General features: G+C 40.0%; 1 protein-coding gene and 1 long non-coding RNA gene across 5 annotated transcripts; one reads left to right on the top strand and one right to left on the bottom strand.

Annotated features, from left to right (window-relative positions):
- Positions 1–31,086: 31,086 nt before the first annotated feature.
- Positions 31,087–35,849, bottom strand: LOC108492092. Of its 3 annotated transcripts, XR_001873006.1 has the most exons (5): positions 35,740–35,849; positions 33,660–33,758; positions 33,225–33,333; positions 32,470–32,553; positions 31,087–31,294 (listed from the first exon to the last, which is right to left on the bottom strand). It is a non-coding gene; the product is annotated as an uncharacterized LOC108492092 (long non-coding RNA). The 3 variants fall into 3 exon arrangements; XR_001873004.1 differs by lacking the exon at positions 33,225–33,333; XR_001873005.1 differs by lacking the exons at positions 33,225–33,333; positions 35,740–35,849 and adding an exon at positions 35,509–35,539.
- FAM160B1 (family with sequence similarity 160 member B1) lies at positions 35,611–69,564 on the top strand. 2 transcript variants are annotated; one of them, XM_017804010.1, is made up of 18 exons: positions 35,611–35,860; positions 43,376–43,454; positions 45,372–45,541; positions 47,668–47,772; positions 48,117–48,239; positions 49,603–49,641; positions 51,391–51,675; positions 52,532–52,728; positions 53,916–54,030; positions 54,136–54,212; positions 54,311–54,503; positions 55,697–55,866; positions 56,685–56,828; positions 58,549–58,639; positions 60,377–60,520; positions 64,106–64,246; positions 65,230–65,333; positions 65,424–69,564. In XM_017804010.1, exons 1-18 carry the CDS (start codon positions 35,816–35,818, stop codon positions 65,527–65,529), a joined length of 2,328 nt encoding a protein of 775 aa, XP_017659499.1. In that variant the 5' UTR covers positions 35,611–35,815; the 3' UTR covers positions 65,530–69,564. The 2 variants fall into 2 exon arrangements, with proteins under 2 accessions (XP_017659499.1, XP_017659500.1); XM_017804011.1 differs by lacking the exon at positions 49,603–49,641.
- Positions 69,565–72,089: the final 2,525 nt, after the last annotated feature.

Here is a 72,089-nt window from a genome sequence, read left to right as displayed (position 1 = left end):
AACAATATAAAGGCTTTTTTTTTAGATCAAGATTCACCTTATCTATCAGCACTTGCATAAAAGGTGAATATAAATTCCATATAAACAGGAATTTATCAGCCTTGTCATACATCTTTTGGGAGGAATGACGCTTTTTATTCCTCAGCAAGCATTCAGGTCAGACACAGTAAATGCCACCTTTATTGTGTGTCAATGTATTGGTGTGAGTTTCCCAAACAAAATACTTGCCTTGAGTTAACTCAACATAACCAGTGTTAAAGGGAATCTCTACAGTTTTAAAACTGGGGGTAAAAATGGCCTTAACAGATTAAAATGATCTTAAACCATCTTTCCAAAAAAGTTTGTTCTTCCTCAAAAAATGAAACCCTGTGACACTACCCAAAAGGTATTATTCCTCCCCAGTTTTCTGTAATGAATTCTTAAATCCACAATGCAAACTTCTCATGGTAAGTATATTTCTAATAACCAAAATCCAGATCTTTAAAAAAGCCAGTAATTATTTATTTCATGACTAAAACTATTGCTCCATTCAGCAACTGACATTTTCACACTTTTAATGCAGGGAACCACAACACGCCACAAAGTAGCCTACAGTAAAGGATTAAAACAAACAGTAAAAGGAAAAATGTTTCATGTTCAATCCTCACTACCAGGCTACAGTAAGTGGAAAAAAACCCCAACTGTAGGAATTAAGGCAGGATTGGCAGCACACTTTTGGCCATGATTGATGGTTCCACACACTGCTCAGTAAAGGGCCACCACAGAGCATACCCAGATCAAGGTTTTGGAGGTGGTTTGACTGCTCCAAAGGAAGCATCTGCACAGCATTTTCACACTGTGTGTATCTTCAGCCTCTTCACCTACTGGGCAAGTGCTCTCTCACATATCATTGTCAAAATCCCCTTGACCGTATGAGTCAGGTTTACTTGAGGCACAAAGTACAATTTCACTGCATGTGACCAGAACTGGATGCAAACAAACAAGCAAAAAAAAGGTAGTTCTGGGAAAATCATTGCCTTCATAGATCAGAGTAGTGTCAAAGAAGGGACAATGGCTTGGAAATATGGTTGGGGTTTTTTTTAAATCTCTTGACCTTGATCATGCCCATCTTAATAAACTGAAATTACTGTTTTGAAGGAAAGACACATCTACAGCAATTCAGCTGTACAGCAATACAGCAAATGGAGTTAGCTCTGGATTACAAGAGGCTCAAGAAATGCAGCACCAGCTGTCCCTAACATCTTTTTAGAAGTTTGAACTTAATACAGATCTCCTACAAATGTTACTAGCTTTGCAACAGCAGACACCAGGGCCCTTCTAGCAGACACCACAGCACTCTACAAGGCAGGTCACTTTTTATTTTAACTTTTCACTACAAAGGCAGGTCATCTGAGCATGATTAAGTACATCTTGGGGAATGCTCCAGCACAGGGCACAGCAAGAGGTTTTCCCAGGTCAGACAGGAAGGTCATTCCAGATTCAGGTGTGCTCCCAAGTACAGACAATGCAGACCTCTCTTTTAGCCATAAGACTGTCATGAAAAATCACTGGGCACAAACCAAATTCTGCAGTGCCCTACTAATAAAACACAGCCCTCCCCTCTGCACAAGAACTCCATGGAAATCAGTTAATTAACAAATGAGGAAGAACGTAATTACAAGATTGTGGGGTATCTTTATCACTACGAATATGTCATTGTATTTATCACTATTTCCTGTCACCACATACAAAGAACATGTCTTCAGTGCAGTTAGTTTAATTTACAAGCTCCAAAATAATAATTTTTCACCTCTATTGATATTTCTGGAAGTTATTTTTGCCTTAAAAAGTCACCATGACGATCTGTGAGGCACAATACACAAAGCAGCTTGAGGCTTTTATCTGCCTAAACAAGCAAATAAAGATGTTAGAAAAGTGTCCTTTCTGCTCCCAAGCTCGTTCAGAACCAAATTTCACAAAGAAAAAGAGTGACCCAGTTCAGCAATATAAGGACATGTCACCTCACTAGCTTTCAAAGTTTAGCTGAAATAATGTTCAGATGTTACAGCCTGCACTTCAGACAATAAAGTCCATAAATATTCCCTATGATTAACAGGATCAGATAAAGAGACAGTGTGCTGGTTTTTGCTGGGGTAGGGTTCTGACAGACAGTCAGCTCACTGCAGGGGTGAACTGACAGAGGTCACTCCAAAGGCCACGTTCTTATGGCTTAGGGAATCCTATGAGCTGTAGTTCAGATGTCTGCATTGCTTCAAGCAGCAGGTTAGCAAGAGGCACTAAAGAAAGGCCAATAACCCTACAGTGAAATCAACATCACCAGAGTGTGCAAACTATTCCCAAAGCCATTCCAGAAATTATCTCTCTATATTTGCTAAGAAAGTCACTCTGGCTATCTTCAATTTATTCCTGATAGGATCTGTCTCCTTCACCTGTGAAAGTAATTTTTAGAGGGTCATTAAATCTTTACTAATTTAATTCATAACGCTTTTTCTTACAGTTGTACTCAGGAGGCAAAGATTTTGTAGAGTCTGATGTGTTTCAAGCACCACCATGCCTTTGAAAACATGAACACATGAGACCTGTACACTAGGCTGGGGATCCGGCAGCTCTCACAACTGTAACACAGCTGAAAAGGACTTTTCAGTCATCAAAACCTTTCCATTTCTCTACAGCTGTTTATAATGAGAGAAAAGGAACACATCATCTTTCCAATCTAGCCTGGATGATTAATTAACTGATGCAACAGCAGTGCTGCAGCTGCCTTTGCCAAGTTATCATCCTCAGGACCATAATTAACACAGAGGAAGTTCCAGTGGGAATCAGGCTTGAATGACATCAGTGGTAACAATTAAAAGCTCCTGAAGCTTTTACAGCACTTCAGAGCAGCTTCTTCTCTGAGCAATCCTTCAATTCTGCCAAATGCCTCTTGGAGGCAGCTAAGGCTCAGTATGTTTTTACTCAACTCAAGGATCATTCTGGCAGACAAAAACCTCTGACCTAAGATTTTGCTTCAAAAATAACAGTGCCTTACTTATACTTCCCCTTTATCCCATTTCTTTCATGTAAGCAATCAAAGTACAAGAGAGAAGTCCATAACTAAATCAGGAGATGGGACAGATTTCTTGCTCCAGCCTTCCTTTTGGATTTGCTGGTAAATTCTGTAGTTCAAGGAGGCAAGAGGTCATAATGCTGATTAACTAGACTTACCTATACCCTAGTGTTGTTTTGGCTTTCTTCCACCACTGTCTAAAACTTTACTGCTCTAAGCCATGGATATTCATGGCTCATGGCATAAAACCCAAACATCAGACTGAAGCAATATATTATAATAAGTTAACATAGTGGATTTTTAATGTTTCTGTTTTACCTCGTGGAGATACTCTCATTTCCACCCTTGATTAATATATTTTCACCCTTGGCGTATTGACCCGGTGTGCGAGATTTCCCAATTCCTCCCAGAAGACACCAGTCTATCCACAGACAGTGGCTCCTAATGAGGCAACACAGCTCTCTTGCCTCTAAAACAAATGCAAAGAGAGGACACCCTTGATCTTCTATTGCCTAAGTGTTTCTGGTGCAATGATCTACTTGCAGCTGACATTTGAAACTTGAAGCTAAAAAGAAACCTGCAGATGGGATTTGAAGGTCATCCAAACACAGCTCTAAACCTGCTGTATTTTGCTCCCTAATGTAGCCTCCATACAAGCCTCTGGTTGTAGGTTATCCTGTATTCTTTTTCCTCCAAATTGATCACCTGTTATATCACTTTATAATTCAGTGGGTAAGAGCAAAAATACGTTTACAGAGATTTTCCTAATTATGTTTCCTTTCAAAGCAGTAAACCTGGAAAACTCTGTTTTGTCTTTTAACTTACACTGGTCAAAGGAAAAAAAAATTTCTCTTTTTCCCTGTAACCACATGACACCTAACTAGAAATAGATTTGCATCATGAAATGTTGTGTTAAATATCTGTTACATCTTTTCAGGACAGTGTCTCAGAGATAGAGATACTATGACACTCCCTAGGCTACCAAGTGGACTTAAAAAAACTTGTATTTGTAATTCAAGTGTTGATTTTTACACCTATCTACATTTGAGCAAAAAGGCTAACTATGTGTTTGCATAAAAAGCAGGCTACAACCCCATGCAAAGGACTAGCCCACATCTGTATGACACTTAAGTCCTACTTAAGCCTATTCCAAATATCATTAACATTCTTCTTGCACAAATAAAATAGCACCATTCTGGATTAGGTAATGGGAGACAGACGGTGGCTGGACTAAATGACAGAGAAGGAACAACATAGCATTACTAGGTTATGGTATCATCTGTGCTTTCTAACCCCCTTGGATACATCAGCCTCATCTTGTATATCCTCTCCTCTATATCATGGCCTGCACCTGCCTTCATAGATCATGCTAACTATTGATATCTGGTGTTTTGAGTTCCAGATTGGAAGAGAAGCTGCAGCAGTGAGGAAAGTCTGAGTTAGCCTGTACTTAGCAGTGGAGCATCACAGAACTAGGGACAGCTGACATCAGTGGTAACACAGACAAAAAACTTCCTAATCGTGGTGCTCTGAATCCTGTCAAACACACTAAAAATTACTTGCTATAAAGACTCCACTATTTTAAATTACGTACTTGCTTAGTAAACTGCAAATTCAGGCTCCACTTAGGAAGTGGACAGAACTAAGTAATACACGTATCTCAAATAAAATCCCAAAAATCTAGTGATGCAAGACACTTCACACTGCAAACTCCAGTCTGAGTTTAAACCACGAGAGTAAATGTTGCCAGACAAGGCCTTGAGCCACCTCATTTGTTGCATATCCTCAGTAGGCAGCTCTGTTCACTGGACTGCCATGACCTTTCACACTCAAAGGAAAAAGCCAACTTTCAAGTGCCAGCTGATGGCCATGATAGGGAGAGATCATGCTCAAAATGTGTTCCATGACTGCTGTCTCAAATTATTTTCATTCCCAAATTTACTGATTTTAAGGCATCCACCATCACCCAGTCTGACTTCTGACAATAATATCTGTGATGGTACATGTAAGTCTCAGGAAATGCCTGATGACCAGATACTTTACAATGAACTTCACTAACAGTAGCACAAACCTGTTTTCTCACTGATTCTGTATGTGGTCTATCTATGGGATTCTTCATCTCCCACAATTTGCACTTCTTAACATTTCTCCTATACTAAATCTGACATTCTTGGAAATGTTGGTGAGGTGATTTTGCAGAGCAGCTTCTACAACCTGTCTGAATATTTCTCAGAGCAGCTGAAAAGTTGTTCTGCAGCTCCTGACCCCACCATATGGCAGTGGTTAAACTCAGCCCTCAGATCATCTGCACAGTAATAGAAGCACCTGTGTGAAGTCCAGAACTACTCTTTTGGACATCAGGAAAGGCAGAAAACCACTATGGGCAGTCATTTTAATTATTAAAGAGCCTGGTCACCAAATGAGCAAACATTGATTTAACAAAGTTCCTTTGCTGTATTGTGCATTAAAATCATTAATCCTCAAAGCTCTGTAAAATGGACAAACACAGCTGTTTGTGAGCAGCTGTCTTCAGCAGGGAAACTAAAGGCCAAAAGGAAAGGAAGTCACCAGGTGTTAGTTAGACTACATGTTGACAAAATAGAGGTAACATCTGATGCTATATACATTTATAATCCTGCTGGTTTTCATTCTGTACAGCTATGCCACACATGGAGAGAACACTCAATTGACAGGATGGGCAGCACACTGGGTGGCAATTTGCAAGAATGCAACCAAGAAGGACAGAGGAATTCTGAAATTAATCTCAAAGGTTTGTCTAAAACCACATCAAAGGCACAACCATGGCAGCAGTAGCCATACCCAAACTCATACGAAGGCCGGGAAATAACAACAGTTAATCCATGGTGATATGGATTTCAGCTCAGCCTACTCACCAAAACACACAGGTTCTTTCCTAAAATTTGAGACACAGGGACTTCCCTTGTACTATTACCCAAACTATCTCAATCAAAGACGTTATGTCATGTGATATGACAAGTTAAAATCACACTCCTGGTCTGTAGACAGCAGCAACAGAAGGCTTTGATCCCTGCATACCTGAACTTCAGCAACAGCAATATAGTTCACACTTGTATACACGGCACCATTCCCAGTCCCCTAATCAGACTCTTAGAGAAATCATGACAATCTCTTTCTGGTTCTATCAAAACAATCACAAGGCCAACCTACAAGTAGAGGGAAAGCATCATGAAAGTCGTAATCTGCCTCACATGGAGATATACTTGAAACACAGATTTGATCTCAAATGGTTCAGGTTCCTAACTAAAAAATGGAGAAGAACACAAGATTCTTTAGAGTTAGCAGACTGGAGACACAGGCCCATCACTGTCTTGTTACAGGAAGTACAAAAAGCAGTTATGGGCTGTTCATATGATCCAGAGGAAAGCTGGACATCATAGTCATAGAAGGAGGAAGTCTCACCAATAACATTGTTGTGGAATATACACTTTTGCCCAGAAGTGCGTCAATAGCCTCATTTTCAAGGAAATAGAGATACCATTACATAAAGAAACTTGTCCACTGAATCCAATACCACTCCCTACACCCAGGACACAATTGAAGTCAACACACAAACCAGCAGTGAATCATTCAACCATCTAATAACTCTGTATTCACCAACTTCTGCTTTTGGAGCCATCCCTTCTGGAAAAGCTGGGGCAGAGAGTGACAGCAGTGCAGTGCTTGGGGAGATATCTAGAGAATTAGATGCACTCTAAATGCAGCCTAAAAGTATAGGCATCTGTAAGCACTAGCTCTTGGCCATTTGCAGGTCCAAAAAGTGCCCCACAGAGCATTACCAATACTTATTATTTGGTTTAACCTGGATAGAGACAAATTACTGGAAACTATTTGATTGGTGTGCAGCGATTTACCACAGGCATCCCAGGGATCTTCACACCAAGCTCAGTGCTGAGAAAACACGATGACATTTCTCAGTAACCTGCATAGCAAACAGCCACCTGAATGACCCAGTCCCATCCTGATGTAACCTTGCTAATTCCACTGTGCTAAAAGTTGAATGTGTCCCCTAGATCCTACATTGCTCCAGTTCACACAGTTAATGTGTGTGACTAAAGTTCTGCTCACTCCAGATGGCCAAACATCAAATAAATTGAAAAACAATGACTGCCAAATCTCTTCTGGAAAAAAGAAACACACACTTATATATATATGTACACACAGAAGCCATCAAAGAGGGATTATGAGTTCAGCATCAGAAAACATAATGCAACATGTTGCCCTCCCTTTTGTAGCTCAACGTATTTACCTTGTAAAAGGTAATGAAAAGATGCAAAGGTCACAAAAACCTGCAATAATCCCTGTCCTTAGCTACTGAACAGCACCTCAGCTCCCTTCCTTCTGCTGACAGACTTTATGTCCTCCAAAACAGGTCACCATGATTTAGATTAGGGGTAAGACCTCCATGCCCCTACTGGCACACAAGCTATTCCAAAGAGGTATTAAAACTAAATTCCAATATTCAGACACTCCACTTTCTTTAGAGAAGATAAGGCATGGCTAGAAAGCAAACTATGCACTATTCAGTCAACTGAATAAAAGCATCTATATACAATTTGTGGTGTTCCTCATGATTCTAGCAGTTTTCCAATGGGGCTGCCGGGATGGCAAGAGAATTCATTGGAGCTTCTCAGTTCAGTGCAGGGTTTAACCAAGAGGGAGGAAGGGAAAGAGGGAAGAAGGGACAGCAATATTTTGACTAATATACAGAACTGGAACTCATTAAGAGTAGGATCCATTTCCAGTTTTATACAACTTCTCTTCCCTGCACTAACCTACATCTGACATCAGTCATAACATTCCAGAAACAGCTAGAAGGAATTTTCACACCTTTCTTCTAGGACATCACGTTATCTAGCATGTCCTAGATCAAATAAAGCAGATGGTAGATGCACTACAGGTTTTACCTAGACTCCTGTAACTGCCAGGATGAACCATTCCCCAAAGACCACAATGCCCACTGTCATACTTTCAAATGGGGGAAATGCTTATTCAGCTTCCTGTAGCTTATGAATCACTGTATACAATTAATATTCTTTTAAACATGGCAAAGTTTAGAAGTCTTTAAACTTAGAAGATTTTAAAGTCTTCATTAGCAGTTAAATTTTGAAATAACAATATATTCTTGACACTGTCTGTCCTGCTCACATATACTAATGAATGTGCAAAAAACCAGTTGTTTTAAAGTCTCCAAAACAGGGGTCCAGACTGAACACACCTGAATAAAACTGTATGTCCCATAGCACAGGACCCTGCATTACTGTTGGGTTTGGCTGGGGTAAAGTTCATTTTCTTCATAGTATCTAGTATGAGACTATGCTTTGGATTTGTCCTAGAAACAGTGTTGATTATAGAGAGATGTTTTGGTTATTGCTGAGCAGTGCTTACACAGAGTCAAGGCCTTTTCTGCCCTTCACTCCACCAGCAAGGAGGCTGGGGGTGCACAAGAAGCTGGAAGGGGACACATAGAGGACAGCTGACCCCAGCTGTGCATAGGGATGTTCCAGACCATTTGATGTCATGCTCACTTCATAAAACTGAAGTGATGGCATTTGTCTTCCCAAGTCACCACTGTGCATGACAGAGCCATGCTTTCCTGGGGATGGCTGAACACCTGCCTGTCCATGGGGAGCAGTGAATAATTCCTTGTTTTTGCTTTGCTTGTGTGTGCAGCTTTTGCTTTCCCTATTAAACTGTCTTTATCTCAACCCACAAGTTTTCTCACTTTTGCTCTTCCAATTCTCTCCTTCATCCCACTCGGGAGTGAGTGAGTGGCTGAGTGGGGCTGAGCTGCTGGCTGGGTTAAACTGTGGCAGTTACAAAGTGCTAATAGACAAAGGACCCTGAAAAAGCTCTGGTCCTGTGCCTTGTCCTGCCTTGTCTGGGATGAACTGTCCCTACAAACATTCCTATGCTCAGTGTCTTCCTCTGCTTCATATTACACAAAAATCTGACCCATTCCTTTCTCTGACTAGCACAAATCTCAAATTATTCTGCTGCCCCACAGTTATTCTAGATTTACACAACCTAAGAGAATATGGCATGTCTTCCAAGAGCTCCACTACCAAAAATGACTTTTTGTCAATATATTCTTTGCCCCTAAAATAAGCACTGTGGTTTATAAATAGTCATTCAGGCAAGGAATAGATCAGAAATAAAAGGCATGATGATTATTTTTTGAAGCACTTAAGAAAGATCAAATTGCTGTGTCTGCCTCACCCTCTGATATTGCAGAATATGCTCAAGTGTAACCAACAGTACTGCTGGACGTTTTCAAGATCTTTTCAAGACAGGAAAATAACCATTTTAGAAAGACTTTTAACTTCCAGTTCTTAGTGGAAAATGAATTTGATGCTAAACATTTGTGGTCCCAAGACGAACTATTAATATTAACAGTAGTATGCTTATAGAACACATAAATATTGGCAGTAAATGATGTTGGACAGAATTAAAATTGAATTAAGGATTTCCTACTGGATTATTTTGCATTACAGTAATTAAGGAGGGTGGGGCAGAACATGAAACTTAATAGTGTCCAAAAACTATTTCAGTCCATGATGAGTATTGTTTCTGGAATACAGTTTGGGGAAGAAACATTAATGAATGCTTTACTAAGAACTCCACACCTTAAAGAAATTCTGAGCAGGTACACTAACATGCATTATAAGTGGAGCAATGCTCTCCCATGTTGGTGTCAAAACATAACTTTTTATCCTAGAATTTGGAAAAATCTCAGACACACAACATTTGTTGCTGGAAATCAGGATATGTGAACTGAGCTTTCCCGCCAGCATGAAGGAAGATAGATTCTGTCTACAACTGTTAAAACTGGAACTGTTAACAGCATTACTAGTGTTCAGGCAGCAGCAGTGATTCCTGTGGACTTTATTTTCTCTTCCAGTTATTCTTTCTGTCTTCCCAATTTCATTTAGATGAAGTGTATTTTGTAAACAGAAAACCTACTTGTTACATTCACAGAAACACATTTGATCAGTTCTGGCTGCACATACAGATGTCTTTAGACATGGCAGAAATCAGAAGTACATCATAATTAATCCATTCCCTGTGAGTTAACATAAGACTTCCGTTGGTATGCTTTCTAGTTTCTTTACAGGCCCCAGCTGATGGGGTTTCCTCACTGCCCTAGGAAATCTCTTAATACATCAACTTGCCGTGCAATGAAAGCATTAGTAGAAAAAAAATAAGCTATGTATGCAAGGAAAACAGCAGATCCTACTTTTAAGTAGACTGTGCAATTCAGCAGGACGGACACACACCAGGGCTGGAGCTGTTCAGTCTCACTGAAGATTAGCTCTTTGCTAGGAAACATGGAAACATGGCACCAAACTTAGTTTTATATTTTTCCCCTCAGAAGTCATATGCTTGCACACGTGTTCCCCGCTCCCTTTCCAGGCCCTAAGCTTGTGTGATACTGCTAGAGAAGCATAACTTCATAAACTTAATTGCTTAAAAATAGGATCTGGCAGAGCACCAGCTCCCAGATCAGTCTGTGCAGCGTTCAGAGGTTTTAGGCAGCAAAGAGTTTTTCCTCAGGCTACTATATACCAATACTTCCCTCCACTCCCTTCAGAAAATCACAAAAACACTTGCAGCAATTCTAAGGACAGTTGCTCCAGCACATACTCCCCCTGACTGATTGTTAGGCTACCTGGGGTGTCAAAAAAATAAATGATTAAAAATAAAAAGCTTTTTGACATCGGAGCACTTACAACTCCTTTCCATAACTCTTTAAATGTTCTCAATTCACATTTCTTTTAATCTTTTTAAGATTTAGGGCCAGTGTCAGTTCTGCCTCTGTACCAACCTGAAGAAGGACTTCCACGCACACTCTCTTGCCTCACCCTGCTTCAAGTATGTCTCTGGCTCACCATTCTCAGGTGCCCTCCTGTTGCTCTTCCACTCTCTCCAGCTCTTACCATCTCCTTTACTCACTGCTCTCATGACTTCTCAGTCTCTAGAGAAAAGTGTAGGAAGCAAATTAACAAGGGTAGAACAATGCTCAATCTTGACCTTGCTTCCTTGGAAAAATGAGTCATAATCTGTAATAGCAACATACAGATCTTGCTGGATCTGTACATTTGGAGGGAAAGTTCAGCTATGGAAACTGAGTATCACAGAAAAAACATTTCACATAACTCCAAGAATCTTTTGGGAAGATGTGTGGAACATAGTATGAATTAACCTCCTCCCCTCCTTCAAATGGCTGCAGTGAGCACAGGTGGTTCTAGTTTTTTAGTTCTTTTCTATACATAGACTCCAAATCTGCTTATGTGTACACCTACACATCCTGTGGATGCATCCAGCCACCAAAGACATCTCTGCTGGGGTTACCCCTTCCCTGCAGTCCCAGCTATTGTGCTCATTAGTTCCAGCTGGCTGCTCTTGACCTATCCTCTCCCAGCCACTCCCTTGGGCAGCAGCACCAACAACCTTTACTAAAAATATCTCCTGAGCATCATAAATAGCAAGATGGTAGGGTTCTTAATCCCCCTTCAGGCTCGTAGTCTTTTTGCTTTTGATAAATACAGAGTGGCAACAATGGACTGAGAATAAAATGCATCTTACAGTACTGGTCTGCTCGGACTGTGCCTTGCAGAAAGCAAAAATGAGGACTCCCAGTATCCACAAATGCTGTCAGCAGAGGACAAGAGAAAGGAAGGAGACTGCTACTGCAAAAAGTCACAGAATCTCACAAAACAAAATTTTGAACATTTTTAACTCAATAGTTTAATATTACAGTTAATAAGTCAATTTTTAACTCAATAGTTAAATATTATAAATATTATAAACTATATATAAATATAGGACTTACTGCCCAAAACACAAGACCAGTGTTACTACGGAAAACTTCAGATCTGCAGAATATGTGAGTCAAGCAGGGAGCCAAACAGCAGGAAAACTCAAAGGAAGAGAATGGAAAGGTTGGCTCGTGCCCTGCTGAACTTTGGTGCCACCACAGGCTGTAGAGAACAAGCCAAATGCACACTGCTAGGCTGGCCTGGTGGAAGGAAGAGCAAGATACAGCCCCTTCATGGCACTTTACTCTTGAAACACTTTGCCAAACATTACATGAACCTCTGAACATCCCTGCCACACAGATTTGAAAAAGCCTCGCATTACTGCATTACTGACTGAGGTCATATCTCGAAATAAAAAATATGTTACAGAATCTAAAATCAGCTGCCACTTCAGTCAAAGTTTTCAGCCATTTTCCTTATTGAATGGGTAGAAATTCAAAGTTCCAAAGAAACTTCACAAGTCTGTGATTCCTACAATTCTGGAATATTCAAAAATCCCAATTTACAAAGAAAAAAATTATGAATGCTTTTTTTTTTTTTTACCACCACATCTTGTAAGTTTTATAATACTAAAGCTAGCAGAATTTGCCCCTGTCCAGCTGCAGCTCTAAAGCAAATTCATCACAAGTGGTGTTTCGTATACACACGTAGGAAAATATTTACTATGTTGCAAGGATGGAAACAAATATGGTATCACTGTGGCAACTATAACACAGTCATAGACATTACCAATTTAAAAATTTTAAATGGTATTTTCAAAATGATAGAAATAAAGACAGTGGTATCAGAAGTTTGTTGCAAATGATTCATATATTCATATACAAATCATATATTCATATGAACATAATCAGTTAACCAGAGCCTTTTACTCTGAAACACAAGACTCCAAATGGGTACTGCACATCTAAGTACACAAAACATTTTTGTCATTCATCCCAAATTTCCAAATATCAAAACATCTGGCAACAGAAAATAGAAAAAAGTATTTATAGACATTTTCAGACAGAGATTACTTCAGGTCAAGTCTGAAAGCATCCCTAAGCTGCAATCATCGAAATCTTTTATCAGTTATTTTGGATTTAGCTAGTGTTACTGAGAGAGAAATATGACATAGGCTTTTTATAGCAGCTGCCAATTCAACAATGATCAAAGTTTTATTATTCTTCCTTAGATCAAAGTCTGGACTGAATAATTTTGGGATTATCTCCAGCTCATAAAGTAGAATAAACAGTTTTGGATAACCACATTATTATATAAAAGTATTGTCTTCTTGCAACAGGTTTTGCTCTTATTTACATATGCCACAAGTTTTTAATGGATTGTTTGATTATCATTTAATTGTTTTATTGGCTTACTAGGACAATAAAAGAGAAACTTATACAACAGCAGCAAAAGGCCACAGAAACATTCAAATGCTGTTTTGTGCATCTGCATTCATATGCAGAGGATATTCATGAGAAGAACAGGTGAAATTTAAAAAGTAAGACTGGGCACACTTCCAATGAAAGGTAATAGGTTCTACAGCTTTGCTCATTATAAACCACTCAGGACATGTGGAGATCTCCTGTTGTGGAGAGGCATTCACACACACCTTGGCACAGCCAGTCCATGCCTGTACACACCCTTCCGACTGGGATAAAGAAAGTCCTTGTCAGAGAAAATTATGTTGACTTTCATTAACAGGCATAAAATATTACTACATGGATAATGCTCAGCAAAATTCCTTTTGCAACTAAACCTTGTTTTAAAGGTGCTTAGATTGGTGTTTCACTCCAGTGTGCTTTCAACCAAGGAAAAAAAGGTTTTTCTCCTTTTGGTTTCCATTCTCCGAAAAGCATTGATTTTCACATTGTCTGTTGACCACAGGATCAACTGTATTCCTGTTCTGCTGAACAAGGTATTTACAATTATCTTTGGTGAAACAGCAAGTCCTAAATTCACCTCTCCTTTTACACCCTAATTCTATTAAATAAATTCACCTTACACAGTCTTTATGGAAGTCAGCTCTCCCACAAATGTTGATTAAGAGAAGTGGCAACCCAGGACACCTGAAAAATCAGTACTTTGGCATAAATTGTTTTGCATTATCTGTATATAGGGCCACAGAGACGTAGAGCTGGAACATCTTTTTCAGAGTTGTTATCGTAGACTCTTAGCTATGTTTCTTTATCATTAACTAGGTTTCAGCTCTTATATAACTTGGTTGTCTCCCTGACTTTCTAATGCCAAAAATAAACTGGAAGCTTTCATCACTAGTTAAAAGGAAACTGTAATTTGAACAGCAGTTTTGCTGACTTCTCTGTTGATCAAAGATGCCTCACATGAGCGTGATGCAACAGAAACAAAATCAGCTTTATAATAACAGTAATTAAAGCAGAATCCTTTCACTGAGTGAAATCCAACAGTCCTTACTTATACAAGACTTACCTTAGAGGAAACAGTAGTTAAAACGAGAGCCCATTTATTAAGCTGAGGTTCGAGGTATAGCAAAGGAAATGATAAGTACTCAAAAAATGTTGCAGAAACTGTTTCAGCTTCAAACTTTTGATTAAAATGTGTCCATATCTCAGGACAATACATGACCTGTTTTGCCATTCCAGAAACAGAATAAAATATATTTATTAGTAAAGAAGCAGTAAACTAGAACTTCTTATCATGCCTTTCCTGTAAAGCCCATAGTGCTAAGACCATTCACTTCTCTGACCCATCTCCAAAAGGATCACTGTTTAGTGCCATGTCAATAAGTTATCATGCAAAAAGGATATGAGCATGAAATAGAAAAAGACATCATTGGCTTCATCAATGAACAGCAACACATACTGCACTTTTCAGCATGCTCCAAAGAGAGCTAAACACAGCTCTAAAGGCTTCAGAGAGTCAGAACCTCATAATTTACCGGCTGGCTTGGACTGGTTTTCTTGCACCACTCTCTAAGTTGAAACTGCAAATACACCACAGGGGGACAAAGCACCTTTTGCCTCACCTTTGAGAACATCATCTTCTCGATGTTTCCTATTTCATGCTTCTGTCCAGTGCCCCTCAGTCACAGTTGCATAGAGCAGGCATCTCTCCCATGGATCTCTCCCTGTAATCCTACCAGCTGGAAAACCCCAGCATCTCCTCTCTGGACGCAGAGGGCATCCTGGTGCCACAAGACACTGGCTCATCACACTTTTTTACACACCAGTCTTTTTCACAATGATGACAAGAGATCCTCCTTCCACTTTAAAATGAGAAGTTCAGATGAACAGACAAATAGTTTTCAACAAACATGAAGTGTATGCAATTCTTTCCATCCCTGAGGAAGTAACTCCAAGGCTATGTAAGACTGGTCACAACGAACTTTGCAGCAGCCCAGAAGTCAACACAGGCTGCAGAACTCACACATGAACTTGAGCGGGTATTCACAGGTAGCTCATATCCTGCTCTCCCTAAAGCTCTGCACAATCAGCACCACAGTGAGTTTAGGTCTAACTCAAATATGTGCATGTGGACAGCAGGCACTGCACTGTGGATGTGGCCCTGTTTAATCAGTTACACGGAACAAACTGACTCACCAAAGCACTAATTCTGGCTTACAAATAGGAAAAGGAGAACATAAAATAACTCCCTCACAGGTGCACCTTATTGAAGCTTATCTGGTCCAACCTTGTTTACAAACTAAGGATTTCTTTACATAACATATGGGACTGGTAAAAATACAGAATGTAATGCACAAGAATGTTTACAGAATTAGGACTCTTATTTGGGTTTAAGCTTCTAAAAATTTAGTTCTTTCTGAAAACATGACACAATAAGGGCTGAGCATTTTTTAAAAAAAGTGTGTCTCACAGTTTTTCTCTGCTATTACTGCATAATATCTAGGAGTTTTCTTTGAGTTTTAATGGAGAACAACACCTAATTATAAAGATAATGTTGCCTAAACAGCATGTGATTAAAAAAATTAAGGGCTGCTTGCTGGTCTCAGAACTTACAGACGAAAGTCTGCTTTCCACTGCATGCTTCTGCCTTAACATCGCAAAACTAAGAAATCTTACACCAGTCACATGAACTAACCATGTGTGGTTTTCATCTTCAATTACTAACAGATTAGATGTAAAAATAATTTAAAATATTTAATTTGAACCTATTAAAAGAAAAAACAAATCCCTGAAAACTGTGAAACTGTGAAATGCATGAGGTTCTGGTGTTCTTCACTATAAGCAATTTTCCTGGCTTTCCCTTCCATAAGCTGATGCTTATTTTCCTTCTTTGCAATTCCTTTCAAAGCCATGCATCTAAAATAGACTCTATCTCATTGTCCCAGTTTCCTCTTGTTGTTGCCATTAGTCTATGCAACTTTTTCCATGCATTTGGGACTAATTTTCATTAATCACAAAGACTAAACAGCCAGACAAAGCTTTGTTGAGGGGACTGGGGGGGGGAAGATGGGACAAAGCACCAAAACTTAAAAAGGAGCAGCTTAAAAGAGATACTGCTGTTTAACTCAGGTACCTCTGTAAAATATTCTTTTTCCTGAATGAAACAAAAGCTCTACTAGGCCTAAAGATTCGGGTGCAGCTCCTGACTCTCATGTACAGACAAGTACTGCTTGCAGTGATGATCAGGTACTGAATCTGAGCTACTTAAGCCATTAAATCAAGGTTCAAGCCCTAAAATGAGTAACTACTGAAAAAAACATAAGTTCTTACATATATTTGGAAGAACTGAAGAGAAAGTACAGACAGGATTAAATAACAGTATGAAATCAGCACAAAAGAAATTCAGGGCAAAAGCTGGGAAAAGAAAAAGCATCAGAGCCAGTTCCAAACCCTGCACTGCATAGGTATTCCGAGTGGGAAACAGCTGTGTCGGCATGACTGCTCACACAGCCCTGCCTCAGGTAGTGCTGCAGAGCAGCAAACCCTGCCAAGAACGCATTCCTTTGGGCTATGGAGCGTTGTACCAAGGAAAATGGTGAAAATCACTGGGACTGGAAGCACTGAAGCTACAATAATTAACTACTCTAAACATGCCAAAATTCTCCACTTTGAAAATTAAGGAGATGTCCAGGCAGCTCACACTGCCCCACTCTCCAGGTCACTCAGCCTGACATAAACTGTTGAACAGAAGCTCCCAGCAGCAAGTTTTTAAACCAGTCAGCACAGATCTCAATCAAAAATCATGGTAACAGCAGCCATGTCTACAGTTATCTGAGGAGGACAAGAAAATTTGGAAAAGTAAAGGTTATTAATAGTAGGAACTCAAGATTTAGTATGTAAATTTCTCATTGAAAAATCTGCGATTTCTTCATACAGAAGTTCACATTTGTGAGAGAGATCAACCAGTCAATGTGCATGAAGAAAGAACTGTTACCAGAGCAAAACATAATGAGCTGAAATTTATCATCTGCTGTTAGAAATCTATTATCAACTTGTGTAAGAACAAATGAGGAGCCTGAGAAGAGGTCCAGAAGGCAGAAATTCCCCTGTTCTGACCTGGCCCTCAGACTCAGGGAAAAGGAAAAAAATGTCATCCCAGTTCTTGTTTCACCTGTAAAGTGAGGACAAAACCTCCCTCACACAGCGATTATGGTGGTTTATTTGGCTGAAATAAGAAGTATTTGAAGAAATAAGAAGATCTACATTTGTTAAAAAATCAAATAGGGAAAAACAAGGATTGTAGTATAAAATAAATTCTTAAGCTAAACAAGTCTACTACTTTGACTATTGAGCAGGCTAAAAAATGCAACAACCTTCTTTACAATAACCACATGTGCAGCATCAGAGTGGCAGAGTACAACCTGTAAGTATTAGACAGCAATAATATTTCTTTAACACTGGCTTCTGCCAGTGATTTTTGTTATGAAAATGAACACACCACTGTTGATAAACCTCCTATTTCACATGCCTTCATTTTCCTGAAGTAGTTGCCTACTGGACTTAATACAGCTCACAATACTTTTTTTTAAGAAAAAAAATTAGCAAAGATATTTGTATTTGACCATATTAAACACTCCTATTTGTGACTGCTTGCTCTAGCCTAACTGAAGATTATAATAGTTAAAAATAGCCATTTTCCATTAACTTAGACCTTCACGATAACAAGTCGTTTTGACAGTTTTTAAGCAGTGTGAGATAACATGCACAAGTAGGTCACAGTTATCCTTGGCTTTAGAAAAATGTCTTTCATCCAGGGAATTTACAGCTCTTTGCAAACAAGCCCTTAGGTAAGCAACAATCTATAAGGCTTACTCCAACACCCAAATTCACTCATGTATGAGTCCTAATAGCAACTACTTAACTACAGCTGAAAGTAGAATATGAAGCCTTTTGCAAATTGCAAAAGTGAAAAGCCTGACTGAGGTCAATGGCAGATCTCCACTGATCCCAACAGGCTGCAGAGCAGGATGTGAGAGTGCCCTGGGAAGGACTCCAACTTGATAAGGAAAAGTCATTTTTCAAAGTTTGTTTCAGTCCCAGTTCAGTCTCCACATTTCTAAAATGATTATTTGTTCAAGCTTTTGAGAATACTCATCTATGCTGCTTCATCTGGCATTTGGTCAACACATCTGCTTGAGCCATACTATAAGGAAAGTGGCAGAAGGATGTTAGAGACCTTACATTTACATAACAGCAAGAGCTGAGGGACAGGTGTGAAGTACTGCAACAACCTAGTCTGTGAAGAGTGGAAGGGAAAAAAGGGAAAATTTCAGAAAACTCATCTTAAGGCACAGGTGAGCCATTAGTCCTCACAGCAGGCCCTCTGAAGAAGTTAGCTACCATTATTTCCATTGTACAAGTAGGGGAGCATAAAACATTTATTCAGAGTTCCATTTAAGGCAAAATTACATGAATTTGTGTTATTAGTTATACTTTATGTATTGACTTATAATCTGTCATAATGTCAGTGACTATATGAGCAGTTTTGGTCAAATAACACCAGGGAACTAGAGCAGAAGAGTTAAAAGGAACAGTCCAAAAGGGTACTGCTGGATTTCAGGAGTTTTTTCTGTCATCTGTTGCAGTCAGTTCACTACACTCAGTTCAGGCACATGCTGCCTCCTGGAGCAAAAGAGATGAATAGTGAGCTGCACAGATTGAACACCAAAAATACTGTGATTCTTTTACTGTCCCATGAATATCTTCCGCAGTTTAGTAAGAAAAATGGCCCAGGTGAATGTTTAACTCTTTTGCTATTCTAGCTATGCTTGGTATATAATCAACAAGCAGACAGTTCCAAAGTGTCTGATGCATTCAGAATAATAATCACCTTTTGGGCAGCTAACACCACATAAAATATTAACAATCAATATTTGCTGAGCTTGCAGACGATAATGATACAGTGTTTTTAATGAGACCGCATATGCATGAGGTAATCTGCCTTCATGAAGCAAAGGGCTTCTTTCTGGCAGTTGAACAAAGCCCTAATCCCTTAAAGACTCACTTCTTACTTGAGCTACATTCTCATGAGTAACCTCATTAAGACTCATCATACCACTTAAGTGTATAAAAATAAGTTCATATGTAATATTTTAATAGCAGTAGTGTTTCAAACTATTTATAGTAACAATGGTCTATAGTGTTTTACACAAAAATTGGTCAGCACTGAATAAATCTATCTACCTCCACAAACTCACATATTTTCAAACTAAATCAATTTGTTAAAATTTAAAATGAGATATCAATAGAAATTAAAATCTTAATCTCTTTCATGAATCTTATTCGCTACATCCCTAAAGTCCTATAGGCTGTCTCTCTCTCTCCAATTAATTACTCTGAAAAAACTAGATGGCACAGGAGAGACTGAGAAAGAATTCACTCTTCTTCTCCAGGCAGCTCTCCAGCAGAATCAAGCAGGCATCAAACATCATGTGTTGTGCAGATGAACAGCAAAGAGGGACAGTGAGGGGAGGAAAGGGGAATATGGTCGGTGGAAATTTTCCCTGGCTTCCCATTCTGTACAGTTCAGTTTTAGAGAGCCATCTGCAAAGCTGAAATTGCAAAGTTTTTATGTCGCTTTCTCAAATCCAGGTACCCTTCTGATGACAACAAATCTAATCCATGTCATAAAGCTTTGCTGGGTTTTCCCCACAGGTACTAATGCAGCTTTAGCACAGCACTGATACTCATATACTTAATGTTCTTCCAGAAATGGATTCTTTGGAGACCAATACAGTCCATTTCTTCCTAAAGCAAGAAATCTACTGTTCCATGAAGAATTATGCCGCTCTATCACCATTTATTATTTATATCTAAAATGGGTGTGATGCTTTAGGAACATGGTCATAACCACAAAATGCCAACAACCTTTTAGCAGTCACAGGATGTCTTCTATGTGCACGCAGCTCCTTTGGATGTCAACAGGAATCCAAGCAGGTGAAAGAGCTGGTCCATGCAGAGCAGTATTTAACACACGAAGATGCAGAAAAGTCAAGGGACACACAAATAAGATGCCTCCTTACATTCAGGGTTTTGTTAATATGTAATATGTAATTTTTATAAAATATTTTTTCAATTCAGAGATAACCAGGGAGTGTTTTCACTTGTCGTTATTGTGAAGATAATTTTCTCTCTTCAGGAGATGCTTGCAAGTATTTCTGCTTTGTTATGACAATGTTCAGAAAATGCTTAACTTTATGTTTCCAGTCCTTTAATTTGTACTAACTATAATAAAAAAACTTAAAGCATCAGTCTTTCCACCACACCTGCATCGGTTTCTCATACTGGAAGTAGAACTTTGGGACAAGATGGGATCTGCATCAATGAGGCTGATCTGTTCATTTCCAACCCAGAATGAGCAAACACAGAGCCAGAGCCTACACATGAATGCATGCAAAGGACAAAGGCTATTCAAGTTTAGGCCATTATTAAACCAAATGCAAATCTGAAGTAAAACCCAAAACGTTAATTTCAAGCCAGATGCAAATGTCCATCAGAGGTACAATCTGATGATTGGATTTACCACCACACCCTACCAGGAGCACTTGCGTTACCAATGACAGGACAAGCCACATGCCTCACCGTGCTCATCAGACCCCCAGTACCAATCCATTTCCATTCCCTGAGCAGCAACTACGGCCGAGGTCTAACCCTACGCCCACCTTCAGCACCATGTTCCTTTCTCTGCATGCATGTATACGCTCCCACCTTCGTTTAACGCGCACGGAGCCGCCGCACCTTCCCGCACTCCCACCGCCGCCCCCCGGGCACTAGGAAAGGCTGAGCGGGATCCCCCGCCTGGCCAGGCAGGTGCGGCGAGTGCCTGGCCCCGGAGGATGCTCTGCGGCGCTCAGCCCCGCTGCTGCCCGCGCCGGAGCCCCCTGCACGGCCCAGCTGCAAAACAGCACCGGGCAGGCGACGGTCGGCGGGGGCACATCCCCTGGCCTCCTCCTGCCCCGAAATCGCCGGCGCACCCTCGGGGTGCGGGCACCGCAGCGCGGCCGGGCACCAAGGTCAGCGTGGCTCCGGCCGCCCGCAGGGACGCGGCGCTGCCCCGGCGCGGCGGAGACCCACCTCTGGCAGACATGGCTCAGGCTCGGCAGCCGCGGAGCTGCTCCTGCTGCTCCTGCTGCTCCTGCGGCGGCGGCGACAACGCTCGGCCCGCACCGCCCTGCGCCCTCCGCGCCGCGGCGGCCGATGCGGGGGGCGGCGGCCGATGCTGGGCCGGGCTGGGGCGGGCGGGTCCGCTCCGTCCCTGCCCTGCCCTTCCCTGCCCTGCCCGCCGCGGTGCGGGGCGGCGCCGAGGCGTCCCCGCGGGGCGGGAGCGCGCCTGTGTGTGCGGGTGTGTGTGTGCGGGTGCGTGTGTGCGGGTGCGTGTGTGCGGGTGCCGGCGCGGAGCGGGGCGGCTGCGGGGCGGGGCAGCGCCGGCGGTGACACCGCGGCCGCGGCCGCAGCCGCTCCTGGACGCGGTGCCTGCGCGGGGAGCGGCCCCGGCGGCGCTCGGGTGCGGCGGTGTCACCGCACGGACGGTGTGCGGGGCGCGGTGCCGCACACGGGGACAGTCGCACCGGCGGCAAAAGCCACGGACGCCGGGGAAAGCAGCGAGGCGGATCTCCAGCTCCTTGGAGCGCTGGATGGGCGGGTCTGCTCCCAGAGCCACAGCGCCTTGCGAAAGCAGCTGTGCGCGTTCGGGACCTGGCGCCGAAATCTGTGGCACAACTTGAAGTTCACCCACCGAACAGCAAACATACACCTGCATATCTGTATGCAAATTGTATATAAACGTAGAATTTCTTGCAATCTTGTCTAGCAAAGCAGTCTTGGCGTTACCACACAGGAAAGAGCACCCAGCTTCCTCCTGGCACCTTAATAAAAGCAGCGAGCGACTGACTGCAACGCACCAGAAGAACAAGATCAGTATCTGGTGGACACCCCTCCCCATGGTGGCCCAGCCTCCAGCCTAATAAAGCCAAATACTCCCAAGCCACACTAAAAAGAAAAACCCTACGCCACCAGATTATTAGATGCTGGCAAGAGTTAAGGAAAGCAACGATCTAGTTTATCAAGAATGACAGGTTAGAAGACCACATCAGAATACTGCAATTAAAACACTACAGTAGACTTTTATCAATTTCAGAATGGGCAACTATGAACTAAGAAACAGAAAGCACAATCTGTGATGTTCAGTGAGAAGCCAACATGCAAACTAAACGACAGGAGAGACTGAATCACACTCCTCCACTTTGCTCTACTGTACATCTTCATTCTAGCAAAGAAGCCTACACAATTTCTCCATCAAAAAACCCCAACAATTACCAAATTGTCATATCTAAGAGAAGTGGTGAAGATTACATCAGTGTGTCCACAGAGCAGGAATGGGTGCTAGTAACAGATGTGCCACATGTTCCCGCTGCTGTTTGCAGGTGCAGCCCAGCCAGTGTATCGGCTCTGTCAGATCAACCCTCTGGCACTGCTGCTACACTGATCACCTTCCCTATCACACCGAGTAGGGCATGCATATGTGTAAGCAAGTATGGAAGGAGCAGCAGGATGGACAGCACTCACATACCTTCTTATTGGGTGATACATGCACAGAAAATGAATCGGCACATGTGTTTGAATTTGTGCTCATGCTCACACATGGCAAAGACTTTTAGTCATATCCAACTCTATTTGCCCCAGTGTCCCCCCCACACTTCAATCATATTCCTTATGTCATTCTGTTTTCTTGCCCCTTACAGATGTTTCTAAATCCTGCAGCAGGAATAAAATACATCTGAAGTTGTTCTTCTCCTCCCAAACTCCTATGGCATTATCCCTAGTTGGTGAACTGACATCCACTTGAAAAACAGTTCCTTTTCCAGTCTTCTTTTCTGAAATCAGTGAAGTTTTCCACTTGCAAACAACTCAAATTTTCCTTCTGGTCCAAAAGAGCCAAGGTTTTCCTCAATCAATGTAGTGCGACAGGATTTTGTATTTTCAACTGAGTCATTTCCTATCCACTTCCTTCGGTGAATTTCTGACTAGCACTATGACAGGTTCTCCTGTGTGGTACTTAATAGATGGCTTTAAAAAGAAGGTTCAGGAACATGCAGAAATTAGCTTTTTAATGAAGAACTTCCTTTCTTTATAGTGCTAGGAAGCAGGAAGGGAAAAGCATTTGTAACTTGTGTTTCTGTGGAACACAAAGAGTTTAATCCATTCATTGTGTAAACTCTCTATGGCAGAGAAGTTCAACAGACGTTTTGGTCAGAGAATTCTAAAATGGGTAAGATACAGCACTCATTTATTAAAAAGAGCTTTTTAGCTCCATCAAGTCCCCTCCAAGAATTTTCAGGTTTGGATGTAGGGAATTTCTATTCAAGTTGACTAAAAGGTATAATTCAGAACGAGTTCTACATCCCTACAAGTTTTGTAACAATTAGCACTTATGAAGAGAAATTAAAACGAAGGAGAAAAGCCGAAGTGGGAACAGTTACCAGTTCTGGAGGCCACATCTTCATTAGCCACAAGTACTGATCAGGCAATCTGCATGTGGGCAGCTGAATCAGCTCCTGTAGTTGCTGTCTGAGATCCTGCAAATATCTAGGGAATGTGGAAGGAAGCTGAAGAGGGTGGAAAAGGAAGGTACAGACAAGAAATGAGAAAGCATTATTACTATTTTACAGATTAAGACCTCAGATAGATAGGAGATGTTGAGTCAGAGAAGGCTTGCTCACACACTATGCACTCCCTCTCTTCTTACTCCAACTGCTGTGCTCCTGATTCCCTCACTGCAGCACTGGTCTGATCCTCACAGAACTACTTTAGCTCATTAATTAGCAAAGAGTTGCTCTCTTTCTGTATCCAAATTCACTACATTCACTCTCTGAACCAAAGGCTCAGACAAACACTAGGACATGACAGAAGGCAAGTGCAGACCCGCACAGCCAGGAAGGGTGAGCGGGAACCATTAGAAGGAACAGAAATGGTTCTTTTTAGCAGCAGCAAGCCGTTGAACTGTTTGATTGAACCATTTCCTGACTACTCTAGAAGTCCATTAGGGAGCAGTGATTGACATTGTTTTATTTCAGGCCTGAGGCTTCTGAATTAGTCAGCCGGGAAGTAGGATCCTACCTTCTGCATTCTCCTATTGACTGTGCAGACAGCCAAGGCTTCTAACTCACAGTGTGAAAAGATCCATTATGATCAACATTTTTTAAAGGTATTCAGGCTTTAAGAGATCCAAACAGGCACCTCGTGATTTTTTAGAGATGTCCAAATATTAATATATTTTACCAAGCAATCATGGCTAGGCTTCGTGAACGAAGATCTTGGAACCAAGCAATAGGTGTTTTCAAATCCCCTATTGGTATTCTCAGATTTCTAAATGCCCTTGAGGAGCTAAGTATACTGTCCAAGGTCACAGAGAAAATCTATGTCAAAGCAAAGAATAGAACCTGCATCTTCAAAGAAAAGTATCCTAAATAGTGGACTGTATTCTCTGTACAGCATATCCTGCTGTCCCTTAGCCATTGTGCAAATATATAAAAGAAAGTTCTCCTTTCATCACTTTTGAACCAGTTTGTCACATTTAAAGTAGGAGAGTGGTTTTAAAAATAATTAAGATCTAATCAGTTGTATGTAAATGTGTTTTTTTCCCCTGAAAATCAGTGGAGGATGACTTAGCATGGACAAAAAAGCAGGTAAAAGTCAATATTACATCTTTGTCTGATGCAGATAACTCATCAGTCAGAATATACCCATCTTTGCACAATGGAGGATGTTTCCTTTCGTAAGACATTGTGAGAAAAGTGAAGGGGTTTTTCAGAACAAAAGACAAATTCTTACAGAAGTAGACTTCGTTAAACAACTTCTGTAGGCAAGGCAAATGACAAGGATGGCCAGGATTGGTCTGAATTATCTGTTTATTTTGCTGAACTGATACTGGAATGCTGAAGAATGATGGAAACCAGAGGAATTTTCTACAAATTTTTGCAACATGTTTCACTATAACTCCACTGGCTCATTTCTTAGGGAAATCAAACCTGTAGCAGTCATACTAGAAAGAAACAAAATCTACAGCATTACTAAGCCCGATAATTTAATCAGAATTTTAATAAGCTCAGAATAAATCGCTCTCTGTGACATGAATGACAAGAAAGCAAGATGGCTCTCTTACTTTCAATGTAAGACTCTTACTGGAATCTGCAATTATTCAGTAATGGGCAGCATATTCACATAAATACATGGCCTTTCACTGATTGCAATGAGCTTCCAGGGCAGTTCCCACTAATCTCTTTTGAGAAATGTTCCCATTTATATATTTCAAAGGAGAACTGAGCCTCAAATTACTCACACCAAATATTAATAGAAATCTTCACTGAAGTTTTTTTCCCCAAATATCCCACATACATATATAAAGAGACTTAACCATCATACAAAAAAGAGGAAACAAACTCAAAAAGATAGAAAATTCCCGAGTAAGACAAATCCTGAAGTCATCTTCCTTGTTTCTTCTTTTTCCAGTTGTCTTAATCCTCTGCATGTTATTCAGCTCTTCAGATTTTCTGTGATATATGCACTTTAATGGCAAAAATTATAATATTGAACCTCTGTTATCCCAAGTCAGTACAGACTACTGGACTTGAATAACCCAAAAACTTTTACACAGATTATTTAAGATCATGCCATCACATAAATGATATAGGTTTTATATAACCAAGAAATATTGGTAATCCTGGAAAACTAAGGAAAAGCCTGCAGATAAGCCTATTTATATCTACTCTAGATTGCTTTTCCATCAAAATGACTACTGTGCCTGTGGGAAATTAGGACAGAAAGGCCAAAATGACAATTCATTTCTGAGAGTCAAGTCTGGAAAGATCATCATTGGGCAGCTTACTGCTGAAGAAGTTCAGCATCACCTCTATGTGTGTATCCTTATCAGGAAGATCCCAAGAAAGAGTTCAGAGTCAGAAACTTAATCAGGTTTTGAATCAGGTTCTCACAGGTTCACATATGAAACATGTACTGCAATTAAGAGCTGTGAATAGAAGTCTATGGGACTTGGATGAGATGCATCTCAGAATCCTGAGGGAATTGCCTGGTGCAGTTCCCAAGCCACTCTCCATGATATTTGAAAACTCAAGTGAAGTCCCTGGTGACTGGAAAAAGGAAAACATTGCTCCTATTTTTAAAAAGGGTGGAAAGTAGGACTCTGGGAACTACTGATCCATCAGCCTCACCTCTATGCCCGGGAAGACCATGGAACAGATCGTCCTAGCAGCTATGGTAAGGCACATGGAGAACAGGGAGGTGATTGGAGACAGGCAGCAGGGCTTCACCAAGGGCGGGTCCTGCCTGACCAACCTTCTACAATGGAGTAACTGCATCAGTGGTTGCCTCAGAAGATTTAGAGACAATCCCATAAACTGCCTTTGTTGGTAATTATACATTATAGTTTTTAGATCTGCATCAAGTAAGGGCATTAATTCACTGTGTGCCCTACTTTACTGTTTACCCTAAAGAATTTTGCTGTGGCAAAATTGGTTAAATGTGCAAGTGTTTTTACACAGAGTAACTTTTACACCACGTAAAATGTGGCAGGCACTAGCTTGGTCAAAGTTCACCTTAGCAAAGATCTTAATGAACAGCATTGCAAGAATAGCAAAGAATATTCTGAATAAACTAGAGCCAAAATCTCTCAGCACTCCTACACATGGGAAAAGTTTTAGGAATGAGAAGCGAAAATTCACCTGCAGTTGTAATTACAATGAGCCAAACTCTGAGAAGAGTATAAACTACATTCTGCTGTGAACAGCCAGGCTTGTGTGGGGTTACAAGTCTGGGGTCAAAAAAATTAATTATCTAAATAGTTGTGAAAGTTCATCAGTGTGTAATTTGGTTTCTGATCATAAGAGATACTTATGTTTCTCCCTGTACTCCTGGAATTCACACATTGCTGAGGCTGTCTTAATTTCTCAATGCTATTTTCTTTATACATATTTTCTATTCTGAATACTGTGTTGCAGGGCCCTCTGGCTGAGAAATACAGAACTGGACAGGCTTCCCTTCAGAGCATTTCAAGATCATTCCTTAATTAGCTGGTAGATGCAATTTGATTTGAGAGACACAAAGTACTGGCTCTTTTTCAGGAGCCGTATGCCTTGTTCCTTTTCATAAGTCAAGATACCAAGCCCTGGCACCCCACCTGCACTGATAAGTTTTATAGCTCAGGCACATGTCTGCATGTAAACACAATCTCTTACACAAAATCTCCTGGAAATTGTGCTGGCTGTTTCACAAGGACTTAGGACACACTTGGGAAAGAACATGGGCCAACCAGCCAAAGGAGCAGTCTTATGACTGTAACAGTAACAGTAACTGGTAACAATAACTTGAATCCTGAAAGATTCCTGAAGAGATTTGGAAAAAGCGAAAAGCACTTTTCTTCTATTAGTCTTGCCCAGTACATGCAGGTACACAAATTCTGGGTATTTTCCCTCTCTTGCCTTTTAACCAATAAATTTATCTGTTGTACATGCAAGATATTCAAAACTGAGCTTTCTTATGTAATATTTTTCTTTCGGTATGATTTTAAAAAAATAGTAGCAGGTGGTTTAATTTAGCCATGCAATTTTAAGTCCACATTTGAATCTGTTTCAGCTTAGGGCTGATGCTAATTCTCCACAACATTCAGTTGTTTATTCCCCAGCAAGTCATGCTGATAGAGATGCCAGCAGATGACTGAATTCCCAAGCTGAGCACATCACTGGAGTAAAACACGGCGTTGGGCTGCCCTCTGTGGGCCGGGATCGGGCTCTGGGACGAGTTGTTTTGCAACAGCTCATGCAGACCGATTAATGTCAGTCCAAGATTTCTACATCTGAACATAGAATTTTGACTTATGCTGTACATGCAATGCCAGTATCACAACTGGGTCTCTGCTGCCGAAGAGGAAGCAGGAAATGCAGACTGCTGCAGACTGCAGTGTCTGATGCAACAGTCAGGCACTCCGGGTACTAATCACAGCTCAATATACAGCACCTGGGAATTCCTGGGAGACCCAGACACTGGGGGTAACAGCTCCTGAACATAAAACCAGAGAAACTAAATCCCTAGAAATACTTCGCTTGGCACATGAGCTGCCAGGCAGGAATCAAGTACAGCATATTACAGCACTACTCCAAGATCTAATCAGGAACAGGTTCCATTATATTAGGCATATTACAAACACAGGTCTGCTTACTTCAGCATTGCACAACATGAGGACTTAGTGTCAAACTAGTCCAAATCAGCCTGAGGCAAAAGAACAGGGATGAGCAACAGAAATATTCCTGCATGACACTGGGTCTACTGCAGACTTCATTTTCTTTGCTCAGTCAGTAGTGCCTCCAGCTCAGTTCCTTAAAGGCTTTATCCAAGTACAGACGCTTGCTCCTATAGGGATGATGACTCAGAAAAAATTACAAAGGATCAAGCTGTACATACTTTTTCTGGAAATGCAGTTTGGCTCAGAGTATACCTTCTGAATATGAAATTCTATGAGAAAGCGGAGAGGTAGAGGTGGCTCCCTCTACCCTCACCTGCAGGTAAAATAATGCAATGGAGATGTACATGGTCACTCTCACCTCTGTGGAAACCACATGAGAATTCAATTAGTTGTCAAGAAGGGCCAATCTCTGAATACAAGACTCTTCCTAAATTCATTGGGGTTTAGTTGTTGCAAAGATGATGCAAAGATGATGCAAAGATGCAAATATCATGTGGCATGTGACAGCCACAGGGGTACGTCAATGTCTTTATAAACTCAAATCAGTCCCGTAGCTTCAAATAACATAATTTGAGAACCAAGCAGGACAAGTGAACTGCTAATGATGGGCTATCATGTGTAGCAAGCAAAGCTCTTACAAGCCAAGTAATACACAGCAGTTAAGCCCAGAGGCACTATTACTAGTTGACATACTAGTTCATTCTACACGGGATACACAGGGTTATTTTTTTCCCTAAAAACATTCTATGAGGGAATCTCTCTAAATCCTGCTGCTTTGTGTCCCAGAGGTTAAGCCAGGTCAGCTGCGCTCTCTGCTGGTGAGAGCTGGAACTCTCGGGATTCAGTGGCCACCTTCCCGATAAACAACAGATGGAGAACATCGCTGGAATTTTGTCACTCAACTTTATGGGTAGTGAACGCTGGAGAGCGTTGTGACACTAGTATTTGGGCCCTTCTAGATAACTGTGCTATCAATAATTTAAAATTAATCATGAAGCCACTATCGAGTGCCTTGCAACATAAATATTTTAGACACTTGCTTCAAAATTAAGACATTTTACTATGCCAAAATTTCACGTCAGACTCCCTAAGAGATTTCAATTATGCCTCAGGACAGAGATATGTGAATTGAAACTCTAACAAAATCTTACTTTTAATTGTGGACTAATGAGAAAGAGAACTCTGCTTAAAGCTTCTATACTTGCATGGTACTAGTGTGCCTGAATTAATTTGCATAACTCATACAGACTATCAAGATCAGCTTTTGCTTATGATTAAACAGATTATCTGATGACATTTTAGGGATCAACAGATTATAGCCCTTAATCTAAAGATGTAAGTAACAATGAAATCTTATTATGCATTAGAAAACAAACAATGCAGTCAGAGCTTATCTGAACATTACTTGGAAATCTCTCAGTAGGGTCAAGGCTAAGCACCTGAATTCTCCCCAGAAACACAAACAGATTCTGGTTGCCAGACTTCTCTCTCTGCAAACGCTCAGATGAAATATTGAGGGAACCAATTTATAGCAGACAAACAGTCAATTATTTTGTTTCCAGTATTTCAGGGCAACATCCAGTTTTATGTCTATTTATAATATAGACTTTTGCAGTCATTAGTGTTGCAATACAGCATAAACTCAGTAGTCTATCTTTAATCTCTTTGCTTCAGCTTCCACTACCACAAGAACAAGTAAACTTGTGCTCCTGCTAACCTGCAGACTTCAGTGAAATTAGCTAAGTTCTAACTGGTCACATTCAAGTGTATTTTATTTGATTTCAGTACTTTATTATATGCTAGCATTTGCAGACACCCTGTTGCAGAACATTCATATATTTACTTATGGAGGAAAACCTGGATTATAATGCTTCCAGTGGAATAGAAACATTTCAGGAAAACATCATGTGTTTGGAAAATAAATGTCTCATTTCACTGATAACATGTACTTCTGACCTCCTCGTAGTCTCCTTTACAAGCCATTATATAAGATAAATCAGGGTACAGACAGTGTAACTGAAGCACAAACATAAGCAATAGCTACTGGGCAGGCAATATTTGCCCAATGTTGAGTCTTCCACAGTATCGGTGAATGTTGGTGTCAGAAGACACTTGCAGATGTGACAGGTAAGCAATAAGACAAAAGATTAATCACTAAGAAGTTTGTAACCTATCAGAAGACAAATGAATATCTGCACAGAAGGAGCAGATGTGCAGATGTGGAGCAGGATACACAGGCCAGGAAATGCCTGAAAATGGGATTTATGAAATACTGCATGAGCTGATTACATGGTGCTGCCAGCAAAGCAGCAAGGAGGGAGCTGATGCACACAGATGAGAGCACAGACCAGAAATTCATGGCAGAAAATGACCTGAGTTCCACTGCTTGCTCTTCAGTATGTAATGCACAACATGCTTGCTTTCTGTAATAAAGTCCAGAATCAGACAGGTATGAAGATGAAGTTAACAAATCCCTTTAGCCCTCTTCAAAAGCAGAGATCATGCTGAGCCACTAAAACTTCATTCTTTATTTCATCCAAGTAGTCACTGAAAACATAGATGTCAATCTGATTATTATAAACACAATAAAATCCAGAATATCAACAGATACTGGGCACAGCTCTACTTGCAAGTTTTCATCCTAGGATACAAAAATGCACCTTCCAAATGTTCAGCTTCTCTGAAGTGAAAGTCCAGACTGCAGGAAGTTCTTCTGTAATGTAGACAAATGCATCCATTAGACACTGGCTTGATGCCATCAATCCAAATAGCAGAGAAATTTTCCGATAGAAAGGCTAGCCAATTATCTCACTCTCTCACTCCATCTAAACTGATTTAATCTAGACAATTTCATTAATTTGTAAGAAAGAGAAAAGTTCCCAAAAGCTCTATCAATTAGAATAGCCTCACTTTCACACTGTCTTCTCACATTCAAGCAAAACACTAACTCACTGCAAAAAAGAACTACCCAAAAAAGAACTACCTTGCCAAAAAAAACCTCAACACCCTCAAACCATCAGAACTCTGCTCTCAAGGTTACTAAAATAGGTAGTAATACTTGTGTTTATTTCGGTGGAAACATTATAAAGCACGAGCAGGTGAAGATGTATTGTTGCATGTGATATGACACTGGTAGCTCGTCCATAACTGCATCATCTCCAATTAAATCATCTCCAGTGAGAACAAGAAGTATCCAAACAAAATGTAACCTTAGCTAAGTTCTTCTGCACTGACACTGGTGAAATAAAGTTTCCAGTGATTTGCATTATTACTGGTCTGTGAATATTTATCCAATATTCCCATCAGTGAGAAATACATACATATACTTGAGAAACTAAGAGACTACTTTAAAAAAACATTCAAAAAGTATATCTATAATTTGCAATAGATATAAACACTACAGGCTGGATTCTGCATGTATGGCTACACATTCAAGCTCAATCTAATGGTAAATAAATGCAGGCTTATGTGCAGAGACTCAATTTGTTTAATAAGCTTAGGAATAATCATTTAACTGTGGTATTTTCTTTGTTTCCTCTACTGGAAGGCATTTCACATTGAGAAGTCCTAATAAGAAGTCACTTTTACAATCAAAATCTTAATTTCAACAGCTATGAAATGTTCTGTTTAAATAATAATGAATTTATATACATAAGGCACTCTTAGAAAAGCTTTACCTCACCATCTGTAATTCTGTGACTTATGATTTCATAAATTGTTAAGCACGCTTAGGAATACTCTCAGAGTTATAAAACTGTCTCTTTTTATATCTTCATGATATCTTACTGTTTCTTTATTCATTCTGCTGCTCAGAAATGGGAAGGCCCAGGCACATTCAAAAGACATTGTTTCAGAAACAAACAGATTGCAAAGAGCATCTTAAATTACCATGTTCTCTTAGACACCCTAATCAAGTACGTGTGCCTTATATCCACATTTTCTTCTGAAATGATGCAGGCTCCAAAACGGTATCTACGGTGAGAAAAGGGGAAGGTGCTCATTAACATGGTAAATGGCATCACAGTGATGGGAGGAAAGTTGTACCACTACTGTGGTTGTGCTGACAAAATTTGCAATAAAAACCACAACTCATCTTTAACTTTCTAATGAAAGCAATAAGAATTTCAAATAAAAACCATACAAGCAGGCTGAAAGTAACACTTGAACTATACTTATATAAAAATAATAATATAAATAAAATAAATAGCTAAGTATCACATATTAAAATATACATAAACATTAATAATAATCTGGATGTATTGCAAAACTATAGTCGATGACACTTAAATTCATCTGAAGACAGGTTTGTCTCCTAGAGCACACTTAAAAAGTCTAACAGAACTTTTAATGTTAAATGATAGAAGATAGGCACCTTCCAAATGCAGCATCTATCCAGTTAATAATTACCTAAACACAGAGATGGTACATGTGTTTCACCATGTGACTATCCATACAGAAAATTTACATTTCTGTACGAACATCTATAGAATAGAACTTGACAAACCATGAGTAAGCAGATTTTAAAAACCCAAGAAGTAACACCTTTTAAATTCTTATTTTATATATATGGATTTTGAGAAGGAAATAGCTAGCCCTGCAGCAGAGGTGTCCACATACAACTACTATTTACTTCCATAGAGTACCTGGACTGTAGCTCTCTGTGCCTGCAAAGCACAGAGGTAGTAACAGCAACCAGTACAGCAGAATCATGGTAAGACTTTATCAGAGGGTCCACAGTCATAGTCTGACTTCCTAGGTGACACAATTTAAAAAACAGACGTTAAATAGTAGTTTTGTCATGTCTTTGGATTCATCTCTCTCTGCTTTCTCTTAGCATATGAGGAAGTTGGTGTTCATTCATCTCAAAAAATTAATGAGGCAGCTTTTCTTCATTTGGTACTACAGGTTCTCTTCCTTTTCCCCTACTAGTCTTTCACCTTTCCAACATTTCACTCTTTGCCGTGCCAAAGCAATCTTGTTCTCCTAGTGCCCAAATATTATCCCATGAATTGCAACTGTTCCCAAAACATCACACCACTTGCTAGCTACATCCATAACCTCTGCTCACCCCACCTTACCTCTGCTTTTTGCATGGCACTGGAAAATGGCAGGGATGATCTTTTTCTTTTAAGTATTTGGTTTGGAGGTGAAATAAACCCATCTTTGTCTCTTTCTCTCTGGAAAACAAATAAACAAACAAAGAAAATAAACAAAAAACCCCCAGTGAAATAGGTAATGTGCTCATTGCCACAAGCCCTCTTAGATGTGGTTCTCTGCAACCCCCAGGCTAACCACAGTCAGACAGGACCATGCCACCCACTCAACCTGCCTTTCACCCAGCAGCAATAAGATTGAATCATTAAGGTTCGAAAAGACCTCCAAGATCCTCAGGTCCAATGTTTGACCTCATACCACCATGACCACTAAATCATATGGCAAAGCGCCACATCCACTCATTTGGTGGTGACTCTACCGCTTGTCACTGACTTTCTGAGCTTATCACCCTTGTGCTGCTTTGTGGACAGTGGCAGACCCAAAATGTTCCAGTAGACGGCAATCTGGGCCTTTGGCCATCCATGCCAGGGCTGTTCCACATCTGTACCATGCTGGCAGGCGGGTGGAGGTGGCGGTCTCCCCACTCTCATGATTCTGAGGGGCACATGTAGCCCCAGAGACCTTTGTGGGAGCCTGATGGCAGCGTCTGGGCACAGGGACAGCAGAGGTGGGTGCCCCTTCCCCTCACCTGAGCCAGTGTGTACCCAGGCGGCCAAGAAGACAATGGCATCCTGGCTGGGATCAGGAATAGTGTGGCCAGCAGGACCAGGGAAAGGCTTATCTCTCTGTACTTGGCACTGGGGAGGCCACACCTCAAGTGCTGTATCCAGCTCTGGGCCCCTCAATTCAGGAAGGCCATTGAGGTACTGGAGTTCGTCCAGAGAAAGCTATGGAGCTGAGTAAGGGACTCGAGCGCAAGTCCTATGAGGAGCGGCTTAGGGAGCTGGGAGTATTGAGTCTGAAGAAAAGGAGGCTCAGGGGTGACTTTATCACTCTCTACATCACAAGTATTGAGGCCATGTTACTGAGAACGCAACTGCAATGGGCAGGGCACGTCTCAAGGATGAAGGACCACCGCCTCCCTAAGATCCTGCTCTATGGTGAACTTGCCACTGGCTGTCGCATGAGAGGAGCCCCGAAGAAAAGACACAAGGACTCCCTGAAACAACATCTCAGCCTTGGCCATATTGATCACCACAACTGGTCTACTCTGGCCTCAAATCGGGAGGCCTGGAGACACGCCATCTATAACGCAGCTGTCTCCTTCGAGAACACACGCAGGATCACTCTCGAGGAAAAAAGGCAACGCAGAAAGAACTGTGTATTGCAGAATACACCATCTAAGGAGTCTTTCTGTTGTGCCTTTTGCAATCGGATATGTCTGTCACGTATTGGCCTCATAAGCCACCAGCGTGCCTGTAGCAAATGTGGATAGAGCCTTCCCAAATCTTCGTTCGCAAAGCCTAGCCATGATGACAACTACCTGAAAGGAGGTTGTGGTGGGTTGGGTATCATTCTCTTCTCCCAAGCAATGAGCAACAGGACAAGAGAATATAGTCTTAAGCTGTGTCAGGAGAGGTTTAGGTTGGACATTAGGAAGAACTTCTTCACAGAAAGGAGTATTAGATATTGGAATGGGCTGCCCAGGGAAGCAGTGGAGTCACCTTCCCTGGAGGTTTCAAGGAAAGAGTGGACGTGGCACGTGGTGCCATGGTCTGGTTGACCTGGTGGTGTTCGGTCATAGGCTGGACTCGATGATCTCAGAGGTCTTTTCCAATCTAATCGATTCTGTGATTCACCTCCCTGCCCGGGAATTGCCCGCAGAGGCGGGGGCTGGCTCGGGGCTCCCGGGGCTCGGTGCGCGCTCCCAACCTGGGACAGGCGGCCCGGGCGGAACGCGGCGCTCCGGGCGGAGCGGAGCGGGGCGGGCAGGGCCGGGCGGCGTGCGGGGGGTGGCGGCCCCTGCAGGGCACCCGGAGCCTCGGCAGCCGCCGCCGCCGCGCCCGGCGGTGTCAGTGCCACGGTGTCCGCCGGGGAGCGAAAGGCAGCGCCGGCGCCCGCCTGCTCGATCCCCGCGGCCAGGCCCCCGCATGCAGCCCTCACCCTGGAGCGGCGGCGGCGGCGCATCGAGGAGCTCTCGCGGTCCTCCCGGCAGCGGCTGCTGCAGTCGCGGGACAGGATGTTCTCCAAGTTCACCTCCATCCTGCAGCACGCCGTGGAGGCGGTAAGGCCGCCGGCGGGCCCGGCCACGCCGCGCCGGGGCTGCGAGCTGGGCCTAGCGCCGAGCGCGGGGCAGGGGCTCGGACGGGCCCGGAGCCCCTTCCCCGCCGCCACCCGGGGCTCCCGCCGGCCGGGACACCGCGGGGCGCGGGTCTGGACCCAGCTCGGCCCTGCCGCGGGCCGGGGAGGTGGAGGCCGAGGGGGAGGCTCCGCGGGGAGCGCGGGGAGGGAACGAATCGCCCCAGCGCGGCCCTGCAGAGCCGGGGGTGCCGGGGGAGGACGGAGCGGCCGCTGCCCGGGCGGCCCCGGCTCCGCTTCCGCTGTCACCGCCGGGCACTGCCGGGCCCGAGGGCAGCCCAGGCCCGGCCCTCACTCGGCCCGTGCCTTTCGGCGACACAAACAATAAAGGAGGTGAATCAGGAAGCTCCTCAGGATTTTCATATTGTAGCGGCCAGCAGACAATAGCCGCCGTCTCCGGTGCTTCTGCGGGACGGTGTCACTTTCCCAGTGACGTTTTTCACCTCCGGTTTATTGTCCCGCTGGCCGGGGGCTCCCGGGGCTGTGTTTGTGCCCCGAGCTGTGCTGGGCCTGTTTGTGAGCTGCCATTGCTGCAGGCCGCATTCGGCTCTGCCTGTCCATACCGCTTATTTTTGTTTGCTTTTTGCTGAGGCGGGGTCCTGATGGTGATTCCCTGCCTTTCAGCACCTCTCCCAGTAAGCCAACACACCTGCGAGACTTGAATGTGAAGAGATGCTAAAAGCTGGCGGTGAAATACTACTGGAAGTGAAGGTGGAAAGTGTCGGAGGAAAATTGTTGAAATAGTTGCAAAAAGAGCTTGAAGGCTAAACCCTAATGGTTGTAAGAAGAGCCTGCATGCCAAATGCTGCCTCATGTGAGGGGCAGCCTTTGTGCATTAATGTATGCTTTGTGCATTAATGTATGCTTTGATACTGCACTGGAGCACATCCTTGGCTTTATGTGTGCCTGTGGATCTGCAGGAGTATTCAATTTTAAAAGTTAGGCATGTATTAATTAATTGCAGTTTGCTCTTTTAGTGGTAAAGTGGCATTTGGAAAGAAATGTTTTAAATAATGACAAAATATCTTATTTGAAAACACTCTGACCACATGAGAATGCCTTCAATAGACAGTGCTTTCTTTGGAGGGGAAACAGAAGTTAGTGCCTGCCTGACTAAAGAAAGCTTGTTATGGTGAGCTGTGCCACATTTTGAGTGAGACCGGATGACTGAGAGATGCAGGAGTGGAGAAGTTACTGTTTCAGGCCTACCAATTCAAGAGATCTAATAGAAGTTATTCGTAGAGGAATGTTTACATTATTGATGTGTGCAAAAATTAACAAAAAGAACTGCATTTATTTGAGACCCATAAAAAGAAAAATAGGAAAAACGAATGAGCTAAGTGGAAAAGGAGAAAAGTAGAAATGGTAGGGACTAGACAATCTTTTGATAAAAAAAGAAAAACAAAATACAGAAACAGATTGATACCATCATTTTGCAAGTGAGTGCAGTCGAACAACATGCTATTTGTCCTTGCTCGACTCTGGTGTCCCTTTTGGAATTGCCTCATTCTGCTACCACCAACGTGATGGATCTCCTGATAACAAATACTGCACTAAATTGCATTTACAGAGTTGTGACAAATACTGAGCACCACACACTGGGAATGAGACATGGACTCACAAAAGCAAGAGGATATTAAGAATGTTTCTTACTGGATCGAGAAAGTTTAACTCACCAATTCAAGACTGAACTGAGAAATAGAAATTTTTCACCAGTTTGGGGGCTGTATGTGACTTAAAGTGGTTGTTTCATTCTGTCTGTAGTGAAAGTATGTGGGCTGCTTGGCTTTGCTATGCTGAAAATGAAAACTAGTGAATCCCAAATATTAGATAAGTCCACTTTGATGCTGCCTGCTGTTTTCAGAACCTAGAGAATTGCTGTTATTGCTGTGGAGCAAATGTAGCTTGTGCAGCCCTAAGTGGACTCTGAACCCTGAATATCAGCAATGGAACTCGTTACTAAGATATCAATTCTTGAAGGTTTTGGGTGCCTGCCTCCCATAGGAATTCAGTTGCAGCTGAACAATTTTCAGCTGAGCTGGACACTTCAATACACTTGAAGAGCCTAGGCTTAGATTTCGTGGGTGGGACTACTTTAAATCAAAATGGTTGGTGAAGCCCTTCTCCCCTGTCCTTTCTCCTGCACATCACTTACATAATGCTCCTGCCCTGCCTCAGGGCCCACAGGCCTACAGACTTTAGAGAGATGCATTTAAACACTACATTACTATGCTGTTAGATAATCATTGCTATCTTACCCTCAGTGTGCCATCCCTCTAAACTCTTGACAAGGAGTTCCAAAGGTTGACAGTCTGATAGACATGGCAGTATTTGCCTTTTACTTGTGAATGTATCACTCTTCAGTTGACTGCCTTTGTGACAGGACTGTGCTGAGGCAAACATAAGGGATCAGCTGCTTTTTATTAAGACCTTTTCATACCAGGACTTTTTCCCAGAATGGTTATGGTGGTGTTCAAGGCCAGGCTGGATGGGGCTTTAAACAACCTGGTGTAGTGGAAGGTTCCCTCCCCATGGCAGGGGGATATGAACTAGATGGTCTTTAAGGTCTCTTCCAACCCAAACCAGTCTATGATTCTATGATTCTACATTGAATAACCCAAAACTTTCATTTTTTTCTGCCTAAGTTGCCCAAGTGTTTGAAATCATATTCATGATTTTCATTACAATTGAATTCTAGTTTTTGTCACCTCTTCTGTCAACCCTACCAGTATTTTAGGTATTTTTTCGCTTTCTAGATTTCTCTGCAGCATCCAGATGAGCAAGCACTACTGTGTTACTGTGCTGAGAGAGCACCCTTAAATTGGGTTGGGTGAGTTGGTAAGAATGGTGGACAGGACTGCAATCCTTGTTCTGTTACCTTACTTCAGGGCAAAACAGAAATGCTGTTGCTTCATGGGGTTAATATTATTGAATCTATGACAGTTTATGTATGGCTTGTCCTCGAGGTGTTTTCCGTTTGCTATGCATTTCTGATATACTTTTATCCCAAAGGGCTGTCCATGAGCGCTACATTCTCAGTAACAACAGAATGTAGTGTACAGTAACAAAGCAGCAAGTTAGACTTCTTTTTCTCTTATCTTGTGCTCTTCACTCATCTTTCCCTGGACAAAATATTTTGTCTGTAAAGTGTCCAGTCACTGTTCAAAGGGCTTTTGTTTGTATTTGATTTTGGCTTTTAGATGTTTCATCTTAATAGTCAATTCAAAGGGAGATTTTTGAGCTGTGTACCTTGAGCAGGAAAAATATTATTTTGGTTGTTTTGAATTTTGCAATTTGCTGTCAGACAAATATATTTGCATCTCTCTGTTGGTACCAGGGAGTGAATTAAGACTTTGGTGTCTGCTGCACATTCTTGAGACCCCCTTTCTACCAGCCTGTTATTCCACTATATCTCTTACACTGGGAGCTTAACATAATTTTAAGTAGCTTCTTCTCATATTTTTGAGGTGGAACTAAGGTTTGAAAGAAACCGAGTCACTTGGTGTAGGCATTGCTCCAAAATCATGAGCTGCATAACTGATCAGAACAGAATTTATTTTTCTTGAACCCACTTTATTTAATGTAATGACCTCACATTACTCATTGTTTTAATGTTGTGCTGCTTTAACAAATTATGATGACAAAATTTAATGCATGACTTGCAAGCATCTGCAGCCTTAATTTTATATGTGAAAGCAGTGGCCATTATAAACTCTGTGCATCCATCAGTTGAAGATCAAATAAACCTTCAAGCATTAGTCCTTTTACACATTTTCTGTCAGCCCAGACATTCACACTAGTGCAGTGGTAAGGCTGAAGTCACTACAGTGACTGCTGTAGTTTTCCTTGTTTCACTCAGGGCAGTGTGTACACTTCCCCTTCCTTTCTCTTTGACCCAGTTTCTGCTTTCTTTTTTACTGTGACATCTGACCAGAAAGTACCTGTTATTTTTTTATACAGTGTTCTCTTTAGTTTTTGTCCAAAAGATACTGATACTGAGCTTGTCCAAAAGATACCACTAGCTTCTGATGTTTCTGTTCTTTTCACTATTGAATTGCACTTCTGAAAAGCTTACATGAAAAATACATGCACAAAAGAATTTCTGTTAAATACTGAAATTTCTAAATGTCTTTGCCCTTGATGTTACTTTTTTTCCTGCCTAAACACAAATTTTATATACTTTTAAAAACTATGTGGAATTGTATTTTGGACTGGTTTTGTAATGAGCAGAGTGTAGTTCTGGTCAAAGATCTCTAGTTCTTCTGAGAACAACACTTTTCCTGGAAGGAGTGGGGTTTGATCTTTGTTTACATATTGTCACCAGAATGATAAGGCAGCATGTGTTAAGTTTAGCTAGCTCACTCCTAGGAAGCCAAACTGCTGGAGTTGGGCACCAGATGGAAGAGCTAATCAGTATCTACTCCAATGGGCTGGTTTTTAGTGGTGTTCACTGAGTTTTGGCTATTTGATATACCAACACCTGCACTGCAGTCTTGAAGATGTTGGGTTTTTTCCCCAAAGGAAGAGAACTTCAGTTTGAGAGTAGGAATCAATAGCTCAAAATTAGTAAGAACATAGGTAATTACATTAAGATTAATAAAATGGTGAGAAATAACTACTTCTAAGATAATTCCTTCAAATTAGACAAATAGCAGGAATTAATGGCCTTCACAATGAATTTTGGTTTGCTTCAGAATCTGTAGACAAGTCTGAGTACTTATACAATAGAGTGGTTATTCATGATGACAACTGTGACATGTATTTCATCTCAGCTGCTAGCTAATAATTCATCCTAAAATAGAAACTACAACTTCATCCTAGAATTACCTGTCCTGGTAGGGTTAAAGTATGTCAACCAAGTGTTTAGGAGCTGACATTTTTCTAATGCCTTCCAGTGCTTGGCTTTGTTTACATGTAAGGTGGTATCTTGGTCTTGGTCTTTACCTTGATTTTGTGTCTGTGGGGGGTTTTGGGTGTGTCCTTTGGTGGTTTTTTTTTTTAATTGGTAAAAAAATTCAGAATAATGCTGCTGGAGTTACATCTCAGTTGGTGGCAAGGCTGATCATGTGTTCCCAGTAGGATACCTGTACACGTCTACAGGTGCACACACCTGCTAATGGTATCTCTATGTGGTGTGCCTGGCTTGCAATCCTCAGTTAGAGGAGACTGTGGAATCACTGAGTGTTTTAATTTAAAAGGGCAGGACCTGTCCCTGAATTATTTTTTCACCTCTGAAAAGAATCCCTGGAGGCATTTGTTGGGAGGGAGAGTGTCTGTGTCCCCTGTTCTCTCCCGTGGTAGATAAATTATTGACAGTGCTGAGAAGTGAAATCCTTTTCCTGGCACTGCTCAGAAGCACTTAATTCATCTTGAGGCAGATGAGGCTAGAAGAAGTGGAGAGGAAAATCACATCAGCCAAGGATAAATCTTTAACATTATCTATCACGTGTTACTTTGGAAATAGAGTGGTCTGAAAGGCCTTTATTCCTCAAAAGTTGTCTCTGCGATTTGTCAGTCAGCGTTGAGGTTTTGGTATATTTTTTTTACAGAAAGATGCTAAATGATCATTACATTGCTTGAAATACACATTTACAGCAGCAAGTGCGACATATGAAGTATGATACAAAATAATCACATGCTCAGTCTTCAGTTTGTTCAGTTATTCTTCTGAATTTCAATAACCTCGTAAACATCGTAGTAAAATAAACTAGTTTTGTCCAGTGTGTGCTGCCCTGATATTTCTTCTGTGGTAGATGGTGTGCTAAAGTGCTGCTCCCAGTGCCCAGCCGTGGAAATGTGGAAGGCTTTGTGGGGGCACACTGTCAGGGAGAGGATAAGCACTGTCAGTTTGATTTCCTAGTTGCCATCTTCGAGGGCACATTTCCACCCAGGATGCAGGCAGAGATAGTTGCCAAGCACTACTACTTTTTCAGAGTCTTGCATGTCAAAGTCCTGTGTGCAAAGGGCCATTAACAATTAGCATTCCACTTATCTCACATGGCATGCTGTTCATATACTGGGCTCTACAGCTTTACTAAGATAAATTTAAGTGTCATTAAATTCAAGGCAAAGAAGAGACTGACGTGGAAAATGTCCAGAGCTTTTGCAAAGAGACCAGCACTACCTAGGGAAGACTATACAGACACCTGGGCCCTGTGCATGTGTTTGCCCAAGAACAGGGACAACTCAGCACTTTTTAGGCCCTACAAGGAGTCACCAGAAGAGTTCAGAGTTACTAGTCTCAAATGTGGTATCTGTAGTTTTTTGAGGGAGAAAACTTTCCCACTGTGAGGTTGACTGAACCCTGGCACAGATTCCTGGCGAAGTTGTGGAATCTCCATTCTTTGATATATTCAAAAGGCATCTGGACATAGTCCTGGGCAGTTGGCTCTAGGTGACCGTGCTGGAGCAGGGGGACTCCAGAGATATCTCCAGAGACCCCTTCCAATCTCAGCGCTTCTGAGATTCTGTAAAGTGGTGGGGGTTTTCCCTATAGAATTGCTGATTTTACCATCTCAGAACATTTTATACTGTGGTCACAAATTCAGTGTTTGCCTCAACTCTTTCTTTGGAGAACAAAGAGGGGAAATGGTTGTGGTCCTCCTTTTTTCACATGCTGCCTATGGTGTAAGGGGCCACAGGGCACCAGGTCTCCAGCTGAGTTGGGAAGGAGCAATGCTCATGGTGACTAAGTGGGAGGCTGTGTTTTATTCTTGCAGCATGTTATTCCTGGATGCTGGTCACACCCAACCAGCCATCCCAGATTCCTCCAGAAAAGAAGAAACTTTCTTTCCTCTCAGAAATGAAATAAGAAATGTGCTTGTTTAAAAAAAAAAAAAAAAAAAAACAAACAACCTACCAAGTTCTGGGGATGGGCCTACTGTGGGAGAAAAAAACCAAAACAAAAAACACAAAACCAAAAAACCATCACCAAAAACTGAACAAAGATCTTTTGAAAGAACTTGTGTTTAACAGGAAAAAATGCACAGTAAAAACTGTATGAAGCAACTAATTGGTATTTTTAAGGGAATAGAGGAGGAGAGGAGAACAGAGTGTACAAAAAAGGAAAATGGCATCAAGAGCAGATGTAAAAGAACATGATTTTTTCTACAGGACAAAACTGTGATCTAGACTAGAAACATAGGTTTCTAGTGTTGCTTTGCTGTATGAGCAATTGCTTTTGTTGCTTCAAATAGATTGTCTGGTCATAGAGACATCACAGAGATTATACTGATGTTCACAAGCCAGGCAGCCTGACATGGGGCTCATCCATGAATAATGTATGTAGGCCTTCTTAAAGGTAAAAGACCAGAGACTTAATTGTAGCACTAGTCTGCAGCAGTTCAGTTCCAAGTATAAGATAAAATTCAGTTTAATCTCTGAGGAAACACGTTAATTTCATTTGTAAATGGTTTTTGTTTGTTGTTTTTTTTCCCCATAGCTTGCACCTTCCCTTCCATTACAAGAAGATTTTGTTTACCACTGGAAAGCCATCACCCATTACTACATAGAGACCTCAGGTAAAAGAAAAAAGCACTTTGGGTTTATCTCTTTTGTGAAAACTAAAATTATCAATTTCAGTGTTTTTAATAAGAAAAGATTAAGAAATATAAAATTTGTCATGTCTTTTATCAAAATGCCAACAATAATAGTTAGTAATCAGAAGTATTGTGTACCTCCACCCCTTAAAAAGTAGGCAAGAAAAAGGATTGAAGGGGAGTTCCTAAGTACCACGTAGAGAACTGTAACTTTTCATGTCTGACCCAATTTCTGTCTTTGCATATTTTGTTTAATCTAAACAGACAGCTACAGAAATTTAGTCCCTGCTGTTTACATTTTATTGGTTTGCATGAGGGATTTTTTTTTCTTACCAAGATTTTAATAGAAGTAATTTTGTGGTCATAGATTTTATCAGACATATATGAATTCCATGTACTCCGTATTATTTTTTTTGCTTTAGTGTCTTTTGTCAGTGAAAGGTATTTTGTTAAAATAGCTCTGAAAAATGAATTTGTGAGCAGATTAGAACACGTTTTGTTAAACCTTATCCAGGTGTTATTTTGCTTTTCTAAAAAATGCATATTCTGATGAAATATGGCTGTAGTTGCTTTTTCTTAAACTTTTTCATGGGTTTTCTTTTTTTTTTTTTGCAAATTATGCAATTGTAAATTTTTTATTTTGTTATTAAACTACTGTATTTTAAAAATGAATGTTGCCATGCTTTCCTCAAGTGTATAAATTGTGCATTTCTGCTGGAAGAGCTGTTGAATCTGTGTTTGTGTCTGGACTGGTGATCTTGTTTATATCAACATTTACTCCCACAAGCTACAACTTGACCCTTGGTTCTAAATACCCCTCTTTTGGAACACTATGTGATGTTTCCTAAGATGGAAAGGACAGGGTGGTGGGGGAAAAGTGATACCTGCAATGACGTGGTGCAGAATAAAAGCTGACCTCTCTCCCAGACTTTCACAAGTCATTTGAAAAACAAGTTTCCACTGAGTGAATATATTTCTGTCCTCTGCAGTAGGAGCAGAATTATGCCTAGGAAATTCAAGCAAAACACTCCAGGCTACTGGAGGTTGTGGCAGAGACCAAAATCACTCTGACATGGCAGTTTTCCTGTGTGGTCTCATTGCCATGTGCATGCAAGTGACAGTTATTTTTAGGTTATTGCATAAGAAGTAGTAACCATTTCCCTAGCTAGTGGGATAGCTGTTCAAGTAGAATTTTGCTGAAAAAAATAAAAGAGGAAAATCTTCATGTTGTGGATATGCTCTACAACATGTTAATACCAACTCCCACCACCAGTGGCATAAATCCAGTGCAGTTTCATGATTTTAGTATAATGAAATCAAGTCGTACCCTTTCCTTCATAAAGTTTGACATAATTCTATCTCAATGCAGAAAGCATAAAAGAGAAATTTAAACACTTGTGAAGAATAAACAGCATGGAGTTTGGGTTTTCTTTGTTGTTATCGTTAGAAAAAAAAATTTAGTTTTTAAATTTGTAAAAGAACTGATCAGGTGCAAATTAAGCTGATGTTAAAGGCCATTTAGAGCTTTGAGAACACTACATGGAGAGTTAAAGAGGAAGTTATCAAGACAGAGTGGATACTAACCAGCAGATTGAGAGCTGAACCTTTCCCTCCCAAAACTTGGTTTCTGGCTGTAGAATTTTTCCTTTTTGACCATGTTTTGAATTTTGGCATTTCCCCTTTTCTCCATTGCAAGGTTAAATATCTGCCCAATGCATAATCCAGTTTACATTTCCAGATATGGTTCTGAAAATTTGATTTAGGACATGGTAAAAACTTACTGTATATAAGATTCTTGAAATGAGTGGTCATGTTTTTAAATCTTAAATTTGGAACTAAACTTAAGAAAAGTGAGGACAATATTTTAATAATTCTTAATTGCCCATCTCTTCTGTTCAGATGACAAAGCTCCTGTGACTGATACCAACATTCCTTCTCACCTGGAACAGATGTTGGATATTCTAGTTCAAGAAGAAAATGAGAGGGAATCAGGCGAAACAGGACCATGTATGGAATATTTGCTACATCACAAGATTTTGGAGACTCTCTACACACTAGGAAAAGCTGACGTATGTACTTCTCAGCAGAGCAGATTATCTTTTGTGTGAACTCCTAATTGTAATAGGAACTATTATTAATAGAAAAGTTCTACAGTAGGTGGTAGTGTGGGACACTGAACTCTAGCAAAAAGCTGTTTGCTTATGCTTCCAACATATTACAAATAACAGTCTTTTACGAGTGTGATCAAAGTGAGAAAACCAGAGAGATGCTAAGATAGAACCCTGAGGTTTGTTACTCGCCACTCTGATAATATGGACTGTGAAACTAAGAGAAACATTTTTGTTCAGTCTAGAGTTTTTCTGGCTTCTACAAGACAATATTATCCCTCTCTGTCCTTTGTTGGGAGATTCTTGGGTGAAAAGTGCTGTATTAGATACAAATTTTTGATAAATTTTTCTGAGTGTGGTGCGTTATTGCTCAGAAAGACTTCCATGTCAGAAAGCATTAGTTTAATCTGATCTCCAGACAGTTTTCACATCTGAGTCTTTGGTATGAATGTAGTCCCTGGCACACGTGTGGCACACATGAAGTTCCCTTCATGGTCTTGGTGCATTCTTGTTTCTGTCTTTCTCGAGAGACTTCTGAGGTAAAGTGTGTGGGGTTGGATGGGTCATGGGGTGAATTAGCTTGGCAGTCCTTGTGCTAGAACTTTCTGTATCACGATGCGGATGCAGTTAGGGAAGCGTGGTGTATCTTATACCAAGGACAAATGGAGCTCTCCAGGGTTTCATTCTCAGTCTTTTACACGTTGTCATGAGTTTTTAATCCACTTGATTTTTTTTATAAATAGACAATGTAGGATATAAGCAGTCTGAGCCTGGAATGTTCTTTATTCTGAAAGGACCAGAGATCTGCAATTCCTATTACTATACCACCTGTCCTACAATCAGGCTAAGATACCTGCTGTATTGAAAATACTTGCTCAGAAATACAGCTCATTCAGTAAACTATAAACTTTGTCAAGAAACCAAGATGAAATGGTGACATATGTGAAGTGGGTAATTAGTGGTGTATTTCTAAGAGTTGAGAGAAGTCATTTTGTAGTCATGCAAATACTCCTGTACAAGCAATTCTTGTAAAACCTGTCTTTACACTTTGCCACTTGTGAGTTGATATATCTGAAGTAAACACACAGTTCAGTGCTTGCAAGATGTTGCAAAGATCTAGTGCAAAAAGAATAATTTCCTTTCACAGCAGTCAGTTAGACTTAATACATTACTGTAGATGTGTCCTGATGGTAGATATTTTGCCATTCTATTCAACATGGATTAAAAATCTAGGAGTAGTTACTTTGAGAGGAGAGTCAGGTTGGGCAGTTGTCATTCCTGGCTGTTGCTACCCCTGCTCCATTCAGCTGTGCAGTGAACGAGAGGAGGGAAATTATGTGGGTTAAAATTAACTTATGGAGTAACAGCATATATTAACGTGGTAGAACACATGAGTTTTGGGGGATTTAGCAAGAAACAAAGGTACATAAAGGACCCCAAGCCGTCAGATCTCATGGAGGTAGGAAAGTACTTTCATGTGATGAGGTGCATGGGGGACAGTAGAACGATATCTGTTCCACAGATATTTGTGATTTATTTTATTTGCTTGTGATTTATATTCTGCTCAGGAAAAACAACAGCTTTCTCTTGTCCTGGAACATCTGTGCATTTATAAATGCTTTATCTGTCTAAGGTTAATTGCTTGTGATTTTAAAAAACCTTTTGTAGATATTAAAATGTTTATAGTTTATAATTCTTTATTTGTATGTACTGACTCAGTGAGTGGCTGGATTTTGTGGTACAGTACCCCAAAAGAGAGCTGACCTGTAGCAAAATAATTCCAAGTTAATTTCCCCTTATTACTGTAATGATCTGGAATGTTTTCTGGAAAGATTGGAAGAAGTCTACCCTAGAGCAATTAGCTGAAAGTATGAATAATTTGAAAAGGAAAACAGCAATGAGATGCAACACTTTTTGTTGATCTCTGTTATTATCAATAAAAGTAATGTGTTAACAGATGATGATTTTTAAAATACTTTTGGGTATATTATTTCTGTTTAATTAGCCATTCTGAGTGAAAAATTTGCATGTCTGTTTTTCTCCACATTTGTTATATTTTTGTTATTGTTCATCTGGTTTTGTTTCAGTGTCCTCCAGGAATGAAACAGCAAGTTCTCGCTTTTTACACCAAGCTTCTTGGAAGAATACGGCAACCTCTTCTCCCCCACATAAATGTGCACAGACCAGTGCAGGTACTGTTCAGATCTGAAGTAAACTATATTTTTGCATGACAAGTTTCTTTTATTCTGCTGTACCTAGTGGTATCTTTAATTCTTCCATTGTCAAGTGAATTAAAGAAACTGCTCAAGTGCAGTATTGCTTTTAATGTATTGATGATTAGAGCCAGGAACTGCCACTGCAATGTAAGTCATAAAAAATAAAGAAAACTTGTTTATGGCAATCTAAATCTAGAGCAAATGTTCAAGCCAAAAATCATACATAATTGTAGTATGTGTATAGAAAAATAATTCAATCCACTATTCCTAGAAAAACCTATAGCTTACTCTCTGTCTTCATTGTTTTCTTTATGTGACAGAAATTAATCCGGTTGTGTGGTGAAGTTCTGGCAACACCAACAGAAAATGAAGAAATTCAGTTTCTCTGTATAGTATGTGCAAAGCTGAAACAAGATCCATACCTGGTCAACTTCTTCCTTGAGGTGAGTAAATTTCTTCAGAATTTCTTGAGACATTGTTAGTGTTCTTCCTCAAAATAGCAGGATTCCAATATTAAAAAACAGACATGGAAATCCAGATGATTCCAAATTTAAAAGGGATCTGTAGTTGCAAACAATGCTGGCTGTGGAGTTCAGGCAAGCTGATGAACATTTCTTGTAGCTCCTGTTTCCTTCACAGCATTATTGTAAATGTTGTAGCCTAAGGCATTTGTCTTCACAACTTGGGATGGTTGTTTCCCCATAAAGTACATGTGATGCAGAATTGTCCTTTAATAGGAAAGAATATTCTTGTTGTTCATATCTAGGCCTCTTAGAGGTGCTGTTGTTGTGACTTGGTCACTGTTTCTGACCTTCAAGTGCACGAAAGGGTAAATTTACACAATTTTTTGTGGCATTTCTTTCTCAAATCTCCAACACTTATAAACTGAAATGCAGATGGATCTCACCAAATCATCCTGTGCATACCTGTTAGTTTTGCTTCCTTCTTTGACTGTTCCTGACCAGTTTCTTCAGGATTTTATGGGCATAAAAGAACTGAGTATGTACAAACTCAGGATTTCCTTTGTATGATTCCATATCAAATAGAGTGTTGATAGAATGCTGGTTATATTTTAGTAAAATCTTTCACCTGTATTGCTTAACCAGTAAAGCTACATGGCATAACTGTCTCTTGGGCAAGTTATATCTCTTGTGGAAATAAGAACTGGAAGAACTTCATTCTGCTTACTTAAAGCTTTAAAAACCCTATACTAATTTTATTTTGGTATTATTGTGCTCTTTTCTTTAGACTGAGTTTTTGTAGCTCTTCTGTAGAGGTAAAGAATATACATTGTAATGTTTGGCTTATTAGCTCTACCTCGGTCATATTTTATGCTAAACTTGCCCCATCTCATTCCATCTTAGGTGAAATACTCCTTGTAACTGATTGTTCCATACAAGGGGACACTTGATTCTCTGTGTTTCAGCTTCTGCTCTTGAGACCTTAAAAAAGTTCTAATATAGTGTCTGCTAGAAAGTTGTACCTTCGTTTTATAAAATGAACAATAGTTTCACTATTCACTTCTATTTTCAATACTACAAATTATCAGCTTTACATTTCTCACCACAAATCAAGTAGAGATTCTCATCAGCTGTGATATCAGTCGATTTTTTCACAGAATTATTTTTAAATCTGTCTGAACTTAGACATGGCATCATCCACCACAGATTTTGAAACTCTGACAGTTACATATCATGAAAATATAAAAGTATATTTTTATATTGTCAACTCTCTGTTGATGCTGAATTCATGAGTACTTTGTATAGAAAGCATTGAATATGTGTTTTATGTAACCTTTTCTATTAGGTCATTCAGGATCCTGTTTTGCACCTTTGCAGGAGGCAGGTGAGCAGCTGAGCTGCAGAATTGCATGATTAGACAATAGGAAGCTTAAATACACACAAAAATTCTGTCTGTGTGTTGTTCAATGTACAAACTGCTTTGTGTTGCCTGCCAATATAAGAGGAATGAGCTATGGACACATTTCTAGGGGCATTCATACATTTATATATGTTAGGTCTTCTCATCAATGCCTCAGCTAAATAAACAATGGCTTTTCGAATGGCAGAAGAGTCCAGACATGAAGTAATAAGATCAAATAAGTATTTTACAAAATATTACCCAGTTTTTGAGAAAAGTAGCTTTTCCCTTTGACAACTCTGCCTGCTACCTGAGTGGTAACAGTGTGTAACAGCAACAGTGTGTAATCCAGGAATGAAAGGCTGTTCCAGCCTTTAGTTCTGCTTTATGTGCAAGGGTCATTGTTGTCATCAGATACTTCTGTGTGTTCATAAAATAGATGAGATGATACTGGAGGACTCCAGCAACTTCAGGGATAGATAAACAAGGTTCAGACAGACACATTTTTGCTGCTTTGCCACCTTATGCTTTTACAGTGTCGAAAAAAAAATATACATATGTTGAAGGACTGATTTTTCTACTGTAGTAAAAAATCATACTTATTTTATAGCATGCAGTTTGCTGCTTTTACCACTGTTTGCCTCTCCAGGGAATTGGTTCTATGAGTGTATCACAATGCTCACTGCAAATTCCCCACAATGAATGCACAGCGATCAAGCAAACGTTCACAGCAGTTCTGGTTTGCTGCCTGAGACTGTCATGTAGTCAGTCCCTGCTGGCTTGTATGTACTAAATGCATTAACCCCAAATGGTTAGTCTTTTAAATAATTAATGCTTGAGATATATTTGTAATAATTTTGGTGTTATCATAGAGAAGGGAAGCATTTGGATTAATAACTTCACTATTGTACTCGCTTGGAAAAAAATGCCTTGTGCTGCAGTCTAATTTATGATTCCAATAAAGTATTGTTCACCTGCACATATGCCAGAAGAACACTGATTTTTTGCCTTGCTGAGTTTCTTCTTGATATCACAAAGCACAAATTTAAATATCTTTTTATGTGCTGGAGACAGATTTATGGGAAGACAGATGAGTTGCTTTTTTTCAGGCTAAATAGAGATGCTGTGGAGCTTGTGAGAAGGTTCTCTGTCACCTGTTACAGTATCCAGTGCCCAATGCTAACTTCTAGTATCTTCTGTCCCTTCAATCTACTCAGCTTTTTCCTTCATGAGAAAACACAATTTGAGAGTACCCTGCTGTCATAAAAGGTGGTTTTTCCTCTTTCCTGTGGAAGATAAAATCTCAAGAAACTTAGAATTATTTTACTTGTGTGACTCCAACTGGAAACAGTGTTTCAGATGTTGGATGAATTTGAGGCCTTGGCCTAGAAAGGGTGTTTTATGGTATGTGCTAAGGTCTAAAGGTGCACCAGTAGGGTAAATGAAAAACTTCTATCAAATTGTGGGCAGTCAAGTGAATATGTGCCTTCAGCAGTGAACGAAAAAAGTTGCCATCTCTTTGTAAATGACATATTCAGCCTTGAAGCAAAATGGTGCAGGGCTTAAGAGAACTTTAAGCAGATTTAAAAATGGCCTAGGTTTTAACCTTCTACGTGGTTACTGTATTCAGCCTTGACTACTTCAAATGCTGATGTAAAAAAATTGCTTTTAGTAAATTTCTGCTTCAGGATGAACAGTGATTTCAACTGTGTAATTCCAAAAAATGCTTTGCAGAATAAGTTAAAAGCAATGGCTTCCAAAGAATCAGCAAGTGTAATCACAGAAGACATGATAAAAGACCAAGACTCTGTGACAACAGACACAGGACAAGCTGAAGAAATGCCCAGTGCAGCCGGAGTGGAGCACATGGAGAGGGAAGATGAGCTCCCACAACCGGCGGATGATCTCTCCTTCAGTCTGGATGAACTAAATGTCACGTCATCACCTGAGTCCTCCACTGTTTGTCCAAATCAAGACTATAATTTAGTGAATTCGCTACTAAACCTCACTAAAAGTCCCGTGAGTTGTTTTTTGGTTTTGGGGGTTTTTTTTCTGTTTAATGTAATAAAATTAAATAGTTGGATGCTGTGTGAAATGGAGAGAGGGAGTGAATATACACAAATATACACAGTGTATTTTAGCTATAAAAGCTAAAATGAGGGTTGTTTTGCAGGCAACATTTGTAAATTGACAATTTTTTTTGTCAATTCAGATTAAAAATATTATTTTAGAAAATTAATACTAAGTTTGTTGCTGGTAATGTAAGTGGGGTGTTTAAAGAAATATATATAGGATGCTGTATGTTTCACAGACAAATTACATAGGATAATCAGAAGTGATTATTTATCTCGTGATAAATATATCACGAGAGAATATTTTTAAACCTGCTTTTAATTGTTCTGACTGAACCAAACACATTCTCTTTGTGAGGGCACTGGGCTATCTCTAGAAGTCTGTGTTCTTTAGAAAAACCTGCTGTATGTCTTACCTGGCTCCATCCTCAAATGCAGACCCTTTCAGAAAATGTAGAGGGTTGGGTAAGCCTGTAATTGGTACAGCAGTGTTGGGAGCAGAAAACTGACTCTACCACTGCACTTTGTCATTGTTACATGATTAGTTTACAGGATATAATATCTTGATCTCAGGGTGACCTACAGCACTAGTTCTGTCAGCCTGAAGGTTGCAGTTGCACTCTTAGTATTTGACAGGTGAGATTCTTTACATCCTAATTCATTAATGACTGAAAAGTCAACAAAAATAAATGCATTCACTCACTGTGGGAAAATGGAGAGGTTTTATTTGGGAGATGTTTGCTTCTTGATTTCAAGTGAGCTTCATTCACCCTCTGATTAATTCTTCCATGCCCTTCTGCCAGGACGGCCGGATAGCAGTGAAGGCCTGTGAAGGCCTCATGCTTTTGGTGAGTTTGCCAGAACCAGCAGCTGCCAAGTGCCTGACCCAAAGCACTTGTTTATGTGAATTGTTGACAGACAGGCTGGCCACCCTCTACAAAGCCCTGCCTCAGTCACTGGATCCCTTAGACATTGAAACAGTGGAGGCAATTAACTGGGGGTAAGAATTTTATTTTTGTATTTAATACCCAAAGTGACTTTACATCCCTCCCTGAAACTAATTTTATAGGTAGATAAAGTATATAAAATATTCACCCCCCCATGCTAAAGCCTCAGAGCTGACCCACAGCTACAGCAGAGTAGTACACTTGGTTGTCCAGTGTACACATGATTTCTGACATGGGGCCAGGTTTGCCTGCCGATCCTCTGCAGACATTCCTCAGGGGGCAAATTTTTCCACCGACTTATGTTAGCAGTTTGTAGTGGTGTCATTGGAGTATCAGGTATGGATTATGTTCTCGTGCAGATGTCCAGGATTTAGGAAACAAACTTTTCACTGTACACAGCGGGCACTGTCAGCTGCTGCGGGGGGCAGGAAGGGTGCGTTTGATAACAGCCTGCTGTTGCAAAATTTTTGCAGTGAAAAAGAAGAAGGAAAGAGATATTGCTTGATTCATCAGCATGAAGCAGAAGATACATGCCTGTCATCCTAACTGCTTGCATGTTAGATTCCCAAAAGATTTCTCTTCCCCATTCACCTTACTATGAATTACTCATGACCTGTTAGTACTGAGACAAATAGTAGGTATTTGCAAAATGTCTACCAAAATTAATGGTGGTTGGAGTTTGAAATTAGAAGGGGAAAAACTACAACTTTGAATTGTGGGATAAATAACTGTTGGAGTGCTTTACCAAAGAAAATGGTGTATATGCTATTCTTAGAGCCCTTAAATTGAAATAACATGCTTTTTTGTGAAAGATACAATCTAGTTTCAGGTATACACTGCGTGGTTTTGCTGGACTTGAGTTTGCTTACTGAGGTTGCTTACTGAGTAGAGAAGAACAATTGCCTTCATTTTATGGTTCTGTGACTACAGGAGTAATTGATTCAGTTTCTGTGATCTGTGTTTCCTGGGAGACCAGATTGGTGATCAGTTTTCCCTTCTGACTGCAGAAATACTTAACCAGAGTTCTTCTGCTGTACATACTGTGCATCCTTCAGCATGTCTCTGAACACCTGTGTAATGATGGCACTGCCAGATTAGTGTAGATTGGCAGAAAAACCTTTCTAACATTCCCTTCACTACAAGTAGGTCGTTGATTATTCTGTTAGGTTCAATAAGAATGAAGTCCAAGATTCTTCACTTACTTGTAGACTAAATAAATATTTTTCTCTGTGTTCTCTAGTTTGGATTCCTATAGCCACAAAGAAGATGCATCTGCTTTTCCAGGGAAAAGAGCGTTGATTTCGTTTCTTTCTTGGTTTGACTACTGTGATCAGCTCATCAAAGAAGCACAAAAGGTTTGAACTGTGTTCAAATGATACAAATATATTCAGCAAATAAGTAGTTCCAGTTGTTTCTTAGCTTTTGAGTTTGAGACACACCATTTTGTACTTCTGTTTCAGATGACTGCTGTTGCTATGGCAAAAGCTGTGCGGGAACGATTTTTCATTGATGTTATGGAACCTCAGCTGATGCAAACGTGAGTAGCATCCTACGAGACACAGAACAGAATCTGAATCAAGCTGATTTTTTTCAGCTGAAATCCATTACGTGTCTGATATGAAATACTTTGTTCAGTTCAGAGATCGGAATCCTCACATCAACTGCACTATTGCACCGCATTGTTCGTCAGGTCACTTCAGATGTCCTGCTGCAGGAACTTGTGTATTTTATACTTGGAGAACACAGAGACCCGGAAACCTTGGCAGACATCAACAGGCATCCATTGAGACACAGGTTAATCGAGCACTGTGATCATATTTCTGACGAGGTGAGAAGTGATACACAGTAATGTCTGCTGGCCAGTCCTGGCTTGTGGAGAGTCTGCAAAGACACCATTGTGAGGACTTTTCATATTGGTGTCAACTAACTTTTTTTGCCAGGAAAAAGAGTTCTGACTGCCGGCCTCACAAATTCCCTTTAGAAAATGAAAGTCAAGCTGTTTTCTCCAACTAGCATGTTGTAACCTTTACTAAAGATTCTTTTCTAAATTTGCCTGCCAACTATGCATATCTAGTTAGATTTGCTCACCTGTAAGACAGGGCAAACTCAGCATCTGTAATTGCATTTTAATTTGTGCTTTGTTAAATGTTGTATCACTGTTATTTTCCATAGTGTGTCAATTCTGTGTTGTTATCATATAAGATATAGATTTGGGTTTTAGATGAAGTGTGATCAGAGAATATACACAATACCAATTAAATGATATAATAACTTCAAACTCTTTACACGCTATAAACATTGTTAAAATAATTTACTTCAGTAAAATCCCTCCTCAGGAGAAACAACCTCCACTCTGTTTTTTCAAATAAAAACCAAGCTTGCCTGAAATACAGACCTATGCCTTCCCATATCAATTTTTCAGTATGCCTACCTGCTCACCCTGTCAGAATGAGTTATCTGTATAAATTAGTTGATCTTGGCAAAGCTAAGCACTCTAAAGCTGTCTTTTAAAATTATCTCTATATTGCTTAAAGTCAGTCTCCTTTTAAAAGCCTGCATCTCCATGTAAAAATCATAGCCTATAGTTCTAGTCACAATATCCCAGTATTACTTTGTTTTATTCTGGGTATTTGTTACTAACTTTAAGTCCTGTTCTGTGTCTCATTTGCACTATGATAACCATCTTTGAGCATGGATCTGATTGTAATATGGAAAGCTAAATTGTGAGTTCTCTGTATGTTCTTTGTATTATGTATATGTTATTTTGACAGATTTCAGAACAGTTTTTGTTTTACAGAAAAAAAATACATTCCCATATTGATTTTCAGATGTGTGTGAACTCTTCATCCATGTTTATACCACATTCAGCGTCACAATTGCCTAATTTTTCGTATGATTTTTGCTTCCTTCTCTAATGTCAATAAGTAATTGCAATGTTCTAGGATGTACAAACCAGATATAAGACCAAAACCATAGGGCAGCAGTGCATCAGTTTATTGAAGTCAACTTTTTATGTTGCAGATCAGCATAATGACTTTACGAATGTTTGAGCACCTATTGCAAAAACCCAATGAGCACATTCTTTATAATTTGGTTCTGAGAAATTTGGAAGAAAGAAACTATATGGAATACAAGCCCCCCTGTCAAGAAGATAAAGATGTGGTAGAGAATGGACAGATTGCTGGAGCAGTGTAAGTTTCATTGTTAAGGGAAGTTTTCACAACAGCTAACTTGGATCCTTATTTTTAGAACAAAACGGGGTTTTTTTCAGTAATTGAAAGAAAAGTGAGCCTGGATAGCACTTGAGTGCTCTTGTGTATTAATCCATATCCATAAAGTGATGCAGAAATTATTACATCAGCAACTTATGTAAATTCTTAGAACAGGAGTAGAAAAACTAAAATTACCACAAGCCTTTGTGCAGAGCAATAGGCACTCAAAGGTCTTTGTGTATCAATTTACTTATGCATCTACCCAGGTTAAGTCTATGCATATTTGTATTGTAATCAGTGAGATTATTCTTGAAGTCAGCCACTTAGGTGCCTTGTTTATATTTATGTTCTTGAATCATTTCTTGATGGAACAACTTTTCTAGGACCCTACATAAAATCCTTTAAAATATCCTGTGTAACTCTTCTAACTAATTTTTTTACCAATGGAAGGGTAAGGACTTGCCACACCAGCTATTTTAGTCATCTAAAATAATTGAAATATTTCCTGAGTATAACTCTCTCTCATGTGAAAACTGTGGCTACAGAGTTTAAGTGACTTAATGCAGTGATTTTGTATGAGTCAAAAATGTCTCCTCTGTTGTTCAGAATGTTGGGTATTATACAGGTTGGTGTTTCTGTGTATTAACTAGGTAATAAGATGGATATGGTATTGTTCTGGAAAACATCCTAGTTGTTCAGAGAAGAAAAACACAGAGCATGCCTTGTGGCACAGAGACATTCCTGCCTTCCATAATGTTCTGTCAATAATTATGTTTTTGTCTGATATAATCGCACAGAGACCTGGAGGAAGATCCATTATTTACTGATCTGTCTCCAGATAACACATTGTCAGCACAGGAGTGGCTCAGTGCTTCTCCACCTGTCAGTCCAGAACATCCAAAAAATGATGGGAAGACTGAAGTTCATAAAATTGTAAATAGGTAAGTTGAAACAAACACTTAAAGAAATGTCTGAATGTGTGGGTGTCTGCACACACTGTGCAAATTAAATGTACTCTGTAATGGATGTTGTTCTGTGCCAGCTGGGAAAATGACTCTGCAGAAGGAAATTATGTGGCATTTTATCAGAAAACTACTTCTGAAAGATTAGAGCTTGCATAAGTAAAAATAATTCAACATAAATGAGAAAAATCGAAGAACTTTGCAGCTAATGGTCTAGTTTAATAGCTGGAATTCACTGTGAAAGCCTCGTTGATTATAAAACTTGCTTTTCGCAGAAATAATTGCTGTTCCAGGACTTCACCTTCCTGGACAAGCATGGGGAGTCTTGCCATAAACATTTTAGGGAAAAAAACAAAACTCAAAACTTCCTAAAGTTCCTTAAGCACATAAATAAAAGTAAATAATTGCCATGCTGGAGATAACCTTCTGTTCCCTGAAAATTAGGGGGCACCTCTGTCACCTGTAACACACCTCAGTGCCTATCAGTCATACTGCAAATTGGATATCACAAGGAGGGCAAGCTCTGCTCTAAGCAACTTAGGGATGGTAATTCTCTTAGGAACTAATATTAGGACAAAGGCTGTTTGCTCTGTTAATACATGGTAGCAAGGCAGCACTGGTGTATCACAGCTGACCTATCTGCTTACCCAGAAATAATCAGAGGTGTTGGCCAAAGGAAACAAACAGCCCGGGGACAGTTAGGACACAAAGACATTGTCACTTCTTGCCCTCTTTCCCCCAGTACTGCTATATATAGTTTATGGTGGACATGGTTTGGAGCAAAGACACAAAGAATATTCTCCTAAATTCATCTCGTGTAATCTCCATCAGTGAATACAATTTTTTTCAGGATTTGCAGTGTTTTGCAAATTTATATTTTTTTGGATAAGATGAACTCCACATGAAAAGTCAGCCAGTACATATTTCTGCATAAAAATCTTCCAGGAGCATCCAGCAGTTCTTGGGGTGTGGAAAAAGCTGAAATTTGGAATCAGGGTCCAAAGACTTGAGGGTTTTTTGTTTTCCAGAAATTTCAGTGGTTCTAATTTTTATTCTTTTTTTCAAGACATTTACTAATATGATTCAAAATTTAATGATGCATTTTAGGTCAGATATTGGTGAAGTAATAAGGACATACAGTATTTTCACTACATATCTGGTAAAGGCAATTCGGTTATATTTGTAACTGGGGCATTTGTATGCAAATACTCTTGTATGTCTTAGATGTTAATTTTTTACCACAGCAAACTATGGTAAATAAAGCTACCTATGAAGTAGGTTTAGAAAAATTTTACCTGTAATTCTTGTTCTCTTTCAGCTTGTTTATTCCCAAGTATATTTTTTTTACTTCTAGTAAGATGGAGTCTGGCCTTTAGCAAGTACTTGACTGGTTATGTATATTCCTTTTCATCTCCATTCTATCTGCTGATTCTGAGAAAATGCTTCCACTGAGGATTTTACCTCCAGTGTTAGATACAAAAGTTCTGAAGTATATGTCTTGTTATTACAAACAGTAGTTGGAATAGACATGCTTAAATAGATTTTGTAGTCTCTGTTCCTAACATAGAGTTATGGTAGAGTCTGTGGATTAATTGGCCAGACAATTCAACATTGTGTACACTGGTACAGATGATGAAAAAGTATTGATCAATGCTCTGTGGAATATAGATACTCATTAATGTACTTTTTTTCTCTTTAGTTTTCTCTGTCTTGTACCTGATGAAGCAAAGTCGTCATACCATGTGGAGGGTACAGGTTATGATACTTACCTCAGAGATGCCCACAGACAAGTAAGTCAGTGAAGTCTTCCTTGGTCCTTGAAATTTGAAATGCTTATGAGAATATACAAATGGTTCTCTAAATAGTCCTAATAAATGCATCTTTTGGTAATGAAAGATGGGAAAATTCAATTTTCATTTTCTAATGAAAACTTACCTTTGGAGATCTTTTGATGATGAATTCACCTTGTATAGCTCTAGGGGGAATAAGGGATGACATTAAATGCATTAATATTCATATAACAAATACAGTGAGAGAAAATCTGAACCTTGGATGGATTCTTAATTTGCTTTTGCATTTATCTGCATTCTCTTGGAGAATTGCCTGCCAAGCTGTTTGAAAGAACTAAAGAGAAATTAAAATGCTGCATAGGAGTTATGCAATCTGGGACTTTGAAAATAAAAGCTCATCACGGGAAATGCGCAGCCTAAGGCATTCAGGTTGGAAGTTGGGAGGTTGGGGAGCTAGGGAAAGCTTTATGATATACTGCTTTGAAATAAATGCAAGTTTTGTTTTTACAAATATAATATAAAGTTTCCTTGGTCAGAGGACAATGCCTGCTTGCAGCTTTCATATTGAAGTCCTGTGAATTTTCTAAAGTAGAAAAATTTATGCAAAGGAGGACAGTAATTGAGAGCTATATTTGATAGGTAATTCAAAGATTCCATAACCTTGGAATTATGTTATCAGCAGTTTAAGATGGGAAGCTTGGATTTCTTTATTTATTATATTGCTTTATCTCCTGAACTAGTCTCTCCTGAAAAGAAAGGGAATAGAAAATAGAGAATAAGAAAACAAGGGTTGATGTAAAATTCCCCTATCTTCTATTCTTGGATGCCAGAAACCACTTATCATCTTTGTCTTTCTTTCATGCCTTGGGAAAAAGAGTATTCTGGGAGTTATTAGAGAGCAGAATTGGTTTCTGTCACTTCCTGACAATGATATGGCTACTGTTAAAATATATCCCCCCTAAGAATAGCCCTGCCTATTGCTGTTATTACATCCAAATAGCTGTTCTGCTTCCATATTTCTATTCCAGGAAGGCTGCACAGGTAGGTAAGCTACATGCAGTGCAGAATTTCTGAGTCTGTTTTCTCTCTCTTTTGCTTCTGTTTATTCCTGTGTTCCTTATTTTTTCTGCAATAAGTTGTGCTCCTTTCAAGGTATAACTCCTTGGAAGTGAGACATCAGGCAGCCCAGAGCAAATGAGGGACAGAGGTTGAGAAAGACTGTTAGGAGAGATAGGAAACAAAAAGAGGCAAGAGGAAACCCTGGAATTCTTTTCATTTGTGTGAAAATATATATATATATATATATTTGCATATACACAGGCCTTTCCTGTCCTGGGAATTAGAGAGCAACACAGTTTGAATAGCAAAACAAGCTACACATCCTATAGTGGAAATGTGGTAATGTATTGACAGGAAGAATGTGTAAGAATGCAATTCGTACCTTAGAAGAACCCTAATCAGGATGTGTATTGTTGGCTTTGCTTTGTGCTTTGGCCCCAGCTGCTTTTTGGGAGCTCTGTTCTCCACTGGTTGTTTGTCAAGCTACCCTAGTAGCAGGAATGTCAAGAAGAAAATGAGGTGCCTGCTGATAGTGTTTACTTTGCAAGGACTGTTCTTTTTGAGCTTAGAGTTTTCATTTAGCTACAGATTATAATTTTAAGGTGTATGTACTATTCAAAAGAAATTAAATTTTTTCCATGGAGATTTAAGTCTGTTTTCCTAACTACTTTTTTCTAGTTCCGGGATTATTGTGTCATTTGCTTACGGTGGGAGTGGCCTGGATCTCCCAGATCTTTGGAAAAGTGCAATTTAGAAGCGTCATTTTTTGAAGGACACTTCTTGAAAGTCCTGTTTGAAAGAATGGGAAGGATTCTTGATCAGGTAAGAAAAAACAGGTTAGGAATTCCATTTCTGATACTTTCATCACTGCTAAAGGGCTGATAAGGTCCCATGGATTCCCATCAGTCAGTTTTCTATTATAGTTTCGTATTATTGTGTAATGTCCCATGTCCTTGGTGCAGGTCCCTGTAGATTGCAGGATGTTGCAGTGATCAGTATTATCAGTTTCACAAAAGTAAGAACAAAAACTCTCTTATCTTTGTTAGCCACCTTTTTGTGTACCGAATGTTTTATTGACCAGAAATATCATTTGAGTAAGGAAGGTATATCCTTAAGATAAAAGATGAAGATAAGATAGTATCTTAAGAATTCCTAAGATAGTATGTTAGGAATCCTTCAGTCTTAGCATTTTTCTGTTCTGTTTTCATTTTACAGTGTTTGTTGTAAAATGGTTCTGTTTTCATTTTACAGCATTTACACTTAAAAAGCATGTACATATTCCAGTAAATAAAATATGGTACCTCATCTTTCTGCCACATTTCAGTGAACTTCAATCTGAAGTCTTGTTCAGGAAGCAGTTTATGTCACTGTGTAAGGTGAAAAGAACTTACTGCATCACTGTTAATACTTTCCCGATTTTTTCAGTTTTTAAAAAACTTTCCTGTGAAAGTTTCTATATGGTATTCTTTTCTACCTGTAATGTGAAGTACATTTTTTCCTGTTTGATTATCTTCAAATAATAAAAATATATCTGCTAAAGGCAAACAAATGAGGTAAAACCTGACAGGCTCCTTGTTCTGAAAAGGTGGTGTGACATGTCAGATCCAGATTAGTACAAAAGAATTAAAAGAAAATTACTTTTTCTGATGCCCGTTTGTTTCTGTGTTCAGCCAGTTCGCAGAACCTCGACTTTCTGGGGAGAAGGTGAGGGGTCAGGGAGGTGAGAAGGAGTTTCCCTTTGTGGAAACTTAGTGTTTCTTTGCCTTCTCTAAACTCTAGGCTTATGTTCCTCAAGTCAATATTACTGCTTTAGATCAAGAAGATAATTTTTCTTTCCAGTGAAAATGAGCCCTGAAAATCTTGATTACCTTCCCTGTAATACCAGCTGGAGTGGCTACAAATGTGGTTGTACCAGTTTCAGAAGCTTGTACAATTCTTTCCTGTTTTGCATATGGAGCTATCTACAGAATAAACCATTAGCTGTGGTAGTGCCAGATTTCCTGGTCATAAGCAGAGCCATTTGAACCTAGAAATGCACAGGGAACATGTCAGGAAGCCAGTAGCAGCCTTTAGGTCAGCTCTGTGAGCGTTCAGGGGAACACTCTGATGTGATTATGATACCAGAAAACTTTGCAGAGGTGGCAGGTACCACTAACATAGTTTCTGTCAGAAGATAGCTGAGGCACAAAAAGTGAAGTAAATTGTTTCAAGTACCTCATCTACTAGACACTACCTTCTTCCTCCTGATAATACTATAAATTTCTATGGAATTGACTGTTTGCTAAGAATTTTTTTTAACCTTCCTGAACTTCAAATTTTGCTGCATTTAATCTTTTCAGTTACAGGGAAAGTTTTTAGGATGTTATCTGAAATGGGGCCGTCTTAGTTAGTCTGCTGACATATGGACAGAAATAAAAGCTCTGTGTGAAGAAGCAGCTTTCCTTAATGCTCTCAATTAGTTGAAATCACAACAGCAATCTGTCTGAACAATGCAGCACTGTTACTACTTTGTTTTCTTCTCTTCTTGTGAACATCAGATAATGCTCATTGCTTCAAAGCTTCCTAATGAATTGGCTGATTCAGACAGCTCTAAAGACCTTCTACAGATCAGCTAGGTAGGCAGTGAATGGATTTATGGAAGGAATTTGTGTCTCTCTCTGCAGAGTAGCTCTGCCATAATAACTCAAAGTGTAGTGATCTCTTCTACCTATAACATCTCTGGTCCAGCGTCTTAAAGCTTTATTTGTTAGGAGATTGGGATGAATTTATTGCTGGAGTATCACGTACCAAAATAACTGTCACTGACCAAAAGAAATATGTGCTTTCACTTCAGAAGATCTGTAAGCCAACTTTGCTATGCAACAATGTGTGGTAACAAATTCAAGAATAAGGTACCTAAATATTAGTTAGGTATCCATGTCTAGTCAGTGGAAATTTTGTGCAAACAGCCCCGGTAGCTCTTATGCTGAAAAGCAGGTCTCTTTTAGTGTAAAGTGGATCACCATCTCAGCTTCTGCAACTGTATGGACTGAAAGCTGCTCTCAGGTGCCTGAACTGAGGTATGTGTTGCCCAAGATATTCCTACAAGCTTGTGGTTACAACAGAGATCTTGCAGGATTCACCATCTGTGGAACCATCAAGAGACCAGCAGATACTCTGGAGCATCTAAGATGGCAGGAGATGTTTGTGTGTTGTCAAGTGTATCAAGTGTCAGATCTCTGCTGAGTAGGCTAATGCAAGCTTAGACATGTACACATAGCTAATGTCTTAATAGCTAACTGTCTTAGTCTGAGGGTAAATTCTTCCAAATCAGAAAGAGGCAAGAATTTGTTCTCTGATTTTTCAGTGGGATGTTAACTTGAGAGCGTAGAGATGATAATTGGAGGTCATTAAATCACCCTATTCTAGATGTGATTATGCCATTGAGGATGTTACTACCAATATGCAGATCTAGAGATGGAATGAGGGCCCTGTAATCCACTTAAATCGACAAGGTTGATTGACAGAGTTGTGTGTACCAAAGGAATGTTTGTCCATCTCTTGTCAATGTAGTCTGTTCTACCATTGACTAGATAGAAGGAAACTCCATTAGTTTGCAAATTTGGGGCTGAATTAAAAGTGTCAGCTTGTTTTCGCTGTGATGAGAAAATCAAAGATGGGAAAAAAGTATTTGGAACATTTAGAAGCTGTGGTGAAAATACTTGCTTTTATGGAAATGAGTTTCTTACTGGGATGGTAAAATCCTTTATACTAGGCCCTAATTTTTTTCCTAGAAAATTAGGTACTATTTTTTTCCTTATGACTTAGGAGCATCTTCCAGCATCTGACAGTGTTGCATCTCCCATTTGGTTGATTTGCAGAAAGGAGGTAGAGAAGCAGCTCAGAATTTTATACTGCTTTCTCAGCCCAGGACTGTCTCATCTCCCATAGCATGCTGCCACAAGATGACCAGGCCTTCTGCAATGCTTCTTACCCAGAAAAAATGAAGTAGAAGAGAAATAACATATTAGCCCTAAACATGGATTTGTCTCTGCCAATTTCCTTAGCTCATATGCTTCACAGTTTCCCATCAGAAGCAAGCAGATGTTTAATCTAAGCTGATTCTATGCTATTTGTTTAGCTGAAGAAATGTTTTATGGGAAGAGGACTTACCCTACAATAAACAAGTGTGCAAAAGCTTCAAGTGGTTGTAGCAGTTATACAGATAATAATATCTAATACTCATCTGTCATATTCACAATACTGCTGTTGTGAAAAGCAGAGATTGGGCCTGTCTTCTAATCTAACTTTTTATCTGTCTTTATTCATAACCCTGTATATAATGTTCTGGTAGTTAAATAAACACAAGCTGGATGAAGAGAAGCCAGCATGAAAATAACTGAGCACTGTTTTTTCCATTTTTTGCAGCCCTATGATGTAAATTTACAAGTTACGTCAGTGTTGTCCAAACTGTCCCTGTTTCCCCATCCTCATATACATGAATACCTTCTGGATCCCTATGTAAACCTTGCCTCTGGCTGCAAGTCTCTCTTCTCTGTGATTGTCAGGGTGAGTAAACACACAGGTAATACATATGGCTATACAGCAGAAATATATTTAATAACTTTGTAGTTAGAGGTACTAGTTGCTGGGTAGTTGAAGTTGGCAAATGGTTTCTCTTACAGTCTTGATTTGAGTCAAGATTTTGGATTTTCTACCAAAAATACTGAAAATTTATTTCATATCTTCAGAATTTTTTGTTGTTTAGTTTCATTGTGTAGATACAAGATATCCCCTCTGGCAATGCTGGTGCTTTAAACTGGACTAGGTCACATTTCTGTCACTTGCAGGCAAAGTCAGGTAGTGCCATGGGAACAGGCCAGGTTTGCACTTGGATGGGAGAGATGGTTTTGATACACACACAAGAACACTCCTTAATGCCCAGTGCCTGGCTGAGTGTCTCTGCTCAGGCTCCTTTTTTTTCTGATTAAGGCTGTTGTTGATGATATAGTCCTGGATTTATCTAAAGTCCCCTTCTCCCCCTCTCTGATTCCATCTCTTCCTGCCAGACCTGCATCCTAGAAGTGCTGGCTGGCTGCCTGTCACACTGCAATCTTCCTAGTCAGAATCCCTCGCTTACCCCACGCACCAGCTGTTATTAAGCTGGTCAGCAGCTTGTTAATGCTGCTTGCCCAGTACTGACAGAGGGCTTGGCTCCCTTCTTCCCAGCAGCCCTCCCCATTCCAAAATACAAATCTTCACTCTCTCCCCTTGTGCTTTCCCTAAACCCATAAATTTACTGGTCAATTGCCTGCGTCAACATTTACTAAGACAAATTAATCATCCACGTAATTAAAACAAGTAATGCTATTTGTGACAACAGCAAGTAAGGCGTTTGTATCTCTTTACTTCCTGCTCCTCTTTTGGGGCAGAGCAGCTACTGCACATGTTGTTCTGTGACCCTGTGAGGAGGCTGAAGTGGGTCTGTGTCATTAACCTTCCTGCCAGGCGCTCTGCACAGGCGGTAACTTTGTGTGTCCATGGCTTTACAGGTCGTCGGGGACCTCATGGTAAGAATCCAACGCATCCCAGATTTCACTCCCAAACTTCTGCTGGTCAGAAAACGCCTACTGGGCTTGGAGCCCGAAGGGCCCATGTGAGTAAATAACGCTGCACGTTTTCCAAGACCCATGGCCGGTTTTGTGTATGCCAGTCCTGACTCCCTGCAATTCTCTCTCTGTCCCAGCATTGACCACATGACGTTACTAGAGGGCGTGATTGTGCTGGAAGAGTTCTGCAAAGAGCTGGCAGCGATCGCCTTTGTGAAGTACCACACCTCGGCCACACCGTGAGCAGCCCTGGGGGGTCAGGCTGGGAAGCCACCAGGCTCCCTTCAGCCACAAGTCCATTGACAACACCCGAAGAGAAGAGGTGGTGCCTCCTGGAAAAATGTAAGGGGACGTTTGGCAGAACTGGAAAACAACTTCCTTTCACCAGATGTTCAGATTGCGAGAGAGGAGGATTCAAGTGGACCTCGAGTGAAGGCATTTTGGGAGAAACCAATACATAGCATTTCTAGCCACTGTGTGAAGAGCTGCAAAAGCTGCATGAAGAACCACAGACATCAGACCTTGGTTATTCTAATGACAATGTTTAGAGAGTTTGGTCTTATGTTCTGGGGCTCACATGTACTTTGTGACCATATTAGTTTTAAAAAGCAAATTCATTTTATAACATTTTTATGTCTTAATTCTTCTTCTTTTCTGTTGGAGATATGAAAGGAAATTATAGTTGCAATGTATGTTATTAAAAACGATGAGGTTCAAAAAATCCACCAATCCATATACAGTAGGATATGTTAATGAGGGGTCATTTTTGTTTTGGTGGATCTTAAAGACAACTCTGAGCTTGATTCCTTAATGGATTACTTCAAGAGATATGTCAGTATAAAATCATACTGATGAAATTAATCCTGATTCGGCATCACATCCATAACAAATATATCTGAAGTGTACATGTTTGTAGCATGCTTGTCTCTGTCATTCCAGGTCATCTGCATAACTAGATTTGCTTTAGGTTTTTTCATGAGAATTGTAGACGTTTGACCCATGTCACCTTTACAGAGAGGTTAATTCTAGGTCATTAGTAGTTGTTGCTGAAACAGTATTTTTAATTTCTTTTAAATTGGTATATAGCCTGAATTGCTTTAAGAATCTTCTGTGCCTTGAAAATTGGCAGCATTCTGTTATTTTTTGAGATGTTTCTGTTGCTCACCTAGCCATCACAGTGATGCCAACTCAGTTAAAACATTGATAACTTATACAGGACCAAAATTTGCACCTACTTTTCATAATGCTGGGATGCAGGAATGCCTTTCAGTGAATCCTTTTCAGTATGAATGCCATCAGCCAGGGCAGCTGTTGGCACTGCAAGTGGAGGCCACGTCAGTGTGCTTTGCTTCTGTTGGTGGTAGCCTGCACTTGGCAGAGCTCTTACTGAGCACTGGCAGGTGTGGGGGGCTGTGCTTGAACCTTCCAGTCACGCTGGATGTCTGGGGTGAGAGACCTGTCCTGACCTCACACGTGTGTGCAGGACCCCTCCTATGAACGTACCATGGGCAGGCAATGTAGAGCTTCACTCCTGTTTACGTTGTGTTTCTTCATTTGTCTTTCCTCCTGCCCTGTTTGCACAGTTAAAGCCCATTTCAGATCTCACTGCTCACATACAATGATGGACTAATTTACTCAGTCACTAGATTTTTTCTGGATTTACGTGACTGTAGCAGAGAATCAGATTTTGCTCTGAATCCATGCCTTCGAGGTCTTGTTTTTTAATGTTTATGGAGCCTGGATGTTGAGAGGCCTTTTAAGTTAGCAGGTTAATTAAAGCAGTGTCACAGTTAATGGGCTAAATTTATTGTTGTCAGCAGTGAAGAGGGTCCTGCTGTAAAAGCTTCCAGTACAGGTTCAGCTGGAGAAAGTAGCTATGGAACTGGGGAAACATTTTGGCAAGTAAAACCTGTATGCAATGGCTTCCTGTACTGGGACACTTTTAAAAAGTGTGGCATTTCTCTGGCAAACAAAAGCGTGTTTTACTTCCTCATCTGTTTGTGTGAGGATTCTTTTTCTTATGAATTTAGCCCAAAATTGTTTTCATGTCCAAGTAGCACGGTAGGATATAGTTAATAAAATGACACTTTTTCCATTTTTGTTCTTTAGAAACATACCTTGAAAGCAGCAAATCATTTTTAGTGATCTGTATTGCAGTTGGTCTGCATTAGAAGCTTCATTGATACCTGACACATAGTTTAGAACACGTTGATGTCTTTGCGGAGAGATGTTTAATACATATATTTGTTATAAATAAGGTCCCAATTCAGCAAAACAGTTAAACATAAGCTTAATTTCAAGAATTTTGTCCTTAAATTGCAATTTTTTACATAAACAAAGTTAAGCTATTGAGCACAAATAGTGATGCTTTACTGAATTTGGGTCTTTTTGATTTTGCTTGAGCTTAATTACTTTTTCCTCAAATTTTCTTTTTTCATTATTTTTTTTTAAGTGTATGCTCCAGAGTACTTCTGATGTCCCAGTTTCAGTGGAAACTGGAAACAGTAATGCTACTATAAATGAAAATGAGAGAAATGTTAAAACTTCCAAGAGCATTCCAAGTAATATAAGAATTTATAATGCCATTCAAGAGATGCCTGATCTCAAATGAAAGCATTAACATCAACCTCTTTTGTTGTCATTGCTGTTTTCACTGATACCTGAGCTCATTACACTGTAATGCCTCTGTGGCATTTCAATGCAAAACAGTTTGCCAAGCTGCAAACACAGTTCCTTAAGCTTGTCCATGAGAAAAATAAGTAGATATAACTATAATCAGTCTGAAATTCAGGCTATAATTGTACAGTCTCCAGTGACATTGGTGATGTTCTTGCAAATCAAATGTTATTTAGTTCATAAATTTATAAGACATGGATCCATCCTGATAGAAGTGAAGCAATCCTTAAAGTTGCTTTAGCCTAAACTGTTCTTGTGAGTGCTGCCTCCAAACCCTTAATTACTATACCTGATGACAATGACCTTTATTTTTGTAAAAGTGATTTAATCTTCCATAAGAGATGGAACTCGTTTAATTATTTTTGTGGTGATATTTTTCATGCACTTTTTTTTTTTTAACAAAAGGTTAGAAGTTAGTTGAGGTCCATGTTTTCACCTTTTCGATCTATGCATGTCATTGAGGTGCCCATTTTGTTTGTGTGTGTGTGTGTCTGTATGTGGTTATTTATTACCCAGAGAGGGCCACCTGAGAAAATATAAGGCCTGAAGAGTTCATGGCATATGCAGATCCTTCAGATGTCAGTGGGAAATGTGAGTGCTTACCCCTTAGAAAATAGGGCCACTAGTATTAGATTGGAATACTTGAGAGGTAATACTAGAATAATTTTTTATTTCAAAAGGCAGACCCCACCCACATTTTAATCCTGATGCACATGTGTGTAAATAGGAGCATTTTTTACATTTTTTCTCATTTATAGTATGTATTTGATTTAGAGTCTGATTTAGAAAATTTTGTAATAAGCCATGTGCTAGCTCTGGTAGAACAAGTTTGTCCTTAGTTTCTCATATGACTGTAATATTCCTGGTATTCAGATTCTGTCTGTGTAATGTTCTTACTATATATTGTCTGTGCAATATAAAAGCTGTGACTTGATACACAGCTTGAGTCTGGCTGTATATCACCTATGTATATATATATATATACATATATATATAAAAGGACCAGAATCCTGAGCTTGCTTACACTATGATTAGTGTAAAGATTGCCACACTTGATTTTACAGGGCACAAGTAATCATGGAATGGCTTTGTAATGCATGGTAATTTCTACCATAACCTGCTGCGTAATCTCACAGATGACATTCTCTTAGTGCTCTTTGTCTTGCTAAAAGAAATACTAACCCAAAGTGCTTGGTAAAATGGAAGAGTCCTGTAGTAGACCTGGGGCTACATGGAAAATCCATACCTGATATTGCATATCACACAGGGTTTTCAAAACATGTTCTTCATGCTTACTGTGCCCTGTAAAATAATGTAACTATATAAAATATATACTCCTTGTTTTGCCTCCTGCCTTGTTTACATTAAACAGAGGATATTCAGTAAAAATTTTCTATTAAACTTTGTGTAGGTCACTTACTAACAGTGTTGCCAAGGTTTCACAGGTGTGGGATTTCCAGTGAGGAATTGTTGAAACAGCCACATTACCAGACATACAATATTAAGTTTTATGAAGGAGGTTGTGGTAAATTCAACTTTTTGTGCTAAAAAATGCATGGAGGATTAAAAGGGATATTCTCAAAATAAATTAATTTCAACGAAGCGACTGCTTCTGTTATTACAGAACCCATAATACTTCTTGTATGGATGACCTTGAGGCAGAAAATGTTTTAGGATTTTACATCATGCCTTTGATCCTGAAGTTTTCATTTATTTTGAGTCTGTCACTGCAATGTCTTCTGGGATAAACCTGTACTATCCTGTGCCGGGCTCGGAGTGAATCAGCATGCTCTTGCCCATGAAAATTGGAAGCTGAGGGAAATGGCCAGGTTGGAGCCATCCTGAGCACAGATTAACATCTGCTCTTTCCTGAGAGCCCTGATATCTTTCCAGAAAGGCAGCAGCTGGTCAAGACCTTGGTTTTCTATTGCATTTGAGTGCAGAGTGCGTTAGTTACAACATTAGTTTATTGAATTGGGGACAAATGTCTGTCAGATATATGAATAAGCATAATTTCTTCCTTTGGGGCCTTCAAGGAAGGCTTTTATACATAGGGGGTTATATATATTTTTATATATTTTTAAATCACATTTATTGTGGGGGGTTTTTTTCAGTTTTGGTGTCCTTCAAGTTTTCATCAGCCTTTGAAAAATCTTGTCTCTCTGTAGGATCCCCTCTGAGGGCTACACTTGGATGTTAAGCTGTTTCTCCTCAGTATTTAACAGCTGCAAGTGCTCTTGCATCTTTACAAGAACAGTGCTACAGCAAGATGATGCACTTGACAGCTTTTTTTATAGCTCTCTGCATCTTTCCTCCATCCTCTTGGGTTTTGGAGATTGTCATCTACCCCAGATTGTTTATTTGCTGTGCCTGCATGAGGCATTTCGAGATTTAGGAACACTTTGCTTTCCCAATCAGTGAGGAAGTTGTAGTAGATTTGAACATTTGGCATCTTCTTGTATTTTTCTCTCACTTTGATATCCTTGAAATGACTGAGTTATTGAAGCATGATAAGCTTATGGCACTTGCATTCTGATAGAAGATTTTGGGGCTCTACATCCTGTTGGAGAAAAAAATGAAAAACAAACCTAAGAGAGTGTTATCAGTGTGTGGTCTCTACTTCATATTCATTAACTTATTTTACAAATTCTCAGCTGAAGTTCTCAATATAGATACAAATAGCACAGGATCTACTGACTTTGTTAACCTTTAAATATTAACGGAACTGATGCTGTGAAAGCCTCAAGGATTTTGCTAGTTTGGTATGTGATCCAATTGGATTAAAGTGGATTAATGCTCAGTGAAGTGAATCTGTCACAACTTGTATGAGCCCTTTCAGCCTCAACCCGTGTGTTCCTGGTGCATCCTTTATCAGCCAGGGTTCCCTTTGAACAGTGAGAAAAAGAACTGAAGAGCAATTTAGGAATCAAGTGAGGCATATGGTGGATTAAAGTTTTCAGGTGTCATAAGCTTCTTGGGAATGCAAAAAAAGAGAATGTGAAACATTACATTTTACACATTAGGACTGGTTGCTGGTACTGCCTTTCGGAGTCACATCTGTGAGGATAAAAAGATGCATCTTGGAATGTGGTACCTCACTAGGCCACTTAAATTGCCCTTGCTAGGATGGTATATATATTCTGAACTATGTTTCATTAAACTGGTGGTGTAGAATAAATGCTGCTGGTGGTATAGAATCTGCTACAACAGTGCTGTGGAATGACAACTTTGTATGTATCTTGTAACTTTGACAAAGCAGATGCATCTTGCTGGCTTTGCCTCTCTCTCCATGGCATCATGTAAAACATGGTGGTAAAAACATATGACATACTGAAAAATAAGGAAATGTGAAGGGAAGAACCCCATTTCTCTACTAGGAACATATTCTCCTAATCACCCTAATTTTCAAAAAGGTGAAACTCATTATATTCTAAAGTGAACAATTTTCTGAAATAACTTCTGAAACGAGGGAAGGTGTCCACAGGGAGCCCTAGATGGTGAGTGTAAACCTGCTTTAGTAATTTGCACTGAGGTTGGCAGAAACGAGACATTGGTGTTACATATTTCAAGGTGTATAGTATCCTGTTTCCAGTCTGGAGAGATGAAGCAGACAAGAACATAAGTGTTTGTGCTGAGTAATACATATAACAAGACACAGGAAGTTCTGCAGAAAACAGCAAAAGATATTAAACTGATTTTAGAGAGGAGCGCAACAGAGGTAACTAAATTTAGCATAGTTAAATTATGGCTTAGGGTTAGAGGAACATTACTTCCCAATAAAAAGACCTGGAAGACTTAAGCACCAAGACTGAAAGAATTATGAAGCCTTAATTTATTGGAATGCAATTAAGAATGAAGTAATGTCACTGAGGAAAACTGATACTCATTATCAGTGAGAACTCCCCAACTGTGAATGCTGCTGAACCAGAAGAGGAAGGAGCCTGTACCCTTATGCTTTTAAAACTAGACTGGACAAAACATTGGATGTTTCCAGAGGGAACCAGCCTGTGTCATTGAGGAGATGAAGTAAACACACATTTACATCCTCGGACTCCCAGCTAATGAATGGTTCCAGAATGACGTGGATTTGTTCTGCTGGGAAGAAGGGAGATGGACTGATCCACTTC

This window comes from Lepidothrix coronata, unplaced genomic scaffold, assembly GCF_001604755.1.
Source record: "Lepidothrix coronata isolate B3197 unplaced genomic scaffold, Lepidothrix_coronata-1.0 Scaffold8, whole genome shotgun sequence".
NCBI classification, from domain to species: Eukaryota; Metazoa; Chordata; class Aves; order Passeriformes; family Pipridae; genus Lepidothrix; species Lepidothrix coronata.
This window is presented reverse-complemented; position numbering and strand designations above follow the sequence as displayed.

What these genes read in the sequence shown, in the direction of transcription:
- FAM160B1 (XM_017804010.1), top strand. Translation starts at nt 35,816, where the DNA reads ATGTTCTCCAAGTTCACCTCCATCCTGCAGCACGCCGTGGAGGCG. An exon ending in ATGTGCACAGACCAGTGCAG is followed by an intron (nt 47,773 to 48,116) that starts GTACTGTTCAGA and finishes TTTATGTGACAG; the next exon opens with AAATTAATCCGGTTGTGTGG. An exon ending in TGCACCTTTGCAGGAGGCAG is followed by an intron (nt 49,642 to 51,390) that starts GTGAGCAGCTGA and finishes AATGCTTTGCAG; the next exon opens with AATAAGTTAAAAGCAATGGC.